General features: G+C 37.1%; 1 protein-coding gene across 1 annotated transcript; it reads left to right on the top strand.

Moving 5' to 3' along the window:
- Positions 1-33,278: 33,278 nt before the first annotated feature.
- Positions 33,279-40,711, top strand: LOC104237895 (translation machinery-associated protein 22-like). The gene is made up of 7 exons (XM_009792128.2): positions 33,279-33,563; positions 33,795-33,857; positions 36,657-36,718; positions 39,449-39,530; positions 39,644-39,711; positions 39,786-39,869; positions 40,352-40,711. Exons 1-7 carry the CDS (start codon positions 33,416-33,418, stop codon positions 40,406-40,408), a joined length of 564 nt encoding a protein of 187 aa, XP_009790430.1. The 5' UTR covers positions 33,279-33,415; the 3' UTR covers positions 40,409-40,711.
- The last annotated feature ends 31,378 nt before the right edge of the window (positions 40,712-72,089 follow it).

Genomic DNA, 72,089 nt, shown 5'->3' with positions numbered 1-72,089 from the left:
CCGAGTTTAAGAATGTAATTTGATTAAGTCGCGCCTAAAGAGTCTAACGCGTTATTATCCTTGGGGAAGGCAGTGAAATTCACTAGACAGTCCATCCCAAATCCTATGTGTTTATTATGATCAATTATTGAGGGCCCCGCAATTTGCATTTTTTATTTGGCGAGACTCGTCTCATTATTTTAGAAGGGGTATCCTAAAGTGACTACATTTATACTATGTTCGTCTCTAAAAAATAGAAGAAAGAAGATACATGCTAATTCAATTGCCTGCTTTGGCTAAATCCGGATTCCTGTTAATCATCTGATTAATTATTTACAAGGTGAAGAATGTTGTACCTCATGGAACATGCTTTTAATTTGATAAAAGGAATTACATACGAGATTGATGAAATGCCACCCTTACTCCAAACACTCCTTAAGCTAAATTTAAATTAACTCATTTAAACAGGATTAATAGAATTCCTTATTAAAGGATGCTACTAATGGTATTCAAAACTCGTCTTATAAACTGCCTAATAAAGTTGAAACTCGAGAATCTAAAACTGTATTGTATTTGGCGAGATTTAAAAACCGTCCACCCTACATATTCAAAGCATGATGGAGAACGAGTTTGAATTAACAATCATACTAAATGGTTGCATATTCCATGAGTTATAGTTACATCCTATATACCACTAAACGAATCACATATCGCGGTTTTAGATCAGCATAAGCTTCAATTAAGTACAAATTTACTAATGTATTCTCTACAAACTAAAATTTACACGACTTAACAACATTTATAAAAACTGTAAGTAAAACAAAGATGATTATAATTCCTTCAGATCTTTCAATTCATGCTTTTCATTGTTACATCAGTTACACCAATGTGGGACTCGAAATGTGTAACTGGGAAAATGCTTACAATGAAGAAGCAGGAGAGTCAGTAGAGCAGTAGTGTAAACGAACAGCAGCAGTAACAGATAAGTAGCAGCAGAACAGGTTCCAGTGCAAGATGCAACTATAGCCGATGGAAAAAAGTAGCAAAATGACAGCAGCAAGCAGTGGAGTAGAATCAGAACTCCAGACAGACCAAATCCAGAAATAAACCAATGAAACACACAACCAGTAAACTCAATTGGGACTTGGAAAGATCAGTATTGATTAAAACAGGTCGAAACAAGTGAAATCAAGACAAACAATGGGAAGAACAGTTTCTGATTTTGTCTGTGTGATTTCTATCTCTCCTCATCTATCTATCTGTGTGTTTTCTCTAACTGTCTCCTGTATATATGCTTCTCTCAATGTGTATCTGTATATGCCTGTCTATCTCTTTGTATCCTCCTCTCCAAAAATGTTCTGTATCTCTATCTCAATTGTCCCGCCTCCTCTCAAAAAATCTTTTCTCCCCCCTTTCTAAGTGGCAGCTCCTCCCTCTTTATACCTCAACATCAGGCCAATTTACAGCCTGTTAAATCAATCAGAAACCCCTCCTTTTCTGCTGTTTTTCCACTCAAACATTTAAAAGTAGAAACCCTCCCATGAGATTCCCTGACAGCCCTTTATCACCGTATTAAACTAAAACAAGGGTATGGGCAGCCTGAAGATGGCCTGACAACATATGTTGTCAAGTTATTTTAATTTCTAAAAGGCCTTAATGCACATGCTATCCACAAGTGCACATGCCCTCAATTCAGAATTTAAAAACTGAACTAAGACTATAACCCAAACCATAAGTGTTTCTGAGTCATATTGAACAACTAACAAAGCTATACTTAGTTTCTAATTGAATTCAAACAGGATTTCAGCAGGAAACAAAACAACATGGATCGGATTATTGCTATTCAAAACCGAATTAGTTGACGACATCTATCGAATCGACTACGCGAATCATAACACATACAATCGAAGCCACTGATCAGAATTCAAAAGTATCAAACATGTAATTCAAATTTTACTGACCAAACAAAATTGTCTTGGAAACTAATCAATCGACCAAATTTAATTTCAGTCGATCACGCAGTTTACACACATACACACGGTCAGTAAATGGAGAAAAACTTGGCCAAATACAGAGGTCCGGGCCAGGTGGACAAAAACAGTCGACAAACAATTCAAAAATAAAATCAACTAAACATTTGGGGCAATAAACAGACATTTAACTACAACAAAACACATGAACTGATAAAAAAAAGGAAAGCAAAGTACCTTAAAATCTTGAAAAATCAGCAAACCCTAGCTCGGATTTGAATCGACCTTTCTTGGGATTGAACGGACTTTAATCGAAGTGTTCTCAACTGAGAACACTTCGATTAAGGTCCATTAGACCCTAATCATTTGGTTCAAACGGACATAGATCGGGCTCAGGGTTTCTAGGGTTCCTAAGGGGCAGATTTGGGATTTGTATTTCCCTGGTTAGATTCGGACCAAACCAAACATGGTTTGGTCACGAGGGAGGTCAGGGGAGTGCCCGGTATGAACCTGGGGTGGTTTGGGTGTAGATCGAGCTTTGCTCGAATCTTCAAATGAAGATTCGAGAACCTAGGCGTTGATTCGAGGCAAAGGGACAACAGATCCATGTTCAGGGTGGTGAGGCGGTCCTAGGGTGTTGAGGTGGTGGTCACCGGCGTCCATGCCGCCGGGTTTATGGTGAGGGAAAAGGGGGCGGCTCTAGGGTTCTGAGGGACTGGGTCTGTGGTGAGGATGACCTAAGGGCGGGGTGTTTGGATAGGGGGCAGGGTACGATATGGAGGCTTTTATATGGGGTGGATGGTTGGGTCTTGGCCGTTAGATCACTCAAGATCAACGGCCTGGATCCAAAGGTTAATCCAAACGGTGTCGTTTGGTTTAGTATTAGGATCGGGTAGGTCCGGGGTTGAACGGGTCGGGTAATGGGATTATGGGTGAAAGATCTGGACCGTTAGATCAATTTGGTTTGATGGCCGAGATGGATTGGCCTTGGAACGACGTAGTTTTGGTGTCAAACTACGTCGTTTTGGAGGCCTGGGGATGGGTCTGTTGGACTGGTTGTCTTGGGCTGCTCTTTTTTGGGCCTCAGATTTTTAAATGGGAAGCAAGCCCAATCCTAATTTCAGACCAATTTTGCACTCTTTTCTTTTATTTCTCATTTTAAAACACAAAAACCTAATTAAACAAAATTAAAACCCATTAATTAACACTTAATACAATTATTATACACATATTCGAATATTTAAAATAGGTAAAATCACACCAAGGCAACAAATAGGACAAACGATGCATATTTTGTGATTTTCCTTTTAATAACCGGACACATTTTTTTGTATTTTGTTTGATAAAAACTAAAAATGGACAAGATTACAAATAACTAAACAAAATTGCCACGTAAAATCCAAAAATTGTACAGCAAGACCATTTGCTATTAATTTTTATTTCTTTTGGAGTGATTATCGCGTAAACAAAAATCACGTGCTCACGGGATTTAATTTAAATTTGGCCCAAATTTTATTTCCTCTCTTTTATTAACTCTTTTTTCTTTTCTTTTATTCTTTTTCTTTCAAAAATTAAAACTCAAAAATCTTAAATTAAATTATAAAACACCAAATTAACTTAAAACTACTAATTAACTCTAACTAATAATTATCACAAATAATTAAATGCCAAATTAAAAGAAAATCATACAATTTGACTAAAATTACAAAAATATGTTATTATTTTTTTGAATTTTCATTTTTGTAAAACACCTAATTATTATTAATTCCAAAAAATGTAAAAATCAAATCTTAAATGTCAATGCTATATTTTTGTATTTTTAATGTATTAATAAAATTAAACTTGCCCACAAATATATGCAAACAATCAGGAAAATCGCACAGTAATTCCTAGAATAACACATAATTAAAGAAAAGACCGAATTTTGGGAATTCTTTTGGAGTAATTTGTGTGAGGCAAAAATCACGTGCTCACAACTCTGTTTTGACATCTTAAACGATATTTTGAGCTGAGCATCATATTTTACTGTGCCCGAGTGGCTTTTAGAGATTTCTGACTAAGTAGGGCCGATGACATGCGTTGTGAGGTTAATATGGGATCGGGTTGCGTGTCGCAGTGATAATGTGCTGATTCATGATGATGAGGCCGAGGGCCTGAGTTGTACGCCACAAGGTGGCTTTACATGAGGCCGAGAACCTATTTGATTATGCCACGAGATGGCTTGTTATTGCGCTTGGACCGTAAGGGCCCCTCCCGGAGTCTGTACACCCCTAGTGAGCGTGGGTACCCAGTTTGTGATGTGATATAGCCCGAGGGGCTGGCGTTGTTTCATGTTATTGCCCAAGGGGCTGATATGAGTGATTGTGAGATAGCCCGAGGGGCTGGTTCTGTTGGTCTTTTGCCCGAGGGGCTGATTTTATGTGTTTATATTTTCTCACTGTTTTTCATTCATTCTTTTAATTGTTAAAAGATGTTTTAAAGAAGCTTATATGGAACTAAGGTGTTATTACAAGTTTTCACTATTTCATTGCATTGTATTGGTTGTACACTGCCTCTTTGTAGCATTTTGCTGTGATTTACGTGTTTTCATATCGCTCAGCTGCCTTTACTTTTATTACTCACTGAGTTGGCGTACTCACATTACTCCCTGCACTCTATGTGCAGATCCAGGAGCCTCGGGTCCTGCTATTGAGGGTTGATTGCTTCCAGCAGACTGTTCGAAGTTCACTAGGTAGCTGCTCGGCGTTCGCAGACCAGTGCTTCTCCTTCCTATCTCTATTTTCATTTGTATGAATTTGTAGTAGACTTTGTAGTCTCTTCCTACTCTTAAACGGATGTTTAGATGCTCATGACTGGTGACACCTTGATGTCGAACTGTGTTTATTTCCGCACTTGTTTTATTTCACTCTATTTTTGGGATTTATTACTCATTAATGACTTAAATTGAATTATTATAATTGTTTAAATGGATTGGGGAATTGTGTCGGCTGGCCTTATTCCACGATAGGCGCCATCACGACCGGGTCCGGTTTAGGATCATGACATTGGGTCACTATTATTCTTTTTCAACTGAGAGTAAGCATCAAAAGGAGTGCTCACATATGTGACATTAAAATATTCAAACTTCTTAAGAAGTCTCTCTACATAATGTTCTTGAGACAACATTATTCCATCTTCACTCCTTATAACTTTAACTCCCAATATTGTACAGATCTTTCATATCAAAATTAGCAGACATAAATAATTTTGTACTTTGCACAATATTGAAATTTGTACCAAATATAAGCATGTCATCAACATACAGACATATTATCACATATTCATTGTCTACCACTTTAGTATAAACACATTTATCCACCTCCACTGAAGAAAAACTGTCTCTCACTAAGACTTGTTCAAATTTCTCATACCATTGCTTATGAGCTTGTTTAAGGTCATAAAGAGATTTAATTAATTTACAAACTTTATTTTCTTGTCCAGGAATGACACAGCCTTTAGGTTGAACCATATAAATTTCTTCTTCTAAATCACCATTCAAAAAAGCAGTTTTGACATCCATTTGGTGGATAAAAAGCTTACAGATTGAAGCTAAGGCGACTAAAACTCGAATAGAAGAAATTCTAGTCACTGGTGCAAATGTATCAAAATAATTTATATCTTGTTTTTGAAAAAATCCTTTTCCTACTAACCGAGCTTTATATTTATATAAAGATCCATCAGGATTAAATTTCTTTTTGAAAATCCATTTACAACCAATAGGCTTTGCACCAAGAGGTAAATCAGTTAAAATCTATGTATTATTTTTCAAAATAGAATCGATTTCAACTTTTATTGTCTCTTTCCAATAATTAGCTTCTAAAGAAGATATAGCTTCAAAATAATTTGATGGTTCATTATCGATAAGAAAAGTCTGAAAATCATTTTCATAAGAAAAATATTCTTTCCTAGGCCTTTTTCTCCTTCTCAGTTCCTTATTAGAGATAATTTCATTATTTGTTTCAACAGGTGTATGAGAAATTTTTTCAGACAGTAGATAAATATGTTCAGAAAATTCAGCATTCTTTGTCTCAATTATAGTATTGCAATCAAGCACATCACTTTTTAAAATAAGAAATCTATATGCAACACTATGTTCAGCGTATCCAATAAGCATACAATCAACAGTTTTAGAACCTATTTTTCTCTTTTTAGGTTCAGGCAAAAGAACTTTAGCAAAACACCTCACACTTTTAAATATTTCAAGTTAGGTTTATAACCCTTCCATAATTCATAAGGAGTTTTTGCCGGTTCTTTTATGCGGTATTCTATTTTGTAAGTGACATGCAGATAAAATAGCTTCACTCCACAAATTATCAGGAGCATTAAACTAACTAACATAGAGTTCATCATCTCTTTCAATGTTCTATTTTTTCTTTCAGCTACTCCATTTAACTCAGGTGAATAAGGCTAAGTTACTTATGAATAATTCCATTATTTTCACAAAATTCATTCAAAGATAAATATTCCCCACCTCTATCATATCTAATTCTCTTGATTTTTCTATTAAGTTGATTTTCAAACTCAGTTTTATAAGAAATAAAAGCATTAAAAGCATCATCTTTATTTCTAAGCAGATACAACTTAGTATATCTAGAAAAATCATCAATAAAAGTCACATAATATCTTTTACCACCTTTAGTCATAGTCTGCTTTAAATCGCCTAGATTAGTGTGAATCAAAGATAATAATTCAGTTTCTCTATTTACAGAAAAACAAATCTTTTTAGTACTTTTAGCTTTAGCACATATTTCACACTTGTTAATATTATTTGTGTCTAAATCAGATATTAATCCTAACGACTGCATTTTCTTTATATACGTGACATTAACATGTCCTAGTCTAGCATGCCACAAAGAAATTGACTCAACCATATAAGTAGAACAAATCATGGTTACAATATCCATTACCCACAAAAATATCATTTTTGGTCAATACGACCTCATTATTTTCAAATGAAATCTTTACTCCAACTTTCCCTAATAACCCTACAGAAATCAAATTGGTTTGGATATTAGGAACATGCAATACATCACTCAATACTAGAGTTTTACCAGATGTGAGTTTGAGAAAATGTTTTCCTTTGTTAAGAACACGAGTTGTTCTTGAGTTACCAAGATAAATAGTTTCTTCTCCTTCCTCAACTTGCGTGTAAAACAAAAATTCATTTTTGTTTGCAAAAATGTACCTAGTAGCACCAGAGTCTATCACCCAATCTCTCACATTGACCACATTATTTATTTGGAAAATGACCGCAACAACTATATTATCCGCTTTAGTCAAATTTAATTTTGACTTAGCAAGATTGACATTTATCCCAACTCTTCTATCGCATTGAGGTGCATTTTTCTTGAAGGTTTAAATATTAGCATTGGATATGTAACTATGTCTATTCACATACCTGTGTTTTGACATTAGTGTTTGCCAAAGTTGTGGATGCAATAACGTATTTGCAACACCATGAATATCTGGCAGGACAACTGGAACAGTAGCAGCAGAGATAATACCAAAATTGGTAGCACCATCAAAAAATTTCGCAGTAGTACTACTTGTCATAGTTTCTTAGATTCTAGGGAAATGACACAGAAAAAAGACAATAATAATACTGCAATAATATTATTTGTAAGAGGATACACGGATTGACTTGAGTCGTGCTGAACACCGTCCTAAGAAACTATTTCAATGTAAAATGTTTCCCCAGGATTAAACAAGTCCATCTCTAATTTATTTAGAGGATACATGAGTCAGCAAAATATTAAATATTACAAGCCAAGCTATATAAAAGGGGAGACACGAGAAATTAAACTACCAAAAAGAAAGATAACAAAGGTAAGGTGGAGAATAAAAAAATTTAGAAGGAAAGAAGAAGAATGATTTCTTTGTCTTGTTAATGATTATTGATGAGAAAGGAGTGATTGGTAATGGCTATTTATAGTCTCATTTGCATGAAGACTTGTTGTGCATGGCAAGAAAGTGGCTGATGAAATTTGCCACTTTACCAAGGCATTTTGCCACCTTTCTAATGGCTTCTAGAAGGGATGCCACTTGGCTTTTATTATGACAATTGTCAACAAAGTCTTTAAAATATTGCCACACTTCAAAAATATCATGGATCTATTCAACATGTTTTGTCTACTACTTCTTGCTGTTATTGAGACATTAGGGCCTAATCGATAATCTCGTGGCAAATTCTCTTGAATTTGGCTATATGATGAATAAGAAGAAGGTGATGATATAACAACAAGATATGCTCTTGTTATTGCATCATTTTCGCCTTCGATTTTTGGGAATTGAAGGTCTTGGAATTGAGTTATGATTGGAGTGGCCTCTGTTTGTAGTGACTTTGTTACATAAGATGTGTTTGTAACATTATTGAAATGAAGTGAAGAATATTCAGGACTATCGATAGATACTGACCTGAGTGATGATGAAGAAAATGAGTGTTTGTTTTGATCAGTCATCTCTGTTTCCAAGTTAATTTGTAAGTTAAAAGTGGTATTTTTATATCAATATCTTTAGAAATAAAAAATAGATTTTTGTGAATTGAGTTGACTGATATAGTAGACTTGGTAGTTAGAATGATGAATGTTTGTTAATTAGAGCCATAGAGACTTTTAAGTGCTACCGTTTAAACTATATACACTAACGGTATAAGAAATATTGTACATAATTAGGTTACTTATTAAGCAAATACGAGTAAATCTCTTGATAAATACTAATTGACAATATGACAAAATTGGTAACAGACTTGCGATCACATGTTAAAATTACTCATAATGTAAAAAAATCTTATAATATTTGTGTATAAATTAAATCTTAAATAATTCTCTAACAGCAAGGCAAAAGAGTAAATTTAAAAAAGCAGTGGACAGAAGTGCAGCCAGCTAATAGTGTGGGAAAGTAGTGGTCAAAGTCCACAGTTATTTTGATTCTAGTCAAATTCTTATTATTTTCTTTCTTTGATCCCCACATTATGTGATCCTAAAGAAAATCTCATACTTTGGGTGATCCTATGAATTTTGACAAATTAAATCCTAAAATTTCTTTGGTTTATTTCAATGGCCCCTTTGTGAACATAGAAGATTTTGTTCATATAATAAGAAAATCTCACTCTTTGTGGTCCTTGATAATACCATTGTTTCTTATACATGTGAACTCTATACACTAATCTCTAAGAAGAACTCTTGGAACTTTCTCTGCAGTCCGGTGTACAAAGCATTCTGTATTTATGCATGGTCTGGAGAAGAGCCGCACCCCTAAGGGTGTGATATATGTAGCTTACTCTAATGCAAGCATTAATGGCTACTTCTAGGGGTGTATAAGAAAAACCGATAAACCACACCAGACCGATAATCCGGTCAAACTGGGGGAAAATCCGATTATGGGTTGGTTTGATTTGGTTTGTTGTTGGGAAAAAAACCGACTATAATTGATTTGGTTTGTTTTAACTAAAAAAAAGTCAAACCGAAACCAAACCAACCCGACATTATATTTATACAATTTTGTAAAATATTTTATGCATATAAATATTTGTTGTAATATAATTTATAAATATTTTTTAAACTTGTTCAAGTTTTATCTTTAAACATATTATTTAAAGTTTGGACTTAACATTCTTGAATGATATAATAAATTTTATAGCCCATAAAAGTATTAAGTCAAATAAAGTTCAAATCAATACTAATGCTAATAAAGGAAATTCAGTTCAACTCTAAGAATGACAATATTGTTGAATATCAGCTTTTTAGTCTTGCATTGGTTTACAACAAAAATGCATAACCTAGTTTATCTTTTTCTTTAGTGCTTAGTTGTGTAATTAATTAGTACTTATTAGATGTACGTATTTTAGTTAATTTTTATTATGGCATATTAAATAGTAATATTTTCTTTAACGATTTTATTATCGTTGTTATGCATATTTTAGTACAATGCTTTGACCCATCTCATATTATTGTATTATTTTCTTGAAAAATACATCATGTAGTTGTATCCTATTAGGACTAAAGAAATAATTGGAGCACAAGTTACGTATTTTGTGCTATGAAGACTTTACCGGAAAGAAACCCGAAAATCCTAGAAAAATCAAAAAATTCGAGAAAAACCGAGATTGAAAAACCTGACTTTATTGGTTTGGTATGGGTTACAGATTAAAAAATTCGACACTATTGGTTTGATTTGGTAATTAAAAAATCCGAACCAACCCGACCTATGTACACCCCTAACTGCTTTCACGATTTGAACTCGTGACCTAAAGGTCACACGGAGGCAACTTTACTGTTGTTCCAAGGATTCCCTTCAAATTAGTAAAAGAAGAATTCTAAGAACAAATTAGTAAAAAGAGTAAAGAAGCGCTTTTGCTCATAACCCCCTTGAAATTAAATTCAAAGTTCACCTTCTATAGGGTCATGACTCATTTGAGGGGAATGGCGCGGAATGGCCAGTTTTTAGTCGGTATTCAAAGATTAGCTTCATTTGAATATAATTAACAAATAGTCACTTTTTAATATAGAAATAGAATTTGGACAAAAATATTCACAGTTAAAACACCAAAAAATTTCTAGCACAATATGCTTGAGTTCGAAACTTTAACACTATGCTGGAGTTGAACTCCGTAGATGTGAAACTCCACCACATTGTGATGGAGTTTTAAACTTTTATATGACTCTCACGGTATGATATTTCGAACTCAAGGACGGAATTATAGATGAACGAACCCAAAGACTCTTTCCTTAAAATCTAAATTATTGAATTACGAGCTTCAAGACTCTTTTCCTATTCAGAGCCGTCTCAACAAGATTGGGGGCCTAAAGCCAAATTTCAGAGAGAGGCATAATTATGTTCATTAAAGTTTAGACAAATGAAAACTCTGGTTTTCGAGGTTTGCATATAATACAATGGTCGCTCAACAGGGCCTCTCAACAAGATTGGGGGCCTAAAGCCAAATTTCAGAGGGAGGTCCTAAGTAAGAATATCAACAACAAATTTGCAATAAAAAAGCATGAAATAAAGGTAGAATAATAAAATAGGCTCAAGAATTTGATAAGTCGATATACAACAACAACATACCTAGTGAAAATCCACTAATTAAAGTGGGGTTTGGGAAGGTAGAGGACCTTACCTCCACCTTGGGAGGTAGATAGGTTGTTTCCGAAAGACCCTCGATTCAAGAAAAGGCATGAAAAAAAAATCAGATAAGGACAATCAATTCAATGCAGTATGAAAATGGAAGTAACGAAAGCGGATAAGTCATGATAAAGCATTCTAAAAAGGAGCAGTAGCTATCACAGATAAATAAGATAATCGAAATACAAGAAACAATAGATAGTAGGAAAAATCAAAGGGTAAGAAACTATACAACAAGTGTGACGACCCGGCCAGTCGTCTCATGAGTTATCGCTATGTTTCCCCATTTCTACTTCTTATTGCTTTGTCTATCGGTTCTATATATGATCGGGTTGGTTGGCTCGGGTTCGAAAAGGATTTGGTAAGGTTTGAGATACTTAGTCTCTTTTGAGGAAGCTTAAGTTGGAAAAGTCAATCGGATGTTAACCTATGTGTTAGAGCACTCAGATGTGAGTTCCGATGGTTCGGATAGCTTCAGGAGGTTATTTGGGACTTAGGAGCGTGATCGAAATATGTTTTGGAGGTCCGGAGTAGATTAAGGCTTGAATTGGCGAAATTGGATTTTTGGCTTTTTCGGTTGATAGGCGAGATTTTGATATATGGGTCGGAATGGAATTACAGGAGTTGTAGTAGCTCCGTTGTGTCATTTGGGATGTGTGTGCAAAATTTCAGGTCATTCGGACGTGGTTTGGGATACTTTTTGATCAAAAGCGTAATTCGACAAATTTTGGAAACTTAGGCATGAATCCGATGTGTTTTGGTTGATTCAATGTTGTTTGAGGTGTTTTGAAGATTGGTAAGAGTTTGAATAAGGTTATGGGATATGTTTGTGCTTTTGATTGGGGTCCCGAGGGCCCCGGAGTGATTTCAGATGGTTGACGGAGAGTTTGGGAGTTTGGTGAAGCTGCAGTTTTTTCTGTTCTGTTGTTTCCGCACCTGCGAATTGGGGGTCGCAGGTGCGACGCCGCAGATGCGGAATTCCAGGCGTAGAAGCGGAAATAGGCTGGGAAGGTTGTGACCGTAGAAGCGGTTGAGGAGCCACACCTGCGATGGCGCTGGTGCAAGTAATGCATCGCAGATGTGATTTTGGCCGCTTAAGTGAAAACCACAGAAGCGGGATTTTGGCCGCAGATGCGAAATCCCTGGGCCAAAAGGTATAAATTATTTCCTTAGCGATTTTTGAGCTATTCCACCATTGCTAAGTCGGTTTTTGGAGCTTTTTGGGTATGGTATTATTTCACGGATTAGAGCTAAAATTAATGGAATTTAAGGGTTAAAATTGGGGAAACTAGGGCTTGGTATTGGAGACCTAGACTTGAGAATTTGAGGGACCATTTGTGGTCGGATTTTGGTACTTTTGATATGTATGAACTCGTGGGAAGATAAGAAATCTATTGATGTAAATTTTATTGAATTTCGTGACGTGGGCCAGGGGGTCAGGTTTTGGTAATTTCGGGATTTGTGTTGCAAATTGATTATTTTCGCATGGGCTATGTTCCCTTAGAGTATTTTGACGTTGTGATTCTGATTTTTGGACAGATTTGACGTGAGTTGAGGCCGATTCGAGTGGGAAAGGCATCACGGGCTAGATTTTGGACCGGATTGAGGTGAGTAATGATTGTAAATGTTGTTATGAGGGTATGAAACCCCGGATTGCACATCGTTGTGCTATATTGAGGTGACGCACACGCTAGATGACGAGCGTGGGGTCGTGCACTATTGGGGATTGTGACTTAGCCCATCCCGAATGATTGTTTTACTGCGTATTTGAATGAAAATTATTTATTATCATCATATTTTGGGTTGAATGTCATATTTGGGCCTCGTGCTAGCTATTTGAACCCTTAGGGGATTTTTATTGATATTTCCTCACTGTTTTGACTTTATACTTGAACTCAGTCATGCTATTTTCTACTGTTTTCATAACTCAACCATGTTTACTATACTTTAACACTTAAATGAGATTTTAAATAATATTTTGGGCTAAGCACCATGTGTTTACTATTGCCCGAGTGGCTTGTGAGATTCTGACTGAGTTAGGTCGAGGGCCTATGTTGTGAGGAAATACTCAATATGATTATGAGGCCGAGGGCCTGAGATTTGTACGCCATGAGGTGTCTTGCGGATATGAGGCCAAAAGCCTATGTGATTATGCCACGAGATGGCTTGATATTGCGCTTGGGTCGTAAGGGGCCCCTCCAGGTGTCTGCACATCCCCAATGAGTGCGGGTATCCATTGTGATGTGAGATATAGCCCGAGGGGCTGGTTATTGTTCCATGTGTTGCCTGAGGGGCTGATTCTGTTGGTATTGTGCTCGAGGGGCGTTTCTTTATGTGTTTACCTTTTCTAGTTACTTGTCTTTTACTTGCTTTAAAAAGGCATTTTAAGAAGCTTAAACGGACTAAAGTGACTTTGCATATTTTCACTGTTTTATTACTTTTACTAGCTTTTACTGTTTCCTTATAGTCTATGATGTGCCTTACGTGATTTCTTATTACTCAGTCTATATTTATTATTATTACTCACTGAGTTGGAGTACTCACTTTACTCCCTGCACCTCGTGTGCAGATTCAGACGCTTCAGGTCCTGCTAGCGAGTGTTGATCCTTCCAGCTCATGTGGATTCAGAGATTCTCTAGGTAGATGTCGGCGTTCGCAGCCCAGAGCTTCTTCCCTTATCTTATTTTCTCTGTTTTAGCTCTGTATTAGACTATGTAAACTCTTCAGACTTGTAGTACATTGATAGATGCTCATGATTGATAACACCCCGATGTCATTGTATTATCTTAATTGCTTAAAGGGAATTGGGAATGTGTCGGCTGGCCTTGTCTTCACGAGAGGCTCCATCACGACCGGGTCTGGGTTTAAGGTCATGACAAGTTGGTATCAAAGCCTAGGTTACATAGGTCTTACGAGTCATGAGCAGGTTTAGTAGAGTCTCATTGATCGGTACAGAGACGCCTGTATTTATCATCGAGAGGCTGCAGAACCTTTAGGAAAAACTTCATATTCTTGAAATTCTTGTCGTGCGAGTTTGTTGATCCGAGTACTAAACTTTTGTTATTTTATTCTCTCACAGATGGTGAGGACACGCGCTACCGGTCAGGATGGACGACCACCAGTACCACCAACTGTGGCCACTAGAGGCCGAGAACACGATCGTGGTCGCGGTAGGGGCAGAGGTGTGGCCCGCACAACAGCTAGGGCAGCACCTGCAGATCCACCAGTCGCCCCAGTTCAAGATTAGGTCCCAGTTGTGGATGCTCCAGCAGCACCAGCTCAGGCACTAGCTGTGCCCATTGTGATTTCGGGTCTTCAGGAGGCCTTGGCTCAGATTCTATCAGTTTGCATTGGCCTAGCTCAGGTGGTCTCAGTTACTATAACCGCAGCTACTTCTCAGGCCGGGGGAGACACTCAAACTCCCGCCGCTCGCACACCTGAGCAGGTCGTGCATGGACTTCAGACACCGGGGGCACATCCAACCCAGCTGGTTACAACTGCTTAGGACTATGTAGTTCCTGCCATGTTAGAGGACGAGCAGTGCAGGTTGGAGAGGTTTGGTAGACTTCAGCCTCCGACCTTCAGTGATGCAGAGGGAGAGGATGCCTAGGGTTTCTTGGATAAGTGTTAGAGGATGCTACATACAGTAGGTATTCTGGAGACCAGCGGGGTCGCTTTCACTACTTATCAGTTTTTTGGAGCTGCCTTCACTTGGTGGGAGGCTTTTAAGAGGCGTAGGACTGTTGGTGCAACACCCCTTATGTGGCAGTAGTTCTCCGTTCTCTTTTTGGAGAAGTATGTGCCGCAGTCTCGCAGAGAGGAGCTGCGCATGCAGTTTGAGTGGTTGCGTCAGGGAGAGATGACTGTGATGCAGTACGAGATGAGGTTCTCTGAGTTAGCTCGTCATGCTATTTAGTTGGTTCCGACAGATAGAGAGAGGATTAGGAGGTTTATTGATGGCCTCACTTATCAGCTTCGTATTCTCATGACCAGAGAGAGGGTGACTGGTGCTACTTTTGAGGAGGTTGTAGACATTGCTCGTGAGATTGAGTCAGTTCGTTGCCAGGAGCGAGAGGAGAGGGAGGCCAAGAGGCCTCGAGGATATGGTAGTTATAGCAGTGCTCCTTCGAGAGGTCAGTTTCAGCACGGTAGAGGCCATCCATTCAGGCATGCTCAGCCAGCTCTCCCTAGTTATCATAGGGCATCATCGGGTCATGGTTCTCACAGTTCTCATCAGGGCCAGTCATCACTTAGTGCCCTTCCAGCTCAGAGTTCATCCCGTGCTCCATTAGTCCAGGGCTCTTCTATGCCAGGCGCATCTGCTAGTCATTCCGGTGCTAGGGGTACGCTTCAGTCCCCGTCTCCAGCACCCGGGAGTTGCTATGAGTGTAGAGAGATGGGTCATATGTGGAGACAGTGTCCTCGTCTTCTTGCGTGTTCATCTCAACAGAGGAGTCAGTCATCGGCTTCAGCACTAGTTGCTTCACCACCACCCGCCCAGCCAGCTAGGGGTGGAGGTTAGTCAGCCAGGGGTTGTCCCAGAGGGGGAGGTCGATCAGGTGGCAGTCAGGCCCGTTTCTATGCACTTCCACCTAGACTCGATGTTATTGCTTCCGATGCTATTATTACAGGTATTGTCTCAATCTGCCATAGAGATGTTTCTGTATTATTTGATCCCGGTTCCACCTTTTCTTATGTGTCATCATACTTGCTTGTTATTTGGATACGCCCCGTGAGTCTCTTGTTTTACCTATTCATGTATCTACTTTGGTAGGCGATACTATTGTTGTAGACCGTGTGTACCGGTCGTGTGTGGTGACTATTAGGGGTCTGGAGACCCAAGTGGATCTTTTATTATTGTGTATAGTGGATTTAAATGTCATTTTGGTCATGGATTGGCTATCTCCGTGTTGTGCTATTCTGGACTGTCATGCTAAGACAGTACATTGGCTATACCGGGTGTGCCACAGATTGAATGGTGAGATTTGACTGATTATATTCTCAGTAGGGTAATTTCATTCTTGAAGGCCCAACGTATGGTTAGGAAGGGTTGTCTTTCGTATCTAGCCTTTGTGAGGGATGTCAGTGCAAAGACTCCTAGTATTGATTCTGTTTTAGTTGTGAGGGATTTTCCCGATATGTTTCCTGCAGACCTGCCGGGCACGCCACCGGACAAGGATATTGATTTTGGTATTGACATGGTGCCGGGAACTCAACCCATCTCTATTCCGCCGTATCGTATGGCACCAGCGGAGTTGAAGGAGTTAAAGGAGCAGCTTCAGAAACTCCTCGATAAGAGGTTCATTCGGCCTAGTGTGTCACATTGGGATGCGCCGGTTCTATTTATGAAGAAGAAGGATGGCACAATGAGGATGTGCATTGATTATAGGTAGTTGAACAAAGTAACAATTAAGAACAAGTATCATTTGCCTCGCATTGATGATTTATTCGACCAGCTTCAGGGAGCGAGAGTGTTCTCCAAGATTGATCTCCGTTTAGGTTATCACCAGTTGAAGATCAGGGACTCGGATAATCTTAAGACAGCTTTCAGGACCCGATGGTCATTATGAGTTATTGGTGATGTCTTTTGGGCTGACCAATGCCCCAGTAGCGTTCATGCATTTGATGAACAACGTGTTTTGACCTTATCTTGACTCGTTTATCATAGTCTTCATTGATGATATTCTAGTGTATTCGCGTAGTCCGGAGGAGCACGCGGAGCATTTGAGAGTTATGTTGCAGAGATTGAGGGAGGAGAAGCTTTATGTGAAATTCTCCAAGTGTAAGTTTTGGCTCAGTTCAGTGGCTATCTTGGGGCACGTGGTGTCCAACGAGGGTATTTAGGTTGATCTGAAGAAGATAGAGGTGGTTCAGAGTTGGCCCAGACCATCCTCAGCCATAGATATTCGCAGCTTTCTTGGTTTGGCGGGCTATTATCGCCGGTTTGTTCAGGGATTCTCATCTATCGCATCGCCCTTGACCAAGTTGACTCAGAAGGGTGCTTCATTTGTATGGTCGGATGAGTGTGAGGAGAGCTTTCAGAAGCTCATGACAGCCTTGACCACAACTCCAGTGTTAGTTTTTCCATCAGCTTCAGGTTCATATACCGTGTATTGTGATGCTTCGAGAGTTGGTATTGGGTGTGTATTGATGCAGGAGGGTAGAGTTATTGCTTATGCTTCTCGTCAGTTGAAGCCCCATAAGAAGAACTACCACGTTCATGATTTTGGAGTTGGCTGCCATAGTTCTCGCATTGAAGATTTGGAGGCATTACTTTATGGTGTGTCTTGTGAGGTGTTTACTGATCATTGTAGTCTCCAGCAATTATTCAAGCAAAAGGATCTAAATTTGAGGCAGCGGAGGTGGTTGGAGTTGCTAAAGGATTATGATATTTCTATATTGTATCATCCGAGAAAGGCTAATGTGGTGGTCGAAGCTTTGAGCCGAAAGGCAGTGAGTATGGGGAGTTTGGCATATATTCCAGTTGGGGAGAGACCTTTTGCAGTTGATGTTCAGGCCTTGGCCAATCGGTTCGTGAGGTTAGATATTTCGGAGTCCAGTCGGGTATTGACTTGTGTGGTTTCTCGGTCTTCCTTATATGACCGCATCAGAGAGCGCTAGTATGATGATCCGCATTTGCTTGTCCTTAAGGACAAATTTCAGCACGATGATGCCAGAGATGTGACTATTGGTGATGATTGGGTGTTGAGGATACAGGGCCGGATATGTGTGCTCAATGTAGATTGGCTTCGGGAGTTGATTTTGGAGGAGGCCCATAACTCGCGGTATTCCATTTATCCGGGTGCCACGAATATGTATCAGGATTTGAGACAGCATTATTGGTGGAGAAGAATGAAGAAAGACATTGTGGGATTTGTAACTCAGTGTCTCAATTGTCAGCAGGTGAAATATGAGCATCAGAGGACGGGTGGCTTGCTTCAGTGGATGGATATTCCAGAGTGGAAGTGGGAGCGGATCACTATGGACTTTGGGTGATTGTGGATTGGCTGACCAAGTCTGCGCACTTCATTCCTGTGTGTACTACCTATTATTCAGAGCGGTTGGCAAAGATCTATATCCGGGAAATTGTTCATTTGCATGGTGTCCCAGTTTCCATCATCTCAGATAAGGGCACTCAGTTTATTTCGCAGTTTTGGAGGTCTGTGCAGCAAGAGTTGGGTACTCAGGTTGAGTTGAGCACGACTTTTCACCCTTAGACGGACGGACAGTCCGAGCGCACTATTCAGATATTGGAGTACATGTTACGTGCTTGTATCATTGATTTTAGAGGGTCATGGGATCAGTTTCTACCGCTTGCAGAGTTTTCTTATAACAACAACTACCAGTCGAGTATTCAGATGGCTCCATATGAGGCTTTGTGTAGGAGGCAGTGTAGATCACCAGTTGGTTGGTTTGAGCCGGGTGAGGCTATGCTATTGGGGACAGACTTGGTGAAGGATGCTTTAGAAAAGGTGAAGGTAATTCAGGAGAGGCTTCATACAGCGCAGTCGAGGCAAAAGAGTTATGCTGATAGGAAGGTTCGGGATGTGTCCTACATGGTTGGTGAGAAGGTCCCTTTGAAGGTTTCGCCCATGAAGGGTGTTATAAGGTTTGGCAAGAAGGGTAAATTGAGTCATCGGTTCATTGGGCCTTTTGAGGTGCTTCGGAGGATTGGGGAGGTGGCTTATGAGCTTGCGTTGCCACCCAGCTTATCGAGTGTGCATCCGATACTTCATGTTTCTATGCTCCGGAAGTATATTGGGGATCTGTATCATGTCCTGGATTTTAGCACGATTCAGTTAGATGATGATTTGACTTATGATATGGAGCCAATAACTATTTTGGGGCGTCAGGTTTGAAAGTTGAGATCAAAGGATATAGCTTCAGTGAAAGTGCAGTAGAGAGGTCGGCTCGTAGGGGAGGCTACCTGGGAGACTGAGTGGGAGATGCAGAGCAGATATCCTCACCTGTTTGAGACTTCAGGTATGTTTCTTGACTCGTTCAAGGACAAATATTTGTTTAAGAGGGGGAGGATGTGACGACCCGGCCAGTCGTCTCATGCGTTACTGCTCTGTTTCTCCCATTTCTGCTTCTTATTGCTTTGTCTATCGGTTCTATATGTGATTGGGTTGGTTGGCTCGGGTTCAGAAAGGATTTGGTAAGGTTTGAGACACTTAGTCTCTTTTGAGCAAGCTTAAGTTGGAAAAGTCAACCGGATGTTGACCTGTGTGTTATAGGGTTTGGATGTGAGTTCTGATAGTTTGGGTAGCTTCGGGAGGTTATTTGGGACTTAGGAACGTGATCGGAATGTGTTTTGAAGGTTCGGAGTAGATTTAGGCTTGAGTTGGCGAAATTGGATTTTTGGCGTTTTTCGATTGATAGGCGAGATTTTGATATAGGGGTCGGAATGGAATTCCGGGAGTTGCAATAGCTGCATTTTGTCATTTGGGATGTGTGCGCAAAATTTCAGGTCATTCGAACGTGGTTTGGGATACTTTTTGATCAAAAGCGTAATTCGGAAGATTTTGGAAACTTGGGCTTGAATCTGATGTGTTTTGGTTGATTTGATGTTGTTTGAGGTGTTTTGAAGATTGGTACGAGTTTGAATAAGGTTATGGGATATGTTTGTGCTTTTGGTTGGAGTCCCGGGGGCCCCGAGGTGATTTCGGATGGTTGACGGAGAGTTTGGTGAAGCTGCAGATTTTTCTGTTCTGTTGTTTTCGTACCTGCGGATTGGGGGCTGCAAGTGCGACACCGTAGATGCGGAATGCCAGCCGCAGAAGCAAAAATAGGTTGGGAAGGCTGTGACCGCAGAAGCAGTTGAGGAGCCACACCTACGATGGCGCAGGTGCAGGCAATGCATCGTAGATGTGATTTTGGCCTCTTAAGTGAAAACCGTAGAAGCGGTTCAAGGACCGCAAAAACGGTTCAAGGACCGCAAAAGCAGTACTGCAGGAGCGGGATTTTTGCCGCAGATGCGAAATCCCTGGGCCAGAAGGTATAAATTATTTCCTTCGCAATTTTGAGCTATTCCACCATTGCTAAGTCGGGTTTTGGAGCTTTTGGGGCGATTCGAAGAAGGATTTCAAGGGGGTTTCATTGAGGTAAGGATTTTGGACTCGTTTTTATGGTATTATTTCACGGATTAGAGCTGTAATTAATGGAATTTAAGGGTTAAAAATTGGGGAAACTAGGGCTTGGTATTGGAGACCTAGACTTGAGGATTTGAAGGACCATTTGTGGTCGGATTTTGGTACTTTTGATATGTATGAACTCGTAGAAAGATAAGGAATCTATTGATGTAAATTTTATCGAATTCCGTGACGTGGGACCGGGGGTCGGGTTTTGGTAATTTCGGGATTTGTGTTGCAAATTGATTATTTTCGCATGGGCTTCGTTCCCTTAGCGTATTTTGACGTCGTGATTCTGATTTTTGGATAGATTTGACGCGAGTTAAGGCCGATTCGAGGGGCAAAGGCGTCGCGGACTAGAGTTTTGACTGAATTAAGGTGAGTAATGATTGTAAATGTTATTCTGAGGGTATGAAACCCCAGATTACATATCGTTGTGCTATATTGAGGTGACGCACACGCTAGATGACGAGCGTGGGGTCGTGCACTGTTGGAGATTTTGACTTAGTCCATCCCGAATGATTGTTTTACCGCGTATTTGACTGAAAACTATTTGCTATCATCATGTATTGGGCTGAATGTCATATTTGGGCCTCGTGCCAACTATTTGAACCCTTAGAGGATGTTTATTGATATTTCTTCACTATTTTGACTTTATACTTGAACTCACTCATGTTATTTTCTACTGTTTTCATAACTCAGCCATGTTTACTCTGCTTTAACACTTAAATGAGATTTTAAATGATATTTTGGGTTGAGCACCATGTTTTACTGTTGCCCGAGTGGCTTGTGAGATTCTGACTGAGTTAGGCCGAGGGCCTATGTTGTGAGGAAATACTGAATATGATTATGAGGCCGAGGGCCTGAGATTTGTGCACCATGAGGTGGCTTATTGATATGAGGCTGAGAGCCTATGTGATTATGCCACAAGATGACTTGATATTGCGCTTGGGCCGTAAGGGGACCCTCCAGGAGTCTGCACATCCCTAGTGAGCGCGGGTACCCATTGTGATGTGAAATATATCCCGAGGGGCTGGTTATTGTTCCATGTGTTGCCCGAGGGGCTAATTCTGTTGGTATTATGCCCGGGGGGTATTTCTTTATGTGTTTACCTTTTCTAGTTGCCTGTTTTTTACGTGCTTAACTGTTTAAAAAGGCATTTTAAGAAGTTTAAACTGAACTAAAGTGACTTTGCATATTTTCACTGTTTCATTACTTTTACTAGCTTTTACTGTTTCCTTATAGTCTGTGGTGTGCCTTAAACAATTTCTTATTACTCAGTTTGCATTTATTATTATTACTCACTGAGTTGGAGTACTCACTTTACTCCCTGCACCCCGTGTACATATTAAGGCGCTTCAGGTCCCGCTAGCGAGTGTTGATCCTTCCAGCTTAGGCGGATTCAAAGATTCTCTAGGTAGTTGCCCACGTTCGCAGCCCAGAGCTTCTTCCATTATCTTATTTTCTCTATTTTAGTTCTGTATTAGACTATATAGACTCTTCAGACTTGTAGCATATTGATAGATACTCATGACTGGTGACACCCCGATGTCGGGTTGTGTTGGTTTTAATTCCGCAAATTGTACTGCCACTGCTTATTTTGGGATTTTATCATGTTTAAGACTTAATTGTATTATCTTAATTGCTTAAAGGGAATTGGGAATGTGTCGGCTGACCTTGTCTTCACGAGAGGCGCCATCACGACCGGGTCCAGGTTTAGGGTCGTGACAGCAAGATAAGTTGATATAATGATAGCTTGATGTCGGGCTGTATTGGTTTTAATTCCGCAAATTGTACTGCCACTGCTTATTTTGGGATTTTATCATGTTTAAGACTTAATTGTATTATCTCAATTGCTTAAAGGGATTGAGAATGTGTCGGCTGGCCTTGTCTTCACGAGATGCGCCATCACGACCGGGTCCGGGTTTAAGGTCGTGACAGCAAGATAAGTTGATATAGTGATAGCTTGTTGTAATGTTTTGAAAAAGACAACTTGTAAACCGCGGTAAGTTGCCGATTGAGAGACTTTTTAATATTGAGAATAAGAATAGTAAAAGAGAGAATTGAAAAGTAAATATATAAATAATAATGTGGGCTCGTATTAGTTATTGATATAGTGTGGCAAACAAAATAGCTACCATGTCCATGTAAGGAAACAATTCATTAATAGTTATTTCATTCTCTAATTATTACAACGATACTCACATTAAAGTTATTGTACCTTCGCTCCAAAAATTATTGTTAAATTCAAATGTACACACGTTTTTTTTAATAATACATATACAACACCTTTAAAGAAAAAACGAGGTGGCCAAAAAATTGAGGCCCAAGCAATTGCTTTACTAGCATTATAGCCGAGCCACCCATGTCGTTCAATCACATTCGATGCAAAGATAATGATAAGATTAGAGGGTGAATGTTTGTTATTTTTTAAATGGTAGTTGTCACTCACACTTTTAAAAGCTTAATATCATCTCTCACAATCATATTGAGCTTAAGATTATTTTAAATTAGAATTTTAAAATAATTTCAATAGCTTGGAAAATTTGGTTTACTATGATTTTGAAAAACAATGTTCATATCTACTGTTTGCGTTGGCCAATATCAATTTAATTTTGTGCACCTCATGTAAGATAGATGGTAAACTAAAGTTAGAAGTGGTATTCTGACCCTCGTTAATTTTGCAAAACTATAGCAAAATGAACATATATATCTTAACGTGGAAGAGTTACAATGCACCATGTTGACATATGAGCTTGTGAGTCTATATCGGTCTATTCCAAGGGCAACTCCATAAAATTAGTAACCTAAAGCCAAATTTTAATAAGAGGTCTTATACTTTTTTTATTAGTACGTATACACTCATATATGCAAAAAAATTAATCTTGCCATTTTTTTCATTCTTGTTATTTATAATATATATTCTTAAATGACATAAAGTCTTTAATTTCACATAGTAATATTATTATTTATATTAGAAAAGAAAAACTTAAATAAATGAGATGTTAGACATGTATTTACAATATGTTACCTTTGATATTATTGTAAAAAATATATTTACTAATATGAAGATTTAAGTAGTTTAATTCAAAGTTTTAAAAATATTTTTACTGTTTAATAGTAGACACCTTTCTTTCTTTTTTACAACTTTTTTTTTTGTACTTTTTATTTTTTCTACAAACATTAATATTGTCTAATTTGAAATAAAATTATAAAATTCATTATCAAAAATTTTTGGGGACCTAAATCAAGGCTTTACTAGTCTCCTACTAGAGCCATTTATCCACCCCTGACATTCTCAATCAAATTTATAGAGTCTCACTTAAGATAAGATAACAATGACAAGAGCATTAAAGGCAGTGAGTGTGTCATGCACTTACTAAATGTAAATGATGCTGATTGAACAATACGTTTATGGTGGGGAAGTAGTTTGTAAATAATTGTTGATTGTTAATGAGGGGCGACTCAAACAGAACTGGTGGCCTAAACCAAAATATATTAAAAAACCCTGAAACGTCTTATAAAAACCATATAATATTGAGACACAAAAAAACCTACATGACTTTGATATAGTGGTGAGAGCTTAACTCATGATGTATGAGTTGTGCGCGCGTCATATGGTATCGAATTCTTCCCTTAAGTAAAAATGGTAAAGAGTGAGCCCATTATTCATCATATTTTGAACCTTGCCACATTTGCCTCGGAAATTTCTTAGTTAAAAAAGATGAGACACAAAAGAACTTACTTTCTGGTGTGTGGATCAATCAAATGTGACAAAAAGGAATAGTTAATTTAGAGAATTTGTGTTGAAATTAGAAAGTAAAATCGTAAGAACCATGAAAAACAACTATACATAAAGAAAGAAAAATAAAATTAATGAGAATGTAAACATATTATCTATCTATATTATATTAAAAGGAGGGTAGTTTGCAATGTGGTTAAGCCAAGTGGCAAGCTAAAATGAAGTCACATGTCAATTTTAAGACAACAATGATAATTTGAAATTATATATGGAAACATAATTAATTAAAGTAGTTGGATAAAATAGATCTTAGACATAACTAAATAGATCTTAGACAAGTCTATATATATATATATATATATATATATATATATATATATATATATATATATATATTATTGAGATTTATATTTTGAATCTAAAGCTAATCATACTTATTTGTAGTAAGCATTTAGTAGGCCTTTAAACATTAGCAATACCGTAACTATACTATTATAGAGTAATTCAGACGTAATGATATCTTCTTCTTTTTTTAAGAATTATTTCTTAACCGAATATTTAAATTATAATGGAAAGGTAAATATTGCAATCCAAATATATTATCATATAAAAGATAATATTATATGCCAAACAATATTCATGGGTTTTATCAGATTTTATAATTGATATATTAATTTCTTAACAAGAAAATAAAGTTTAAATTTTGATTTAAATGTTAATTATATTTATTCATATTTAGCTCTTGACATGCTTTTAAACCTTACCAATAACGTAATTAAAGGGCAATTCAAACTCAATGATATCTTGGTGGTTGATTTGATTGGAGAAATAAATAAAAATCCCACGTTCAAAGGAATGATTATTGATATTTATGACCAATAATATTGATAATTTTTATCAGATTCTATAATTGATACATTAATTTCTTAATAAAAAATCAACCTTACCTATACCACAATTACAGGGCAATTGAAAAGCTAAATGTAATTATCAATATTTAGCTCTTAGCAGGCTTTTAAATCATAACATTATCGTAACTATAGAGTAATTTAAACTCACTGATATCTTTTTGGAAAAGAATTGTTTCTTAACCAAATATCCTATTTAATTTGAATTCGAATTCGAATGGGAACATATTTAATGGAAATAGTAGTCCAAGATTTCTTGTAAGTTGAATTTCATTCTTTAATTAATCAAAGCCAATTATTTTAAGATTTAAACTAAAAATAAAAATGTTCTCTTTTTAATGACCAAAGATGTACACCAAAAAAAAAGGCAATTTTCATTAAGCAAACCAATATATTATAACTATAGGTATCTTTAATTAAATTTGTGTATAATATAGATTTTATGTATAATTCAGTAATGGTATGAATCCTTTTTTCGAGAAAGAATTATTGTATCTTACACATTAATTTTAAGTTAAAATAATAATTCTTTATTTAGTACAAGCCTTGTATTTGACCTTATTTGTGAACAATATACATTACTATAGGTATCATATACATTACTATAGGTATCTTTAATTAAATTTTGTATATAATTCAGTTATGGTAGGTATCCTTTTATGAGACCCCATGTTTCTTTTTCTTTTTTTCTTACGTAATATACGTAACGTGGCGTGGTTATATTAGGTATATATGATTGGATGTAGCACATTGGGAGAATAAGAATGAAAATGTGTAGTAATATCAAGGAACTAAACTAAAGCTGTAGGTCAAAGGAATCCCTTAAACAAAGGTTCGTGGTTAAAGAAATGGCTCGGGTGGTACCCCGCGGGTTCGGAAGGTTTAAGTTAATTTACACATATGGAATAAGACCAAGAGTGTCTAATCTGCTAAGAATAATGTGTTATGAGGTATTATAATATCACACGGGTCACATGTTAAGTTTTGGAATCAAGCAAGTTGCGAAATAAAGGTCAGTAAAAGTTATCGTAATTTCTCTAATAAATTTTCTAAACTTTGGGTCAAATGTATCAGATCATTTATCCCAATATATAATAATTTATGGGATCCACAACCTATCAAATTAAAGATCTATGAGTCTAGTTCGCAACCAAAAAAACCTCACATCAATCCGACATCGGAGTAAAAAATTATGACAGTTTTACTGCGGACTGTCCATGCTGAAACCGGATTGCGAACCGGGTCGGGTCAAACAAGTAGTATAAGTCGGAAAATTCGACTTTTCAGACCTAAAAATATTTCATTTTCGTCCAAAAACAGTGAGGTAGATGAAGAGAGGGTTCCATGGTGGTCTCGAGTGATTAAGCTACGTTTTTAACGATTTCTACCGTTAAAGTTTGTCCCCGTGCCTAGAAACTCAATCTCTACGCTTTGCAATCGTTTCCCCCTTTTATTAGCTGTGTTTGGAGCTATTCTTGGAAGATAGGAATTTGTTGTTCTTGCTGGTTCTTCAAGCTTTATACTTGGTTTGCCAAGGTAATCATCTTGGGACTCTTTTATGATCGTTTTTACAAAGTTCTACGTACGTTTCGTCAAGTTAGGGTCATATGACAAATCTGCCGATTTAAACTCAATTATGAACTGTTTATAGGTGCGTATAAGCTGCATATATATAGTGTTTTCGAAGCTTAGGACGTAAGGAACAACTTTCATGAAAGAACTACAGGCATTCGGACGTTCGTTGGAAAGGTATGTTAAGGCTAAGCTCCGTCCTTCCTTTTAGCACAAATTCTGGGAAATTCCTAAGACGTCAAATGTGATATTTTACTATTCTATTGCTAGAAAAACCCTCTGTGAAAGGCATTGGGATCGTAGCTGAAGTATTTTCATGATGCTATTAGGTTGATATTCCACTCATTCGGTTAAATAGGGTATTCGACATCTATATATGTCATTTTGTCGACTTTCTTAACTATATGTCTATATATGTGAATTCTTATTCGTCTTTGGGTTGTGTAACTAGAAAATAAAGGCATTTAGTATTTGCGATCAGTCATTCTCCCTTGTTAAAGTATATCTTAAAATCTCTAAAGTGACACGTCGATTTCCAAAAATCTCAAATATAATTTTTATGTTTAAACTACTAAAACACTTGATTTTTTTTAAAAAATACTTTCTTTTACTAAATATCAAGAAATCAGGTATAAGGACTAAGTGAAGCACCTTAAGCTTTTTATCAACCTCTTCAGAGTTAAGTTATCTTTCTAAAAGTCGAGTTAAGTTTCCAAGCTTATTCAAAAGAAAGAAAACAGATGAGGTTCCACGAGACAGTTGTATGAGCCAAGGTTGGCTAAGTTCTTGTTATGGCCTATTATGTGCATTCAAAGTTCATATCATACATGACATTTTATGCATGGACTTCGAGCTAAAATCGGAGGTAAGGGGCCTATTTGCCCGAAAAATTATATATATTGTGCAGATGGCCACAGGTTGGCAATATGATACCGGTTAGCTACCGAAAGAGACCGCCATTGCTAGCATTTGGTTGGATATGTCATGCATTTGCATCAATATATATGTATTCACGACATACGATTACACGAGCATACCATGCATATTTGATTACCATGAGGTCGGATGTCGGCCATGAAGGCTATCAGAGTTTCAGTGTCAGGTGGTATCTCTATTACTTTTTTTCCATCAGCTATGTATGATTCTACTTTCTGCCTTACATACCAGTACATTTTTATTCGTACTGATGTCCCATTGCCTGAGGACACCGCATTTTTGTTTTGTGCGTGCAGGTCCAGGTAGGGACTCTAATTGACCCCTCCGCTAGGATTTCGGGGTTCAGCTGTGAGTTGGTAAGCTCCACCTCTTCCTGGAGCTTTCATAGGATGGTTACTTTTGTTTTACAGTTTGGGTATAGTCGGGGCCTTGTCTCGACAGTACTTATGACACTCTTAGAGGCTAGTGTGGACACAATATTCTGGGTTTCTTTTTACAGATTCCAGTCTCCAGCCCGTAGGTTTGGCATGTATATATATGTGTGTTGGCATGTATGTCTCCAATCGCGGCCTCGTCGGCCAACTAGTACTTTATTATTTTGGCTCGTCTACCTTTGTTTATATGGCTTATTGTTATTCAGGTCATGACCTTAATGGTCCAGGTTTAGTATTTCAGATGTTGTGCTGCCCGATTTGTTGGGCCCCCAGTTTAGTTAGCTTGTATGTTTAGTGGCTAACTCGATCGAATATAGTATCGAGTGTCAGTCGTGCCTCCCCTAGTTTGGGGCGTGACACCTTTTTTAAGAAAGAATTAATTAAATTTTGTTAATTTCGTTTTGTATCTTACACATTAATTTTATGTTGAAATAATAATTTTTATTTAGTACAAGCTTTGTATCTGACCTTATTTGTGAATAATATACATTACTATAGGTATCATATACATTACTATAGGTATCTTTAATTAAATTTTGTGTATAATTCAATTATGGTCGGTATCTTTTTTTTAAGAAAGAATTAATTAAATTTTGTTAATTTCGTTTTGTATCTTACACGTTAATTTTAAGTTAAAATAATAATTTTTATTTAGTACAAGCTTTGTATTTGACCTTATTTGTGAACAATATACATTATTATAGATATCTTTAATTAAATTTTGTGTATAATTCAATTATGGTAGGTATTCTTTTTTAAGAAAGAATTAATTAAATAAATATTTTGTACCTTACATCTATATTATATTAAAGGAAATAATATTATTAACAAGAGGACAAAGGAAAAAGACAAGAAAAATTAAAGCTTCGTGGTTAACAAAAAAATAAACAAAGGTTAAAAATTCAAAAAGCCTAAAGCAAAAAAAAAAATAAAGATCTGTATCATTTCTTGAGCGCACTCACTCTTACACATTGATTTACACATACCCTTTTTAAAAATTAAGATTTCAGATGCCTTAAAATTGATTTACTACGATAGTCTTTCCTTAAAAATCTTTATTTAAGCAACTTTTATTTAGGTTTGGCTTCTCTAGATTACTTAGGGTTTAGCTTACGCACAAACTACTGCAAAGTATGGCTCCAAACTATAACTATATCAGTGAAATATCAACGTCCAAAATGAGTTGGAATTTCAAGGTTCGTGTTGTTAGATTATGGCACGTTCCAGACCGCGAGAAACCAGAAAATCCTAATTCAATTGAATTAATTATTCAAGATGAAAGGTACATACTTTTTTAGCTGTTGTTATTTTTTTGAGTTGTGATGTATTTTATTCAAGTTATGCGCCTTACTAACTTAACTTTCTTTTCAAATTTTTTATTTTAGGGAGATCGAATTCATGCAACTATTGGAAGAGTTGTTATTAAATGATTTATCATTTAATTATTGAGTATTGTTATTGTCTTATGATCCTTTGGTCTTATGTATCATTTTCTTTAGTTAATATTTTTAATTTGGTATAACTATGTTATGTGGCAGTTCATCAGAGGTGACATTATAGCTTTTTTTTTCCAGCGCCTTACTTCTACAATCTTGAAGCCAATTAAGTATTTCTCTTTTTTTCTTTTATATATGATTTACTCTCTGTCATTATTGGTTACTGCATTTGTGTATTTTATTGTCGTGTTATTGTGATTAATCTTCCGCAAGTTTTTATCATATTTGAGCGATACTGTCATGTTAGAGCTTGCAGATTAGTGAGAAATGAAGAATACTAATGGATTATACTAGCAATCCTCATCTACTGCTGGGTGGACAGCAACAATGGCCAAAGAACTAGAAACTGGAGAATTCTATATTGAGGCAGTATGCAACTTTTTACTTTAATGCAAAGTTGGATAACTTATTGAAGAGAGCATAATATAAGCTAGATGCATTGAGAAAGTCTAAAAGGATGTCACCTGTAGTGGCATGGAACAGTGACCTATGACTATGTTATCTGCAGTCCAAGTGCATTCATATGAAGCTCATCTAGATTCTGATGTTGGTGTGATGAGATCTATCGGCTTCCTAGAATCCAAGCTATTGATGTATTTGAATATATTTTATTCTACACTTATTCAAAATCTGAAAGTGTGCAACAATTTTAGATGCCAACTAAGTTTCCTTCTAAAGGATCATTCTGGCATGTCTTCTTCATTATCTCATCAGTAATACAATATATGTTGTCTCTCATTTTTGTCAAAAATTATCGCCCAAGGACCAGAAATTCTTGAATTTTTACTCATGCCTTTTTGTAGTGATAAACCTTAATACAGAGGACAACTTCTGAAAAATGCACTGCAATATGTCCATGAGCATTTGCTACAATAATGTTCCCTTAGGCACATGCTTCATATCAAGTAATTGTATAGCATCATTATTTTTCGTGGAACCTTCATATCAAGCAAATTGTATAGTATCATTATTTTTTATGGAATATTTATTAGGAGATGGAATGAAAGTTTTACCGAAGTCCTAAAATATTTTTAATGTTTGGTTGTAAAGATGGTATTAACACTAACATGTTAAACTTTACGGTGTACATCGTTCTTTTTCGCGCATCGCGCGGGTACTAATACTAGTATTATATTAAAAGGAGAGTAGTGAATCATGACATTAAGTCAAGTGGTGTATTGATAAAATGCCACTTGACACTTTTAGGATAAAAATTTGAGAAAAATTTAATGAGAATCTATATAAAGATTTTGAATTGATAATCTAAATCTTTTCATTGAAATTTCGAAATGGTAACTTTGGACCATAAAAAGAAAGGAGCTTATTTTATGGAATCTGTTTGCTTGTACATTGGATGAAATTTTATGGAATCTGTTTGCATGTACATTTATTAATTGGATTTTCATCCGATTAAACTTAAGTTCTTAAAAAATCAGATTAATAACATTGCTTTAGTTTGGTCAATATCAATTAATATTGCCTCTTATATTTACAGTAAGTACATTCTGAAAGCTTTTCAAAATTAAGGATTCCTACAATTTATTCACTAATCACATGATCCATTTTTTTATATTTTATAATTTTTATATTTTAGAAACATTACATAGAGAAATAAAATGATAGTGAAAATAACATTACAACAATTAGATATAATGTTTTCAAACAAATAAAAATAATAATTTTTTATGATTAATATCTGAATTCAGTACATTTAGTTTAAGTTTGAAAACATAAGATAATTATTTGAAAATGCGTTCCAATTTAATACAGTAAAGGGCCAAATATAACTCTGTAGTATGAGAAAAAGTTTAAATATACCCTTTGTTATACTTTGGATCGAAATATACCCCTACCGTAATAGTATTGGTTCAAATATATCCTTCTTCTGTTAAGTTTGTCCAAAGTGGATAACAAATCCTATGTGGTACTGATATTTAATGAGGTAGATGCCACGTGACATGCCATCTCAGCGCCCCTTATCCATATATAAAAGACTAAAATTTGAAATACAATATTTTCATGGTAGCGGTAATTGTGGCAATAGTGGTGGAGGGGAAGAAAACTTTAGCGGTGGAAAAGAAAATAGAAGAGGGATAAAATAGATTAGGGGCGCTGAGGTGGAAAATCATGTGACATCCACCTCATTAAATGTAAGTGTCACATAGGATTGGATGTCCACTTTGGACAAACTTAACGGAAAAGGGGTATATTTGAACCAATAGTATAACGACAAGGGTATATATGGACTCAGAGTATAACTAGGGGTACAGAGACATATTTGACCCTTTTCCGAATTTAATAAATAGAAAGATAAGACTTATTTGAATTTGAGATTTAAAAAAAAATTAAATTATGATAAGAAAAATCATAGTTTAGAATATGAGCAATAGAGTCAAAGTTACTACTAAAATAATTTTTAACTATTATATGTATATATTAAAATGTGTATGGTAAAGGTGGATATTAAATACAAACAAGCTAATAAAGAGCCACATGATAATGTAATACCATTAAGTATTTAGTAATATAATAACAAAAATAAAAAAAACAAATAGAGAAAATCAAAAACTTCATCACAAAGAAAAAATAAGGATAAACCTTATTTAAAGTTGATTTGAGAAAGCTTTGTTTTTTATATCTATTATGATAAAAAGGTCATAGCGTGGATACGGTCACATCAAGTCTAATAATTAAAATTTTAAAAATATTAAATATTAAACAATAACAATAAGTTAGATAATGTAATAATATTAATATAAAAAATTAGTTTTAAAAATAAAATATAGTAAATATAGAATATTTAAAAATGTTATTAATAAATTGAAATAATTTGAATTTAGAGCATGACATTAAGCCAAATGGCGTATTGAGAAAATGTCACTTGGCACTTTTCGGACATAATCTAAATAGATTTAGACAAATCTAATAAGGATTAAGAGAAATTAGATTTGATAACGAAACAAAATTCAAGTACTAAAATTAACCTATTGAATTATATAAATATAGAAAAAGAAAACAGGTTATCCACTATGAGAATTGCGAAATGGTTTCATGTCTTGCTTCTTAATTAATATCTAATGATTATCAATAAATTTTATCTGGAAGGTTTATATTTTAGAGTTATTTATACATAATTCAAATAATCCAAATCACAACCCGACATGATTTGTGTCCGCGCATCGCGCGAGTACTAATACTAGTTTAATTTAGTGAGAACAATTTATCCAATTAAATCACTCAATTTTAGTCTACCAAATGTTAAAAATTATTAAAATTTGAAATCTTTTATTAATAATGATATTAATATAAATTATGGAGTATATATTATATAATAATATAGTAGTGCTTCTTATTTTGGGGGCCTTAATTATTAGGGGGGGCCTAAGGCAAAGGCTTCACTTGCCTTACCCTAGAGCCGCCCTTGTTCCTATTTTTATGTTGGAAACATTATGGAGTTTTTCGGAAGATATTTTCTTCCGTACCAAGCACACCCTAGTGATAACATATTTGTTAGTAGTATCCTACTACTTAAATTCGAATTCACGTCCTCTAAAATTGGTTGAGTTGTTTGGATGGTGGCTTTTCACAAGAGAGACTTAGAGCCCGTTTGAACATAAGAAATTTTTTATTTTTTATTTTTCAAAAAATTTTCACTTTGTTCCGAAATAAGTGCTCAAATCACTCACAAAACTTCAAAAATACCCCCAAATTATATTCATGTCCAAACACAACTCTAAATTACAATACCATTTTCACTTGAAATTTTTTCCACCGTTTTTTGAAATTTTACAATTCTTATGTCCAAACGCCCACTTAGAGATTAATTCCCATAACTTTCCCTTGGATTTTCCAAATTGAGTTCTCTTTTTGAGATGCTAAAAGTTTGTTCTCATCAATAATACTAGTACAAATATTCTCTTATTCCTTTTGCGGACGATTATTATTTGTGCCTTTTTGTTTAATAAATTTGCTAAAAGCTTAATTTCCTATACTTTTCTGATTACATAACTCGAACAACGACACCGTTTGCTACTCAATCGTCTTCAAGTTTCAAAATTTTCCTCACAGGAATTTGAGTTAGTTCTATAATGGCGGAGAAGCCCCAACCAGTAGAGGTTCTCTATTGTGGAGTTTGCGGGTTACCCGCTGAGTACTGTGAATTCGGATCCGAATTTGAGAAATGCAAACCCTGGTTGATCCAAAATGCACCCGATCTCTATCCGGATCTCCTTAAAGGTTAAAACAAAACCCTAACCGTAGCATTCTTGTAAATATAGGAAAATGAGCATAACAACAACAACGAACCCAGTGTATTCCCTGGAAAATGAGCATCTTTTTGCGAATATATGATAATCGTGTTTACGTTAATTTTTGTGCTACTTTATTTATTTATTTATTTATATATTTGTTTGTTTGTTTGCTTGCTTGTTTTTTATTATTAGTTTATTTATTTGTTTATTTTTGCAGACGCAAATGGAAAAGATGCTGATAAAGTCTCTGATCAACTCCAGTCGACTTCAATCTCAGAAGGTGAAGTTCTTTTTTGCTATAGTACTCTGTATTAGTTCGGAGTATGAGTTTGAAAAATATTTATTTTCGTGTAAATTCAAACACTGGTTTCTTTACTTCAATCAATTAAAAGCATCATAATTTTTTCTATAAGGTAGATATATAATTAATGTTGACAACGACACCTATATATAAGTAGCATACCGAAAGTAGAGGTGGATAGACTTACCTGGTACCTGTTGCTGGTTGGAGGTAGCATGTATTTCATAGAATTAGTCGAGGTGCACGAGTTGGCTCGGATACCTTAGTTATAAAAAAAAGTACACCAAAAGTAGAGAACCTACAAAAATATATGATTCTCTATAAAGACGCTCAATCTTGTATACAAATTGGGACCTCATTGGGGCACCAAAAGAAAACTAAAATTAAGAGGTTACTTCAATTGTTTAAAGTCATTCGTATTCCATCAAAAGCTCTCACGTTTCTCTCTTTCTATATAACCAGGGCACAAATGGGCAACATCCCATGTCATACGTCTTCTCTTCTGTAAACACAACCGAATAGAGCCTCCTTCACCGTGCTTGGTGTTGTCCATTTCGTGCTGAGCCATCTCAAAACCTCCTACCGCAGATGTATAACTAGTTGGAAGTACAAAAGGGGATGAGTCACACCATAGGTTGAGTTTTTGCACGTTTAGCATTAGCTAACAAATGCGATCCTTCTATTCCTCAAGCTTTTAGCTATCATAATCACTCCCCTTGTTGCCTACCAAGAAAAGCACACAGCTCTTGGTGCCCTCAGTATCCATACCGATAGGTGAGGGGGAATCATGATAAATGGACAACGGGCCTAACTCAATCCCAAAAGGTAGCTCATGAGGTGAGGATTTCCCAAGATCATATAAAAAGGCCTTTCCATCCCTTAATGGCCTATGTGAGACTCGACAACCCCTGCTTGCCCAATACTGGACATCTAGAGTGTGAACAATATAAGATAGGGGGCCCAACATCGTTAAACGAATTGGCATGAGCTTGGCTCTAATACCATAATAGATGATCTTGGTCCTACCTCAAACCCAAAAGCTAGCTCATGAGGTAAAGATTGTTCCAGATCATATAAAGAAGCCTTCCCATCCCTTAGTGGCTGATGTAGGACTCAACAAACCAAAGTCCTCCTGGATTAAAAGCTTATTGGAACTGTAGTAGGATTACTACGAACATGCCACTGCTTCCATCCCTACCTCCATAAATCTTGGTTCTCAAGCGATGTATTATGTTTATAATGCATTTCAATCAGGCTTTGGAGGTCTGCTACCTCCCTGTCTTGAAGGTTCCTCCTAAACCTTAGGTCCCAAAGAGCACTACCCTTTGTAGCCTTTGTACCTGTTGGACTATCATCTCTTTTTTGCATGAGAATCTGTAGATGTTTGGAAATGCGAGCCTCAAAGTGTTATCTCTATACCATGTGCCTCCAATAGCTTCTCCTGCTCCCATTCCATACCTTGAATGTAATGCGTCCATTAAGCTCTTCCCATCCTTTCATAATGTTCCTCCGAATGCCACACCATAAAAGGACAATGATCCCTTTAGTCCTCTAACCCCCGCCTATTGTTATGTATTTGTACACTATCACCTTTCTCCATTGTATATTAGTATGTGCTCTTCTATCCCAAATCTCCACTGCTACTTTCCTAATAGAGCCTTGTTATAAACACGGAAATCTTTCACCTGAGGTCTTTCCATCTCTTTAACGAATCCATTGATACTGTTTGACTTTCTTGTCAACAACACTATGTACGAAATACCTATCTAATATCTTTTGGATGGGAATCCTGTACTGTCTAGTACCACATTCGGGCGCTGATGTGGTGAGTCTAACTTCTTTATCCACACTTATCCATTATGCGAGAATCCTTGTTTATACTCCTCATACCCAGGCAGCAATGTGGTGGAACCATTTACTAATTTAACACTAAAACTCAAATGTCAAATAGTGTCTTCCTAGATGAACACGTTCCAACAAATTCATCAATATGAGATTCATCGTAATTTGATTTCTATTTTAATAACAGCCGTCAATCTACATTCACCGTCCTTCATTACCTGGACTTGGACTAGTTATGCTCTGCCAACATTGGCAAAGTGAGGGTGTCGTAGAAAAGACAAATGTGAGTGGGTTGTACTCCTTATGTTGCTACATGGAGGTCACTTCACCAACCCCTTTCAATTTCTTCTTGCTACGCTTTGCTAAGGCATTGCATTACCTTAATGGCCATGAATGGTGAGAGAGGAGCACTTTTGTCTGAGCTCTCTATCAAATGAGAGCACTCCTCCCGAACCACCTCAATGAAGTGAAGATTGAAGATCACCATAGTGCGTAGCTCATTTGTGCTAATTTCCTAAAGGAGTAATAACGACACAATATAAAAAAGATGTTGAATTCTTTTTTCTCGTCTCAACTTTTCATTTCATTTCTTTGATTTCTTCGATGGCCAAGTGTTAAAGAACTCTGGTTTTGATTTTGAAATCCATTTATCTAATTCCTCAGAAATACAGTCCTGTTTTTAACCTTCTTAGCCTTCCCCTTTCCATCTGCTTTTCTGGGTTTTTTGTGTTCTTGGAAGAATAAATTCTGGTATAATGTGATATGTCTGCTGGATTTGATATTTTAAACCGTCCTCCCTTCCATGCGGGGCTAATAGTTGTAGATAAAATTTTGAACGAAGAGCTTAAGTTTTTTGGATTTCATTTTATCTTGTTTCCAGTTTGCATGTTCAAATTGAATTCTGTCCTTAACCTTTTTATTCCTTTGTTGGGTCAGGTTCTTCAACATCCAAGCAAGAAGAAGTCAAGCGTCTTCCTGGTGGAAAGATAAAAAAGAAAGTAAGAAGTTCCAACCATTTTTCTTTTTGTCTAATATATATTAATCCCTCTTCAAAAATGGTATGGCTCTATGCCATCCATGTGATATTATAAGCACTGAGCAAATTCAGTTCAGTGATGCTCTTGTAATCCTTTGAGTTCCTGTGCCCGTAAAACTTTTCATTGTTGCTCCATGTAAGCTAACCTCTTTAGGTTTTAGTTTGAGCAGTGTTTTGGATAGCGTGCGGCGACAAATAGCGACGAGGGCCCGCTTCACTGAGGCGAGAGGCGCGCAGCGAATTGCTCGCCTTTTTGATGTGAAGCGACAATTTATACAAAAAAAAAATTATATATATAACTAAAAACTCAATAACAATGATATATTAATAAATATATCAATTCACAATATGCAATTCATTCTACTCTATAACTGAAAAAGGAGGAAATTTCAGGTTTGAAGTTTTGAAGTTCTCTGCCTCTGCCTCTACAAAAACAGGGTGCAGTACTGCTGCTCAATAAAAACAGAGCAACAAAAAAAGAAGAAGAGAAGACCAGAAGAAGAAAGAAAAAAAAAAACAGAGAATAAAACCTCTCTGTCCTTTTTTGCTGCACTATTGCTCGACAACGAACAGAGCAAAAAATAGAAAGATGAAGAGAAGATCAGAAGAAAAGAAAAACGAAAAAAAAAACAGAGCAACAGACAGACTCTCTGTTCTGCACTGTTGCTCGGCAAAAAACAGAGCAAAAAAATAGAAAGAAGAAGAGAAGAAGAAGGAAAAAGAAGAAAGAAAGAGAGGAGAAAGAAGAAGAGAAGCTTACCTGGGCTGGGTGGACTTGGGTGCTTTGTTGTTTGAAGGTTGAAGAAGAAAGAAACGTGAAATCACTGCAAGCCCTAATGTTTTAAGCCCTAATCTGCGCCTTTTTCGTTCTTTTTTTCAAAAAGCGACGCCACAACTCGCCTCTCGCTACACAGCACCTCTCGCTACACAAGCAGAGGCGCTCGTCTTTTACAATCGCAACGCAACGGAGGCAAAATAGTGCAGGCTGCTCGCATTGCCTCGCCTCACGCTATTAGCGCTGAGGCGAGCGCTATTTATAACACTGAGTTTGAGCAACATATAATGATATTGGACCAGTCTAACTAAATTTCACCTTTTCTCATTGCGCTATTTAGTTGCAAAGCTTGCTTTAATCCTCTATTTTCAAATTTGGATGGATGTTACTGACTCTAACCCATTTTATGTGACAGAATTTTCTATTTAACTATCATTTTTCTTTTTGAAAACTATTTAATCTTAACATCCCCATTTTACCCTTGATGCCATGACTTGTTAGGACTATCTTGATATAGAACCTCATCTTTACAAGGACAAAACAAATGAAAAGACACGTGGAACTCTCACCATCACTCTTTTTTTTTTTTTTTGAGAAAGCTGGCACTTTGCCTATTTTTAGCTTACATGTCAAAAATCTCCTTTAATTTCTTAAACTCCATGCCCAGTCAAACACCTTACATAAAATGGGACAAAAGGAGTATTTCACCTAGTTGAACTTACTTGAAGCTGTAATGTTTCAGAAAGGGTTTTCCCTGCAATACGAATATGCAAGCTTGCTTAGTAGTTTCTCCTTAGCAAAAGAGGCAGTAAACAGAAACTACAAAAATAAAAAGAGCGTAATCCATTAATTTTACCAGCTAGCCTTCTCAAAAAGACAGAAGAAGGTAATTTTACCAACCAGGGGAAAAAATCATTGGATTGGTCCTAACTTCTAACTTGCAATGTCTTTTGTCTTTGGGAATTTTACATCGTTGCATTAATCAATTTCAGTTGAAGGTCCTATGTTTAGTATCTTATTGCATCGATGAATCTCAAATGCCTGATGTGAAATGATTGAAATAATTAGACTAACTCTTTTAATCTCCTTTGTTCTGCAAATCACGGGTTTGCTCCTTTGGACCCAATGTAATTAAATCTGACCTAGACGAATATGGGAGGTTTTCGGATGGCCTGTTTTCTGCAACCCTTTCTGTTAAGATGCTTGCAGTTCATATCTGGTTTCAGGATTGTGGACACAATATAGATATTGCAAAGAAAATTGCTTTCTCTGACTATGTGAGGCTGTGGAGGAAATAAAGGTTTCTTATTGTGGAAAAAAAAAAAGCAAATGGTCCAGGACCTTGAGAATGATCATCCTTCATAGGATGTCTATTTGGAGGAACTCTATAAAATGGTTCTTCAAAGAAAGTTCTATGTCAGACACTTTAGAACAACTAGGGAAACTCCCTAAAATGTATTTGGAAAGTTCTCTAGTGAATTTAGTTGAAATGACTCCATCTTATTGGGTTAAACTGAGCATGAAACTCCCAGGTCATTTAGCAGGAACTAGTTTCCATTCTGGCATGGCAAAACAGCAAGTGAGGCATGTCTACTAGCACATTTCAACTACCAATTGTTCCTTTATGTTATTAGCTATTATACAAATCTGGTGCATTCTTCTTCTCTTTCCCCCTCTCTCCGTCAGGAGATCCGGCCTAGCAATGACAACTGAAACTATCACCTTGCCTAATGCTAAACTTAGTCCTCACTATATTTGAGAAACTTCCTATGAAATGTCTGATCTCTCATTTTCAGGCAATATGGAGTTTTATTCATTGGTTCAGCTGTGGTGTCATGATCTCAAAAGATCATGCTGTGATAATGGGACTTGTAAGCAAAATCTATAAGTAGATAAACTTGCTTGGTTATTTTGTAGGAGAGGCAGGAGATTGTTATCGAAAAGGTCACAAGAAACAGACGGAAAAGTATCACTACCATCAAGGGCCTCGATCTCTTTGGTGAGCAATATCTGTAGTTCAATATGTATCATCTTGCTCGTCTTTCTTTCAATCTTTTTCCGTCTTCCAAGTTGCTAAAGCATTTAGCTTGGCTTTATTTTGGACAATTTTAGGTGTTAAGCTAAGTGATGCTTCAAAAAAGCTTGGTAAAAAGTTTGCTACTGGAGCTTCTGTGGTTAAGGTGTGTTGAAGTTGTGGTTTCTAATATTCTCCAATATGAGTTAGATGTATGCCTGACGTGGATTGATGCTTCAGGGCCCAACTGAAAAGGAGCAGATTGATGTTCAAGGGGACATATCATATGACATTGTGGACTTTATTACAGAAACCTGGCGAGATGTATGTTTTTTACCTTCTGATTATTGTCTTTATATGTGTCTCAGGCTGGTACTTTACCTGTCCAACAGAAACTTATGACTGCTGTTGCGCTGCATTATCTACCATAATTATAAATGTCGACCTCCAAGATAATAAATGTTGTCTTGTTTTTTCAGACTAATAAGAAGAAACTAAGTTTACATTAGTATGTATTCCTTTGGTCATAGAAGTACTTCACTAATCAAATGAATCAAATACATGCACCTCTGTGGTATGCACATAGGAGTTTCATTCAGCTAAAGAAGTTTGTAAAAGCATCTTGGTCGCTACTATTTATGATCAGACAAAATTGGGACCAATGCTGAAGACTAGCACTAACGTAAAAAGAGGAAATTTTCAGCTTTAATTTATCAAAATTAGAAATTAGAAATTAATTGAATTTTTCTTCAATTGCCCAATTTCATAAAATGCCAGCTGAAGCTTTTTCACTTTGCGGTTCTCAGGTTCCAGCATCTGCAGTATTCTTCATAGAAGATGGGAAAAAGGTTCCAGCTGTGTAAACTTGGGATTTGACATAATCCTGTTTGCAGCAGGGTTTTTCCTGAACGAATGCTTGTAGAACTGTGATGGTCAAAATTTGGGGCGAGAATATGTATCAGCTCTATAGAGGCGGCTACCATTCGCCCTCTCTTTTTTTTTTCTCCCTCCAACAGCTAATAAAAAGCAAGATGCATTTTGCAGTTAGATGTGGTTTTATATGCAGTATCTCTGCTTGTACAGTTGCTGCAATTCTTATATATTGTTTATGGATCCTGTATGATGAATGATATTGAACTAGTTCTTATGGCAATGGTTTCTCTGAATTGGTATTTATCACAGTTCACTGATAGTTTAGATACTAACTTCTTTCTCCAAGGATGAATTGCTCTTCATAGAAAATGAAGTGAAAGAAGCCCCTCTGGTCACAGAACTGTAGTATGTAATTTTGCTGAAGAAAATAAATCTCAATCAAAATTGTATTTTGAAACAACTGTTAGGGTTTTACAAGACTCCTAAAAGTATAAAATCTCCTTTATATGCCTTATCATTTTCTTGGAAGAGAAGTTTTGCACTTCTATTAATTGCGGGTTCCTTCTCAAACAAAAACAACCTCCACAATGTAGTCTTTACGGGAATCATGTTTAGGGGAGATTATCCTCTCATAAAAATTTATTTTCTCTTTTTGTATTAATTAGTGATAGATCTTATGTTGGTTACTTGATCAAACTATATTAATATAGTACGTATTTTAGTATATTTTCTTTCTTGTCTGATTTATTGCCTGCTAAACTTTGTATTGTTAGCTTTCGCATGCACCATGTTATTTCGATCCAAACAACAAGTTCTTGCTCTCTATTTGAGAAAAGAGAGGATTAGGCATGACTTACACATTTCCATGTAAATAATTATCAAACGTCTAAGAAATATTAACTTTTGAACCCATAATCTCCGGTGCCTTTAGTCTTAAGAATCTTAAAAATTGAATTCAATTAAGTTTAAATTCTAAATTTGCTTATACTAATATAGACAATTAAGATTCATATAACCGACTTTAACTTACTCAGAAATTGAGACATAATTATTGTTTTAACATTCCAGAGTACAGCCAAGCTAATGGCCTTTATTGCTAAGTCAATTTTGTTGGACCAAAAGATCAAGTTTATGCACTCTTTTTCTTATCTTTTTTTTTAGGCTTAGCCCCACCTATTTTATGTTTCACATACTTAATTAAACTTTCTTCCCTTTCCAAAATGTGGATCTGCCTTTTAGATTGCCCAAACTTCAAATATACTACAGCAACATGTTTCATAAAAGCCATCTTTGTCCCTAGAAAGTAGCACATTCTTACTTCTTAGTAAGAGTTGCACCCAATTCCTAAACCCACCACAAGAAAACAATGTAAAAATTGCACGGGGTGCCCTATTTGGTCACCCCATTTAACCTATATTCATTTTTTTTAAAGTTTTAACTTGTATCCACTTTTTAAACAACTTTAGCCCCTTTCTCCTCCTCCTCCTTCTTCTTCTTCTTCTTCTTCTTCTTCTTCTTCTTCTTCTGCTGCTGCTGCTGCTGCTGCTGCTGCTGTTGGTGCTGCTATGAATATACAGTAATACAGATATTCATAGATACAATAATTGGCTATTCACCGAGTTGCTTTTCTTGCTATTCTCCTTTTGTCTGGTAAAGTCTTAATTCACAGTAATTGGCTATCCAGATGTAGCTTACATGGTTTGCCCATTTACTGGACAAAGGATTACTTAACCATGTGTCAACTGTTGCTCAGCAAGGAAAGGTTGCAAACTTTTCCGCAACAATGACTTGAGAATTTGACGGCGTTGTCTTAAAACTTTCACTTTTTATAAAAACTTCAGCACTAAATAAGCTGAAGTTTTTACAAATGAACTAAATAATTTCAACATTTCTACCGAAGTTTTTGAAAAAGCTTATCCAGGACAAAAAAACTTCAGCTTATTTAGTGCTGAAGTTTTTATAAATGAACTAAATAACTTCAGCATCTTCTGCTGAAATTTTTGAAAAAGCTTAATGACAAAACTAATGAATCCAGGACAAAAAACTTCAGCTTATTTAATGCAATTACAAACAAAAACTTTAGTAAATAGAGAACAAAGATTCAACAAATAGAGAACAAAACTTCAGCTATTATGCTTAAGATTAGCAATTACAAACAAAAACTTCAGCACACTTGGATTAACACACTTGCTACTTCACCGTCTACTAAACTGCTGAAGTTTTGCGTGATTGCCTTTGCTACTTCAGCCCTGTATGCTGAAGTTACGCGAAAAAGCGAGTACGCTTGCAATTTTTTTCCAAAGTGGGCACAAGTTAAAATGTGACCCAAAAAGCAGGTGTAGATGCAAATCTACTAGAGTAATTGAGTATATTACTTTCAAGGATTTAGGTTATATACAAAAATGATAGAAAATTTTCTTTGATCATTAAATGTAGTTTAATGTGTAATAGCATGTCAATTACTCCCTCCGATCCAATTTAATTGATTTTTTCGTCTTTTTTCTGTGGTTACAATATTTGATTTTTTTAGATATCAAGAAGGAATTAACTTCTTTTTTTCAAAGTTGCATTTGAGTAAAGAGTCACAGAGTATCCGTTATATTTTTAATGAACAAATTAATGAGATAGTAAAGGTTAATATAGTTAATTTTATTATTAATTAATGTTAAAAGGTGAAGTCTTTAATATATGCAAAAACAACCAAAAAATCAATTAAAATGAACCAGAGAGAGTTACAGTTTTACTAGATTGCTAATTAATATTTATGACGGAATACTTATAATTATCTTACAAATATATAAAACTTACTCATTGCTTTAATAGTTCTCTTGTATTATTGAAATCTTAATAATGAGATTACCTTGATAAAGCAAAAATAATTGAACTCTTTAATCCAAGATAATTATGATCCCAAGCCAAGCATGCGTGCAAACGGAGACAAAAGACTTGAGAGACGGGGACAAAATAATTTTGGCTAAATTTGCACATGTTATAACCTATATATAGCATGATCATTGATTAATTAGCCACATAATTGCATTCGTGTATATTATTTTTTCTCTTCTAGAAATAAAACAATTTTGTCTGATGTTAATGATTTCACAATCTTTGTGGTTGCCATCAGCAGGGATTTGCATAGAGATTTGAAAGACAAAAGTGATTAAAGCTATAATTAGAGCTAAGATATATCATTATAACTAAGGGATTTTTCCTGTGGCTATATATGCAAAATTAGCTAGGTCACCACTTTTGGTGGTATTAGACAGCTATACTAATGACATAAATATTAATTAATATCAAGATAGCCTCTTTTGTGACACGAACTATGTTTTAAAGGGTATAAAATGTTGACTTTTTCTTCTCCTTTTTATCCTTAACATGTCGACCTCATCATCATAAAACAACAAGAAGTCCTTAATCATCTTAGGGTATGCTATAAGAATATTTTTAGTGGTCGTTTGGTATGCAGATTAAATTATCCCGGTATTATAATCCTGAAATTATAATTTCTAAACTAATTTATTCTACTTGGAAGGTAGGAGGTAGGATAAAATAATACCAAGTTTAATAAGATAAAGTGGGCTAAGATGGGATATCCAGGATTAAGTATGGGACTAAGTTTATACCATGTTTGGTTGATGGTATAAATTTGTCCTGGGATAAATTTATACCATCAACCAAACATGATATAAATTTAGTACTGCACTTTATCCCACCTTATCCCTCATACCAAATGATCCCTTAGCCTCCAAACTTCTACAAAGGACCTCCTTAGGGACCTTGTCCTATGCTTTCTCTAGGTCAATATACACCATATGAAAATTCTTCTTCCTACCCCTGTACTCTTCTACCAACCTCCTAACAAGATGGATGACTTCCGTAGTCGAATCCCGGCATGAAATAGAACTAATTCTCCGATATAGATACAGTCCTCCTTACCCTCGCTTCCACCACCCTCTCCCAACTTGATATCCCTATAGTTGTTATAGTTTTGAATATCACCTTTGTTCTTATACAATTGGAATCATCGTACTCCATCTCTACTCTTCGGGTATCTTCTTCGTCCTAAAAATGATATTAAATAGCCCAGTCAGCCACTCCAAGCCAGCCCTACCCGAATACTTCCAAAATTCATTCGGGATCTTATCCGGCCCGATCACTCTGTCCCTGCTCAGCTTATGCGCATAACCCCCGCGACCTCCTCGATATTAAAACGCCTACAATACCTAAAATCACAATAACTCTCGGAGTGCTCCAAATCACCCAACACAATATTCTTGCGACCAAATCATTATAATGCTTGGAAATTAATTAGGTCATAAAATCAATTAAGTTTTTGGAGTAATGATCATTTATGAAATAAGTTTGCAGAAATGAGTGCAAAAATATTGACACTTCAGTGACTCAATAACTAAATTCCAGAGCAGCACTCACGGGTGTAGTTAGTCTAATGGTCAATGAAATTAGTGAAAATTATGGTGCAAATTCAATAGAGGAAAAAAAACTACTAGGCAAGTTTTTCTTATTTGTTCAAACTTTAGTGAACGAAGTCATTCAGTACATATTGTGCATAAAAGATAGAGATCTTTACCCAAATAGTCAGTCATATTCATTGTTTACTTTTTCTAGCCATATATATAGATTATACGTATAATATATAAATTATGTATGTACTATATATTATACCTCCACCGGCTATCTTTAATTTAAGTGGTTAGATGGACGACCTTAATGGATAGAGTTATCAAGTATATAATACTTGTAGGGAAGATAATAGAAAATCATGACTAGGCAACGCCAAATCCAAGATTTAAATTTAAGGGTTCATTTTGTAAGATTTTTAGCATTGCACTCAACTGTCAACATATATATCATGGGTTCAAATCTAATACTTATTAGAAATTTTGGTAGATTTTTACATATAATTCATACTCTATGTCGAAAGTTATGAGTTCATTTGAATGTGTAGCCGAAATGCTACATACGCCTCTATGCCTAGGTTTTAATATACATAAAACCCCGATACATATACCGGTGGAAAGTAATAAATAACCGATTACATAATAAACAAAAATATAAATTGGTCCAGACATTACCATTACCAAAAAAAAATGTGTAAAAATGAGTTAAAAAGAGCACCACATATAAACTGTAAAGCTGAGTTGGAATTCTGGATAAGGAAGCAAAGAATCTATGTATTAAGAAGACAGGGGGACCCAAGTATATCTTCATGGTACATTCTCATGAATTACCCATTTGTCATATTGTTTGATATTACAAGATCTTTTCCCTTTTTGGCTCTTTGACAAATATTTTCTCTTTTGGGATTGTGGCCCCCTAATTCATCCAAAATTTTGGAAACTGTCATGCATTCTGAATATATTCAAAATGTATCAAGCACAACTTTGATGCATAAAATATCTTGTATTCACGTAGGGTCGGGAGAAAGACCCTTAAATACGGTTCTTTTTCTGAACTTTACGTGAACGTGAGATACTTTTTGCACCGAATTGTCCTTTTATGCATTCTGAATATTAATCGGACGAACTTGTTTTTCTTTTTAAATGTGTAATAAAGAAGATTTTTAGTATTTCATTTGTTTTAATTTAATCGACGGTGTATGATTGCGCACAAAGTTTAAGAACTATTTTTTTTAAAAAAAACTTGTAGTTTTAAACAAATTATAAATTATGTGTGGTTATAATTCATTTGATAAAATAAAAAATTAAAATATGTTCTTTTTAGGATAGACTAAAAAGACTTATATACTACATAAAAAGGAACTAAGTAAATAATATTTATTACTCCCTCCGTTTCAATTTATAAACCCATTTGATTGGGTACGAAGTTTAAGAAAAGAGAGAAGACTTTTGAACTTGTGGTGTAAAATGAAGCACATATATTTTGTGTGGCTATAAATCATTGCATAAAGGTAAATTATTTCCAAATAAGGAAAGAAGTCATTATTTTTGGCATGGACTAAAAAGGAAATAGGAGGGAGTATAATTTATAACTATTGACGTTTCATTTATTCTCTCTTAGATGCCACCAAAGGTCGTTCATCTCTTTATGTATAGTTGTTGGGCAATTATGACAAGAAAATCTAACACACATCTCATCAATATGATAAAACTTTGTGACGAGAATTCGTACACCATTGTTCACTGATGATCTTACTAGTAATACTAACTAGAACTATTTTTTTTAATTTCCGCTCAATGTTTGCTGTTCACAGTAAAATCCTACTAAATTTGAATTCGCGCTGCGAAGTCCCACATGTGGGAAGGAGGTAATGCATTCTCTAATTAAAGCGTAACAATATTCAATGCTCAAATTTGAAACCTCTCGTTAAAAATGGAGTACTTACCACTTCACCATAATACTATGATCGCTGTTTGTAGTTATATATACTAACTAGTTATTGAAATGACACTGGTGATTAGCATAGCATATTGTTGTGTACTTGTACTAGCGTATTCACAGATCTATCATTTTCACACCTTTTTTGCTATCTTTGTCAGCCCAGCTCATTTTCCAGCTTCATACGAATAATTTCTCAAAGGACAATAAGATTTTGTTCTACAGTTTATCTCCACGGGTTCTAGTCGTACTATATGTTGGAGGGCCATATTTACATGCATATTACGTACGTTTTTTATCCAAAAAATAAATAAAAAAATCAAAGGTTCTATTGGCGAGTGAAATTCGTTTTGGATAAAATTTATCAGTTTATATGTAAGCCCATTTGCAGTTATCCCGTGGAATTAGTCGAGATGTATGTAAACTGGCCGAACACCATAATTATAAACAAATGTAAGCACATTTGGCTAACTAACGGACTAAAAGCAGTTGACAAGCACCGAGGCAAACTCAAGATTTGAAGATAGCAAGGTCACATGAGTGAATTGCTCAACCAATGCGGCCATTAGACTTTTGATCTTAAGGGTTCCAAGTAAAATATATGATCGTTTTTAACACACACACACACACACACACACACACACACATATATATATATATATATATATATATATATATATATATATATTTAGAATTTTTACCGAGATTAACGGGGTCCAATGATCCCTGTAAGCTGTTGGTGCTTTTAACTATTAAAATAAAATGACTAAATGCCTTAAGAGTAATTACAAAAGACAAACATTTAAAAGTATATTTACATGTTTGAGATTGAGGTATAATTATTCTTATTATAAAAGTATATTTACTTAAGGACAAGCATTTCAAGGGATTAAGAAAAATATTAGGAATAAATTAAATAGTAAAAAGCATATTAAAATTATCAATCCAACACCATATCTATGCAACTTGTGTGTGAAGTGAAAGCTATGCAAATTGGGGTTACCTTTTCTTTTTCGTCATTAATTTTGTCTCTTAACAAATGCCCAAAATTCCAATCTTCCTTAACTATGTTCCAGCTTTGGGGGATGCCAGCTATTTAATTATTAGTCCTATTTGCACTAGTGAAGCCATCTTTGTCTAACGTGACCTGACACTTCTTTGTCGGAAAATTACGTATATTGTATAGTTATATAAAATAATTTTCATTGTATAGATAATATATATTGAATTCTCTTAGGTTTTTTTTTTGTGTCTTTATTTTTTCATATTTTGATCATCTTTAGTAAAATTCTGGTTCCGCCATTGGCTATATCATATATGCAACACAATATATTATCTATTTTCCCGCTGGATTTTTTGTCTATTCCATTCTTATGATAATAATACTGTAGATTGATCTTTTCCTAAAGGGTATGTATAAAAGATTGTTGAGGATTGGGTTTTAGTGATCAATTCAAAGATTCGATCAACTTGACGATATGTTGGATACAAGGAATAAAACTATTAAATTAGCACCTTTTAGTGGCCAAATTTAAATTAATATATTTGCATGGTTTTGTTAGATGAAAGTGAAGAAGCCCCCAACATGTTAATTATTCATACCTATAAAGAAATCCATTTGTTTGAGTTCCTTGTGAGAGGCTATTCATTTGCTGTTTCATCACACTATCAAAATATGTCAATTGGCATTTGTTCTCCTACACACAAAGCCCGGATTTTAACTTTATGAATTCTGAATTTTAGAGTAAAACTTTTAAAAGCTACTAACTGGGTTTTAAATTTACTATTCGTACTTATTTAATATTTTTTTTAATAAAAATACATTATTTGAGCAAAATATTCGATCAAACCCATATTGGGGCTTGTAGCTCCGCCACTGCCTCCCCCGCCAAAAAGTGGGAATGCCTATAATGTTTGTTTTTCCCTCTCTTTCAATCTATTTTTACCTTTTTTCTGTTTTCACATAATCATAAGCAATATTACTTAAGGATGTGGTGGAATGGACGAGTTTACCATCATTAATCAAAGGTAACGAAATGAAGTTTTGAAAATGCAAAAAAAAAAAATAATACTCCGAGTGGGAACTTACAATCGACTCTAATTATTGCGAATCCGAATTAATCGGGATCAATATATTTTGATACTTGGGATTGCACTTATGGATAAATACCCTTGTGGTGGGCAATAGTGATTGATTGTACTTTTTGGGGTTCACTAAAATTCTCATGCAATATATGCATAGCCATAATTGCACAGTAAGACGAAATTAAGACAGGCTGGTAGAGTATAAACAGTGGGGTATATTTATGATTTTGATCATTTTTAGACATGAGACTACTCTCATGATAATAGTCTCATCCCCATGTAGATTTGCAGTATCTTTGAGGGTGGCCACACCACTAGGACTTCACATTCCTCCTTTTTCACGGTCTTTTGTCTCTCAGTCCATAAGCGAATTTATGATTTAAAGTTTATGAGTTTATATATATATAGATAGATAAATAGCCTTAAACTACTCGATCAATAGCGAATTCAAAATTGACACGTCTTTAAATATTCTTAATCGAGAGAGTATAATTCTGAAATATATTATATCTAACTTCGTCTATAAGTACTTTTATGTGCGAACCCCCCCCCCCCCCCCCCCACATATATACACTTCAAAATATTGAGTCCTACCGAACTTACAAACACACGCTCTCTATCTCCTTCCCTCCCCGTAAATTCTCATTTAATTTTAAAAAAAATTTGTTTATAGGAATAGGGTGATAACCTATCATGGTAATTGCAAATTTCGAACTTTTAACGCTAAAAGTTGTATCATCTTGGAACGTACTATCCCAAATAAGACTACAAATTTCAACTATAATTAAGTAAATAATTTCACACACATATTTTGGAAAATGTGGAGACGCGACGGAAAGGTCTTGTCTAAAAATCTAAAACCTTTCACTTTCTAATGGAATCAGAGAAGAAAGATTTGATTTTCTGATTTGTTGATTTGCAATTGGTCTATCAATTAGAAAATTCAAATTTTGGAAGATTAAGGTAATACTAACGAGTAGCCACAAATACACTTTTCTTGATCCCGTGACACAACATGCTAGGGGTGCAGAGGGGAATTTCAAAAAAGGGTTAAAAGGACAAGAAAAGAGAATAAAGGAAATATTTTAAATACACTTCCACCTTTCTAACAGTAATATTAAATCTCATATTCTGTCACGATCCGATTCCACTACAGGCCGCGATGGTGCCCAACCCTATTGCTAGGCAAGCCAACACTGAACAAACTAGTAATTTCCCATTTAAATAGGTTACTAAGTGGATATTATCTTCTCATTTTATTAAAAGGTTTAGAAATTTGCAATTTAAAACACAACTAAAGCGAAAGCAAATAAGTGAAAACCGAAATCATGTAAACAAATCCAAAATCATAAGTTTACTAGTGTGTGCCAAGACCCGGTGTCACAAGTATGTGGGCAATCTAGTAGAATATACAAAATCATGCTATCCTACTGTCTGAAAGGAAATAGACAGAAAATAAAGACATAGAAGAGACTCCAGCTGCCGTAGAACGTCTCGAAGGGGCAGCTCACCGTGAAGTCTCAAGCTGGGGGATCAAGTATGTGCGCCTGGTGGATAACTAGATGAGTCTGCCTCAGATCCTGTACAATTAAGTACAAAAGCATAGTATAAGTATATAAACAATATGTACCCAATAAGTATCCAGTCTAACCTCGAAGAAGTAGTGGTGAAGGGTCGACTTGACACTTACTGGGGTCAACAATAATATAATTAAAGTGTTATGCTAAGCATGAATATCATAAATAATACTGAAAGCTTAACAACAGGAAGCGATAAATTCTTCTTTCATAATATAGTGCCAATTCCAGTCATATCATTTAACAATTTACATTCAATGCATTAAAATAATACATCTCACAGAAAGTCCAAATAAATAGCATGTACAAGTTATGCTGAGGTCATATGGCTCGATCCAACATAATAATAAAATGTGCACTGCCAGAGGGTCGAATGGCGCGAACGATAAATGCATCTATTAACATGCCGAGGCCAACGTCCCGCTCCCATGAGAGTAGTGAAAATAGTCACCCCGCTCGCGGAATATACTTGCGACGCGGTCAAATATAAATATAACAAAGTTCTTCTCAATTCTTTTTAAAATAATAATTTACTTGAAACCCTTTGAAATCTTAAAATTCTCAAAATAGTTTTATTCAACGCAAACCAACAAAATATGCTCATATAAAGGTGTCCACAAAACATGGTGTATGCCTAGAACTACCCGAACATAACCAGAATAGTAGCTACGTACGGACTCTTGTCACTTCGTGCGTACGTAGCCCCCACAAATAATCATATATTAATTTAGTTCACCTATGGGAAAAGTTTCCTCTTACAAGGTTAAAAAAGAGACGTACCTCTCTTCAAGGGCTACTTTCCGGTCCAAGCTTAAGCCCAAACCCTCAATTTGGTGTCGAACAATCCGAAACTATCCAAATAACGTAAAAACTAATCAATATAGGCTCAAAAGTTCATATTCCCACTATTAGAGTGATTACCCAACCCATATTGCAAGATTCCTAAAATTCACCCCAGGCCCACGTGCCCAGATTTCGAAAATTTTCTAAGAAAGTTATTACCTATAACCTTAGGATCAACAATATATGATTTTTACTACATTCCATAACAAATTTTGTGGTTAAATTTTATTTTTTATCAAAAACCTAGGTTTTACTCTAAACCGATAATTTTCACTAATTTACATGTTGTAATTTACCAATAAATTATGTATTAAACTCACATTAGGTAGATGTTACTTACCTCACAAAGCTAGGTTGAAATCTCTCCTTTTGAAGCTCCCAAATCGCCCAAGGATGTAATAAATGACCCCAAATATGCCTAAGTCCCGATTTTTAAACTCACTGCCCACCCCTTCACCGCGAACGCGACAGGGGCCTCGCATTCGCAAAGGCCATTGGCTCAGGCCCTCTGAAGTCCCTTCATCGCGAACGCAACAACTGACACGCGAACGTGAAGGCTAGCTTGGCTAGACCTTCGCAAACGCGATGGTAACTTCACGAACGCGAAGAACAAAGCTGGACCGACCCAGCTAATCTACTCTACGTGATCGCGAGAGACCTCACGCGAACGCGAAGATCACTAGCCTAGACCTTCGCGAACGCGGAGCATCTATCCCGAACGTGAAGAGCATTCCTTCCCCAACCCAACTCATTCTACGCGACGCGATGGTTCCTTCGCGTTAGCGAAGAAGGAAACCAGAACTGGGAAGATCTGGTTTCATGTATTTAGTTCCGAGGGGTCCGAAACTCACCCGAATCACTCGGGACCCCGTCCAAAGGCACTAACAGGTTTGTAATCATAATACGGACTTTCTCGAATTCTCAAAAGGCGAAAAACAACAACAAAACCAAGAATCATATCCCAAAATCAAATTGAATCGAACTTTGAACTTCAAGTTTTCCAAAACCGCCGAATGCGTCGAATCATACTTAGACTACTAGAAATGACACTACATTTTGCGTGCAAGTCTTAAATGACGTTATGAAACTATTCCCGGCCTCGAAATTCAATTCGGACCTAGATATCACCAAAACCCGCTCCAAACCAAATTTAAAGAACTTCAAAGTTCTTCAAGAACTAACTTTCCCTATTAGGCGCCAAAATGCTTACGGTTCATCCAAAACCCGATCTGGGAATACGCTCAAGTTTGAAATCATCATACGAACCTATTGAAACCGTCAAATCTCGATTCTGAAGTCGTTTGCTCAAAAAGTTGATCGAAGCCAAACTTGGCCTTTTAGGCCAACCTTAAGGAACCAAGTGTTCCAATTTCAACCCAAACTCTTTCAAATCCCGAACCAACCATCCCCGCAAGTCATAAATCAATAAAAACAAGTACGGGGAGTCTTATTTAGGGGAACAAAGTTCTAGAAAGTAAAACAACTTGTCGGGTCGTTACATATTCAGAGAGAGAGAGAGAGAGATCAGTGTGTGAAAGATGCAGAACTGTTGGAAAATATTATGGGCTTTTTTCAATTTTAGTCCGCGCCAGAATATTTACATTTTGTAGCAAAACAAATGTATAAAATTTCTATAATTTTTGAATATAACATAAAAAATGTATATATATAAAAAATATATACATAAAATATACATTTTCGACTATTATTTTGAGAGTAGCTATACAATATCATTTTCTCATATTATTGGATAGGGTCCATTCATAAGGGGTACTGGATGACCCATAAGTCCATTAATAAGTCTTCCTCCTAAATCCTACTTATAACCTATAAATACACAACTTTGGGTGTATAGAAAAGAGGCTTTCTCTAACATTTCTAATGAACAACAAATGACGGTTAGGGTTTGATTCTCTGCATTATAGAGCTACCTGTCACGTGAGGATTCTTAACGATCAGTAATTCGAGTCGGGTTGCTGATCAATTGAACAAGAAGATGACTAAAAAGAAAGACCACCAAAAGTGACGACCACCAAGACATGCATAGTAATTCGATCTTTTGATCACCGATGCTCTGTTTTCGCTAACAGAGGAATCCGTAGGTCTCCTAACTAGTTTATACTACGAGAACAATCAAATGATAGCAACATGTGTGCAATGACTTTGTATGAATTGAGACAACACGCAAATGATTAGGCCAGCTTATCCACTTTATGATAGGAAAACAATTTGGAAACATTATTTTACCGTATTTGATTGGAAAGTAAAAACTATTTCCAAAGACAAATGAAGACATTATTGTATCCTTTGTAGCAATAATGTTTAAGAAAGCAATATGTGACGTTGCAATTTCTTTTTGGTTTAAAGAAAATTTGCTTTAATATGTTATCAGACATTCTCGTGTTTTGCATTATTATTTGTTTACCCTCAAAATTGGATAAAAATTGAATTTGTAAGTTGTTTTAAGGATACGTGAATTAAATTGATACAAAGCGATAACTTAAATTATAATCGGAAATAAAGCATGATGAAGTAAACTCAAACCACACAAATTAGACAGTAACGACCTTGGGAGGAGGGTCCCCTTTGAACAGGATGCACTTCGATAAGTATCAAGACACAATTTAAATAGAACTTAAAGAGAAAATAACAGTATATTACTTCTGAGTGGATGTTACAATGCGCTTTACAAATAATCAGACCCTCTTTATATAGCAGGGGAATCCTACTTTAAGTACAATCCTATAAAAGGTAGAAAATCCCATGATTTGCTAATTAGCCGGTTTCCCATTGATACGTGCCGAGATTCCTACCGTGATACCTGACTGATTACAGATATTTTGACCTTCAGTTATCCAGTCTGACAAGGTTTCCTCGAGCTCTTTCGGTGTCAGGGTCGATTCCGGGGTTACAAACTCGATGTCCTTGAAGACGGGCGTTCTGACCTCGTATTCTAGTTCGATAGAATCCAAGGTTGATCTTCAACCGTTCACATTTCAATCCCGATCTATCATTCAATAGACGAGCCTAATTTTGATGGTATACATATATTCCTCTCATTTTTCGGAGAGTAAACGACGAGAAATGATATGAGTTCCTGATTCTCCCCTCGATACCCCGCGTTAGCAACGACAAAATGAGTGAAACGTCTCGTCAGTCATGTCTTAACGACACTAAATGCTCGTCAGTTGTTGGTCGTCCACTCCTAGTTTTGAACCGTCATTTGAAAATTGTAAATACCCCTTCCTTCATTCAATCAAACTTTACATCCAAACCTTTACTACTCTTGTTTTCCAAAATCTTTGCATTTTCTAGCACTTGTACCCAGATTTCTTGAGAGCTTTGTTAGAATTAAGCGTACCCTTTAACTTCCTCTTCTTCATATTTATCCAAAAATAGTGAAGACTTCTAAGACAGTCCCTCAGAAAGAAACCGCCTCTTCTTCCCGGCCAGCCGGCGATGAACCAGCGGCGGAACCTCCTATTGACGCGTTTATCTCTGGCGGTTGCTCGGTGACCGCCGACTTCAAAGTTGAGAAACCTTCACCCATTTCGGGCCGAGGTAAAAAGGTATCGAGGTATATTTTCTCGATCACTGAAGATATCCTCCCTACGGTCATAAAGGACTACAACTGGGCCGAAAAAGACGTGGTGGTCCCTGGGCTCGAAGAAGACATCATTACCCATGTTAAGGGATACTTAAGTGTTTACACTTATCCCTTTATGTTGGGCTCGTTGGACCCAGTGATCATATAGTTCTTCAAAAGGTACGAGGTGTGCCTTAATCAAATTTTTCCCTAATTCTGGAGGATAGTTATTCTCCTCCGATTCTTCGTGAGCAAGATCGACATATGCCCATTCATCGTTGATCATCTGATGTGCCTATACAGTCCCCGATTCTTTATGGGGGATTGATTAAACTTGCACACCGGGCCACCAAATCCCCATTCTCGAGCATCGATAAAGATCGAGACCGAGGTTGGTTAGGCCTTTTTGTCTGAGTGAAGACCTCGGACCTAATCCCGGCCAAGGACATGCTGTTCCCCAAAGAGTGGAACACAAAACATAATTAAATTTCCCTTTTTCCAAGATTTTTATATTTTTGCTCTCTTTTTCCTCTTTCTTACCGATGTTTGGTGGCGATGTAGCTGTTGCTCAGGTTCTAGATGTAGTTCCCCTACTCAGGGAATGGGTCGAGGCATCGTCTCTAAGAAATTGTATTCCGAGTGCGCATGGCGCAAACTTTAGAAAGGCCAGTGGGAGGCCCGTTCTCACGGTGAGATTCCTTTCTTGAGTGGATAATGCATTGGTTTCTCATATGCTGCCTTACTCATTTCTTTTTTCTTTGTAGTCTTTGGGAAGAATGTTGTAATGAGGCCTCTATCCAACGATGAGGATAGCCCCGCTGAGTCCCCTGCTTCGAGGAAGGGTAAGGAGAAAAAGAGGAGAAGGCCTCCGAGTTCTCGAAACTCGAAGAAGAAAAAACAAAAAATGAGGTTGGTGCGCAAATCTAAGGAAAACACCAGCGCTCGAGAGCTCCCATCGGACTTAGTCCACCGACTGAGGGATGAGTCCAAAGAAGAAGAAGAAAATTCTGAACTGGTGGCTCGCGTGCGAGGCAATGTTGTATTACCGCAAACCAGGGGGGCTGTTGAGGAGGCATGGCCGAGGCCTCCGAATCAGGGAGGGGCGAGGCCATTTTGCCCCAAGTTAGGGAGGCCAACCAACATACTATGGCTGGTGCTTCTCGGGTAGAGGATTATGCCCTGAAGGACCCACCTGGAGTGATAGATCTCTCTAAGTCGCCCTTATTTACCGACTCCATGATCCACGACGCCCGAACGCTAAAAGAATGCCCAACTGAGGGGCCCAAGGGGTGGCAAACCCTTTTAACCACTTCTTAATGGTTTAGATTCTTCCACCTCGAAGGACGTCATCGGGCTAGGTGACTTACCGATACCAAATAAGAGTCCACCTTCGGGAACTAGCGGGCCTTCTTTAAGTCCGAAACTAGTAAACCAGTTCCCAACTCTGAGTGCGGATCCTGGCCAAAAGTGATCAATTATTATGTCCATTCCAGAGGATGCCCGGGTCCTCTATGCCGCCGTGGGGGTTGCAAGTTATCTTCGGTGCTTGGTTACCGAAGAGGATCAAGTAAATATGAACGAGGTAGAAGCGCCCTACCTGTTCAACGAAGCCCAACATGCACTAAACCGGGTAACTTCAAATGCCTCTTGACGACTTTTCTATTATGTATTTACATTAAGATGATTGTAACCTTTTCCCTTGTGTTTGTAGGCCTCGGTGTTCCATCACGAGACTTTTCTCCAATATCGAGAAGAGTTAAACCCACCATGAGGCCGAGACCCGAGAGCTCATCGAGAAGAGGGTTGCTTACAAGCTTTTCAGTGAGCAATGTGAGGAGAAGGCCAAGAAACTTCAAGATGAGATGAAGGAGGCCCAGAAGGAGCATGCTGGCTTGGTCGAGCAGGTAAGAAGAGGCTTTGAGGTTAGTGACGATGAGTCAGATATGGTGGCTAATGGTCCAAACTCGCAGGCCCAATAAAAGCTTGACCATATCGGACAGCTCTGGGCAGAGGTGGATGCAGTAAAGGCTGAAGCTGAAGAATGTAAAAATAATATGGACCACCTGGTCTCAGAAAAGAAGACCGCCCAGTCCTAACTGGCATCGGCTGAGATTCAACTTCGAGCTTTAAAGGAGAAGTCCTTGGCGCATGCCAAGAAGATTGAAGAGCTCAATTCCCAGCTGAATTTGGTCGTCTCTGATCGGAAAAATCTGGTCAGGATCTCGGAACAGTCAAGTCTGAGGCCAAAGTAATTAAAGATAATGCCGACGAAATGATAGCCGTTTATAAGGCTGATGCCGATGCGGCTCAGGTTCGGGCAAAAGAAATTATCGAGCATGCAAAGTGGAAATCTCTAAGGGAGGCCCTCGAGGAAATTCATGCTCGAGGCTTCAACTTATCAGCTGAGCTCGAGAGTGTCAAAGAGCTCGAAACCGAGGCCAAAATATTGTCCTATCCTGAAGACGACGATGGGTCCAAAGATTTGGGTGAGTCCGAGGGTGGAGGAAATCCCGAAGGTGACGATGTTTCCCCCAACGAATACTAGGTCACTTAGGCTTTTAGATGTTTTTATTTTTTGTATTTTTGTTGAGGCCATTTGGCCTTTGTAAAAATTTGCATCGAGCTATTTAGCCCTTGTAAAAAGAATTGATTATGAATATAAGGCTTTTTCCCTTCAACAGCTTTCGAATTTTCTCTTTGCCTTATTTACTTTTATTTGCAAAGATATAAATGCCTTAGCATGAAATAGTTGGGTTTTGTTTAGAGATTCTAACAAACTTTGCCTTCAACTTTATTTCATTTTAAGGCATCGTGGGGGTTCAGTGTGACCGAAAGTTTTCCTCCCAAAGTACTTAGACTTTTTTAAGTCATAGTCTACCGCGGGTAGCCTTTAGAACCGGCTAAGAAATTTTAAGGCCTTGTTATTTTTGTTATGGGCCTCGGACGTCTCCGAGCCATGTTTATGTGGCCGTAGCCTTTATAGTTCGGGTGTTGCCCCGTGTTAATATTGTTATCCCGAGTTATCCGGGCTTGCCTAAGATGCCAGTCCCCGAGTGGGGGTGGCCTTAGCTTTTAAAATTTGGGCATTACCTTAATAGGACTTATTCCTCCGAGCTCCAATTGCTCGGACCATCCAAGTTTGGTTTTGGACGGCAGTCCCGGGGCAGGAGCGATCATTTGAACTCAGACTAAGGTGGCCCTTGGGCTCGATACAATTAGGAGATTGGAAGTAGGAAATTCCTTAAGAAATGCGGGAAGAATTTAAAAAGACACGATACTTATCCCCAAGGAATAGACTTCTTTTTATTCTTGTGCATCATAATTACACGTGTACAAACTTTGTGTTAGGGCTCGAGCAATCTATGTGGGCACGGTTTATTTGGCCGTTTGGCCCTTACAATAACTCCTATTGATCGAGACCCTTTGGTTACGAAGTTTCTTCCATTGCTAAAGTTGATAACCGAGGGTAATGACCCCCAATATTCAAGGTTGATCATAGGGAAGCCTTGGATACTATTAATATGATCTCCGACACCAGTTCATGACCGATCTTCGATTCTAAGTTGGCACGATCCACTGTTGCCTGGTGAAAAATCTTGTCGAAAAACCCATTTGGGACAAAATCGATTCAAGGGAAAAAGATTGCAACACGTGCTTTCAGGCCTAAAAATAACTGATAGTCCAAAATATAAGTAAAAAGAAAACGAATGGGGTCGTACCTTAGTAGTAATATCGTTTCAAGTGAGTTATATTCCAATTGCTCGGTAGTTTTTCGCCGTTCATCGTTTCGAGTTTATAGGACCCTTTCCGGTGGTTTCGAGTTCATCGTTGCTCGGTAATATCTCTCGATCCGTTGCTTTTGGACAGCCAACCGAACGAGGGCGACTTCACACCTTTGTCCAATAGCTTCAAGCTCTTACTCATGCCCTTATCATTTGATTCCTTTGTTACATATCAGAATCTGATACTCGATTCTCCAACTTTGATTGGTATTGAGCTTCGGCGTCGTAAACTAATGAGAAAGGAGTGGCCCCAGTACTGGACTTCGAGGTCGTACAGTATGCATACATGACTTCAGGTAGGATTTCCTTCCATTTTCCTTTCGCATCGGTCAACTTCTTTATGAGGTTTTAGAGTATGGTTTTTGTTGGTCGATTCGGCCTGTCCATTCCTATTAGGGCGGTAAGGTGTTGATAGGATCCTTCTAATCTTGTGGTCTTCAAGAAATTTGGTTACTTTGCTACCGATTAATTGTTTTCCGTTGTCGCACACGATCCCGGACGGCATTCCGAACCGACATATGATGTGCCTAGGCTTCTACCCACTTGGAAAATAGTCAGTCATAACAAAAATTAATTGAGCCTTACCGGGTGCCCATAGAAGGGGCTGACGATGTCTATTCCCCACTTCATGAAGGGCCATGGCAACAGAACCGAATACAGCAGCTCCCCGGGTTGGTGAATCATCGGAACATGTCGTTGGCATCCATCACATTTACGTACGAACTCCTTTGTGTCATTTTCCATGTCGGTCCGGTAATAGTCAGCTTTGATCACCTTTCGAACCAATGATTCGATGCCTGAATGATTCCTACAGGTGTCCTCGTGAATTTCCCTTAAGACGTACTCAGTATCTTGTAGTCCTAGACATATCGCTAGTGGGCCATCGAACGTTCTTCTAAGTAGGGTTTCGTCTTCGGACAAGCTAAACGGGGCTGTCTTTGTACGCAGGACCCTTCACTCTTTTGGGTTCGAAGGCAATTTTCCAATCTTCAGATATTCTGAATATTTGTTTCTCCAATCCCAAGTCAGGCTTATAGAGTTTATCTCTGCATGACCTTCTTTCACCACTAATTTCATTAGTTATACGACTGCCCCCGAGTTTAGCTCATTGTCTTTGAATGAAGACCCTAAGTTAGCAAGGGCATCAGCCTCATTGTTTTGATCCTGGGGCACGTGTTGCAAGGTCCACTCCTTGAACCGATGTAATGCTACCTGCAACTTATCCAGGTACCTTTGCATTCCTTATTCTCTGACCTCGAACGTTCGTTTACCATGATGAGGGAATCACACTTAGCTTCGATCACCTCTGCTCCCAAGCTTTTGACTAGTACGAGACATACAATCATGACCTCATAGTAGGCCTTATTGTTAGTCAATTTTACAGTCCTAACAGATTACCTAACTTTTTTGCCTGTTGGTGGGTTTAGCACAATACCAAGTCTGGACCCTTTTGCATTCAAGGTGCTATTTGTAAAGAGGGTCAAGATGCCCGAGGACATCCCCGAGTTTACCAATAACTCTCATTCAACCTCGGGTATTAGGGCCGACGTAAAGTCGGCCATAAAATTTTCCAAAATTTGGGATTTGATGGCTGCCCGAGGTTGATATTTAATATAGTACCCACTAATTTCCACTGACCATTTTGCCAATCATCTCGAGAGTTTGGGTTTATGCATAACATTTTGTAACGGGTAAGTCGTCACAACACATATGGGATGGCACTATCCCTAGGACAAACTTGCTCTGATACCAAGTTTGTCACGACCCAAATTGGAGGGCCATGACTAGCACCCGACCATACTTGTCGAGCACCAACGTACATTTTATCTAACCCTTTTTTATTATCTTTTAGGGTTGAAGAGATCAATATAAATGGTAGACATGGATCATGGACAACCAACAATAAAATATGCTTAGCAAAGCGATCACCAATATTTCTAGGTGAGGGTACCTAGTTTCAGCCTCACCTAGAGTCCTGCTAACATAGTAAATTGGAAATTGCGTACCTTGTTCTTCCCGGACCAGGACTGCATTAACCGCTATCTCCGATACCGCCAAGTACATGTATAGTTGTTCGTTTTCCTTCGGTGTGTGAAGTAGCGGTGGGATCGAAATATACCGCTTGAGTTCCTCCAAGGCCCATTGACACTCTGGGGTCCATGAAAAGTTCTTCTTCTTCTTTAATAGCGAAAAGAATCGGTGACTTTTATCTGAGGACCTCGAGATTAATCATCCTAGGGAGCCTATGTGTCCGGTTAATCTTTGCACGGCCTTCGCGGTTGTCCACAACCGTAATATCTGCAATGGCTTTGATCTTATCGGGGTTGATCTCGATTCCTCGGTTAGATACCATGAACCCGAGGAATTTACCTGACTCGACTCCGAACACACATTTCTCCGGGTTCAGCTTCATATTATACTTCCTTAAATGCTAAAAGTTTCTTGCAAATGTTTTAAATTATCCTCTACTCACAGGGACTTAACCAATATATCGTCAATGTAAACCTTTATCGATTTTCCTATTTTCTCCTCAAACATCCAATTTACTAGGCATTGATAAGTGGAACCAGTGTTTTTTAGTCCGAATGGTATCACGTTATAATAGTATGTGACATACTTAGTGATGAAAGAGGTTTTTTCCTGATCATCCGGGTCCATCTGTATTTGGTTGTACCCAGAATAGGCATCGAGAAAAATGAGGATCTCTTGGCCGGCCATGACATCGATCATGCAATCGATATTGGGGAGAGGGAAGGAGTCCTTGGGACACACTTTGTTCAAATCCTTATAATCTACATACATTCTTAATTTGTTCCCCTTTTTTGGGACTACCACTACGTTTGCTAACCAGTCCGGGTATTTAACCTCCCGAATGGACCCTATTTTAACGAATTTAGATACCTCGTCCTTGATGAAAGCATGTTTGACCTTGGACTGAGGCCTCCTCTTCTGCTTGACCGGATGGAATTTTGGGTCCAGGCTTAGTTTGTGAGTGATTATCTCCGACAAGATCCCTGTAATATAAAATGGGACCAAGGGAAACAATTTATGTTAGCTATAAGAAGTTGAATGAGTTTTTTCCTGAGCTCGGGAGTTAACCCTGTGCCCAGTTATACCTTCCGATTGGGTAGATGCTCGATCAATATGACCTTTCCCAGCTCTTCGACCGTTGATATAGTAGCGTCGGAGTCATCAGGAACTATAAAACATCGGGGAACCACGTACTCACGTCTTTGTCAGTCCCCTACTTGTCCGGTTGGGTCTTGGCCAGTATCTGTGATTGCTATTTTGCCTCTTGCTTTGCTCCCGAACTTAGTTCCTTTGACGTTGCGAGTGTGGATATCAGAATCACTTCTTCGACTGCAAACATTTCTTTTGTGCCTGGTTGTTCTCCATAGATTGTCTTAATCCCTCCCGGCGTTGAGAATTTTAACACTTGGTGAAGAGTCGAGGGTACTGTCCTCATGTTGTGTATCCATGGCCTCTCGAATAGGGCGTTGTACCTCATGTCAACTTCGATCACATAAAACTTGGCCTCCTGGACGGTCCTAGTGGCATTGACCGGTAATGTTATCTCTCCCTTAGTGGTTTCACATGCCATGTTGAATCCGTTCAGAACTCAGATTGCAAGCACGATTTGATCTTGTAGACCGAGCTGTTCTACGACTCTCGACCGGATGATGTGACTGAGCTACCTGGATCAATTAACTTATGCTTAACTCAATATTTATTTATAAGTAACAAATATTACTAGTGCATCATTGTGGGGTTGCACGATCCCTTCTGTGTCCTCGTCGTTGAAAGACAATGTTCCTCTGGTATGTAATCTCGAGTCCTTTTTTCCCTTGTGATGGACACTTTGGTGCGCTTCAATATCGGCCCTTGAGGGACATCGGCTCCATCGATGATCATGTTAATGACATGTTGAGGTTTTTCATTAGAATCCCTGTTTCTGAAATGATTCTTAGCTTGGACGCTTAGAAATTCTCGAAGGTGCCCGTTGTTGAACAATTGGGCTACTTCCTCTCTCAACTGTCGGCAATCCTCCATTTCAACTGTCGGCAATCCTTCGTTTTGTGGCCATGAATGCTATGATATTTTCACATCTAGTTAGGATCCCTTTGGGTTGGATATGATTGTAAAGGTCGAGACCATTTGGTATCTTTGATGTGTCTGATAGCTGATATGATGGCATTCACATCAACATTAAAGTTATATTCTGATAACCTTGGTATTTCTTTAGGTGTAATAGGCCTGTCAAAGCCGTTCTTGCTCATGTGTCCTCGAGTACTCTGTCCTCGATCACTTCTCCTTTCATTTTGCGTAGAACTTCACCCGAACCCACTGCTTCTCCGGTCCCTATTATACGGCTGGTACCGATCGTTGTTTGATCTCGGTTCACAATTGATATCTCTCTTGATTCTATCGACGAGTCTGACAGGATAAACGGACCCGAAAAGAGCCCTAAGTTGATCATCTTTTGACTCTGATTTTTGATTGAAACCAATTATGCACATCGACCGAAGTGACAACCGACTACTCTATCAAATTCTACTTCAACTGATGCGAAGTCATCGATCTTTGAACATTCAGTCCTTGGGTGAAAGCTTGAAAGTCCCAATCATCAGCGACCAGTGGTAGGTCCATTCATTTAATTTAAAACCGGGACACAAACTCTCTGAGCATTTTATTATCCTTCTGGCTTACTTTGAAAAGGTCCGATTTCCTGGATTCAACCTTGACATCCCCGGCGTGTGCCTTCATGTAAAATTCTACAAGCATAACAAATGAATATATAGAATTAGGTGGTAAATTGTGATACCATATCATGGCTCCCTTTGACAGGGACTCCCCGAATTTCATTACAAGTCAGATTCGATCTCGTCATCCTCCAAGTTGTTTCCTTTGATGGCATATGTGTAAGAGGTAACATTCTCATTTGGGGCGGTCGTTCTGTTGTACTTAGGAATTTTGGGCATGCAGAACTTCTTAGGAATCGTCTTGGGAGCCATGCTCGGAGGAAAAGGTTTCTGTACGAACTTTTTGGAGTCCATGCCTTTCAATATCGGTGGCTCTCCTAGGATTTGATCGACCATGAAATTGTAGGTTTTCACCTTCTTATCATTTTTCTCGATCTTCTTCTCTCACGACTCTATCCGCTTTGTCAGTTCCTTGAACGTCTTTATAATTACCGGGTTGGTTCCCGACTCTTCATTCAATCTCCCTGAGGCCGACTCAACTATGTGAACAACCTCCTAGGGTGGCCCAGGATCAGTCCAACTTGATAGGTGGCTCAGAGTCTAGAGTTGGGCTATCGCCGCTTGTTGAGCCTCTAACATTTCGAAGATCACCCGCAAGTTGATTCTACCATCCTCGCTGCCGTGTGTGCTTTGTGCGACCGATTGAACATCCCTACAGATTCTACCTTTAGGATCAGTGGCAAGTTTGAGTTGATGGCCACATGCGAGCTCACGTCGATAGTAACTGCACCCGGGACTCCGTCGAGATCGACTAGGGGCATGTCGTTCCCGGGCGCTACGCTATCATTTTCGTCATGGTGGCCAAACTCATTGTCAACATGTAGGGGTGCTGATTGGGGGTCTGATATTTCTATCCTAAAATCAGAGACACTTCAAAGAACAAGTGTAAAATAGTGTGTGTTATAGTAATTCGTATCAAATAACCACTATTATCCTTAGTCCCATGATAGGCGCCAAACTATTTATCCTCAAAATCGGATAACAATTGAAATTGTAAGTGGTTTTAAGTATACGTAGATTAAATTAACACAAAGCAATAAGTTAAATTATGATTGGAAATAAAGTATGATGAAGTAAATTAAAACCACACGAATTAGACAGTAATAGCCTTGGGAGAGGGCCCCCTTGAATAAGATGCACTTCTATCAGTATCAAGACACAGTTGAAATAGAACATAAAGAGAAAATAACAGTATATTGCTTCTGAGTGGATGTTATAATGTGTTTTACAAATAATTAGACCCCCTTTATATTGTAGGGGAGTCCTACTTTAGGTACAATCCTATAAAAGATAGAAAATCCCTTGATTTACTCATTATCCGGTTTCTCATTGATATGTGCCGAGATTTCCACCGTGATACCCGACCGGTTACAGATATTTCGGCCTTCTGTTATATGGTCTGACAAGGTTTTCTCGAACTCTTTCGGTGTCAGGATCGATTCTGAGTTCACAGACTCGATATCCTTGAAGACGGGCATTTTGACCTCGTGTCCTAGTTCGATAGAACCCAAGGTCGATCTTCAGCCGTTCACGTTTCAATCCCAGTCTGCCATTCAATGGAAGATCCTGATTTCGACCGTATACATTATTATCCTTTCTTTATGTAATGTTCTTATATCAAATTAGTACGCAAGATGATCTTAATTAAGAAAATTGTACGTTTTTATATTCTAATAACTAGCCTGCAAAATGTGTCAAACAAGCTAATTAAGTTATATGGATTGGTCATTACACGATAAGTTGCTCAATTAATTTTAACCTAAGTACATTTTGGACGGATTGAGTTATAACTAGTTATTTAGTCAATTCATATTAACGCATCCAACTTGACCGCAGTCTATCCAAATTTGTCAACTTTAATATTATAATAACTCATCTAACTTGCCCAAATTTGAATTGAATAGGTAGCTTACGGCTCCCTTAACGTATGTTGACCCAAGTAAACTTCTATTTTTAACTTTCGGATTTTTACACAAATAGTAGGTTGAATTTATTGTCTAATTTTTTTAGCCGATATACATAGTGTTAAGTTTAGAATTTTAATGATGATTAATAAAAACCTTGACTAATGTACATTGTACTATGTGTGCAGATTCACAAGGAAGCAACGACTCCGAATAATATAAGGAAGGAAAGGAAATCATCTAAACATATCGAAGGGAGCCAACAGTTATGACATTCAAATTGTCTATCAAAGGGATACCAGGAAGGAAAGAAAATCAATAAAAAAAGCAAGAGATTATCAAGCATACAAGGAAGGAAAGAGAATCAATCAAATAAGCAAGAGATTTTCGAGCATACGAGGAAGAAAAGGGAATCAGTCAATAGAAATCAACGGAAGTTTTTAAGAGCAATTGATTGAAAAGATGAAGGAGCCAAACTATGGATTGAGAAAGAATCTGGATGTACTTCACACGCTAGATTCATGAGGCTACCTTTGGGTCCTACTCTTAGAAGATTCTGCTTCAAAGCAAAAAATCTTACAATCAATGATCTTCCACAATCTCAGAAAAGAAGAATCAGAAACTTCATCGAGCACTATTAAAGAAGAGGAGGAAGGACGAGGAAGGTTACACAACTTAATACAAGTTTCTATATCTTTCTTGTTCTTAGTACAAATACTGTATTCTTGAATTTACAAGTGTCATAAAATATAGGAAGAGTTAGAAAATAAAATAAGAGTTGTGTCAAGTTTAGACAAACACTGTTGCTGAATATCGTTAGTGGTGAACGAACAAAAATCACAACTCGTTGTAACGACTCAATATTGAAGATCTAAAAGAACCATTGTGACCCAAGGGAACTGGATGTAGGTACCACACTGATACTGTACCAGTATAAAACTTCTATATCTTTACTGCTTTTATCTCTGACAGTTTAATTCTGTTGCGATCGAACCCGCTGAAAAAGCTTAGTCGACTAATTTCCTCTCTAGTCAACTAAGTTTTTAAATATTTTACAATTCAACCCCTCTCCCTCTTGCACTTTCAATTGATCAAAGATCACAATTATTGCCTAACATCAAGCGAGGAAGAGATCATGGTGACAAACACAGTCGTTGGAGCACTATTCTAAAAAGGAACCTCTCAGGTAAGTCTACCCTACTTCAATGGCCAACACTTCTCACACTAGAAAGTGCGTATGGAAGCTTATAGTATATCATTATAACATTAAAGTATGGCATGTGATAAAAAGGAAAATCTTCCATTCCACTATGGAAGGATAAACACGGTGAGATCATAACATCATCTGATCGTCTCGACTTAGATGATCACATTGAAGAATAAGAAGTTGTTATTCAAGTGAATGCTAAGGCTAAGAATCTCTTGTACAATGCGATAAGCGGAGAAGAATATGAAAAGATATCAAGCTGTGAAACTGCAAAAAAATGTGGGACAAGTTAGAAGTCACATATGAAAGAACAAACAAAGTAAAAAAACAAGGATAAATCTCATGGTTTGTGACTATGAATTATTTCAAATGAAAGATGGAGAATCAATGGAAGAAATGTTCTCTCGATTCAGCAAAATTCTTGGAGATTTGAAATCCTTTGGTAGACCAATTAGAAGTGGAGTACAGGTCAGGAAAATACTAAGAAGTCTACCCACTATTTGGCAACCCAAATTCATTGCACTAGAATGTTAGGATCTTGACAAGATGTCATATGATGAACTTAGAGGTGATCTAATTGCCTTTGAGAAAAACACATTTAGGCATACAAGTACAACAAGAAAAGAAGAAGATAATTGCGTTTAAAGCAACAATGGCTAAATCAGAAGACGAAGGAGGAGGAGAACAAGATGAAAATATATCTATGCTCGCTAAAGTTGTAACAAGTATGATGTGGAAAAACATAAACAACAGAAGAGGTCAGCCAAATTTCAGAAAAGGAAAGATGGGAAATGAGAATGACAAAAATGATGGAAGTGCTATTAATGCGGAAAAATGTAACGATCCGGCCGATCCTTTGAGTATTATAGACTCGTTCCTTCATTTGCTATTTTTTTATGCTCAATTACTATTATGTAGCTTGCCGAGGTAGTTGGTTTGGTTTAGGGGATATTTTGGAATGAATTGGGACACTTATAGTCTATTTGGCCAAGCTTCTCAAGACAAAAAAAGTGCTTTTTTCCCTCAAAAGCACTTTTTTTTCCTAATTTGAGGTGTTTGGCCAAGCTTATTTGGGAAAAAAGTGCTTTTGGGAAGAAGCAAAAGCAGTTTCAGAGAAGCAGAAAAAGTAGCTTCTTTCCAAAAGCAGAAGCAGAAGCAGTTTTGGCTTTTTTTCTTACCTAAAATACCCTTAACAAAATATAGTATATACCAAAATAACCCTTAAACCTAATACTTAGGATATTAATTTATAAATATTTCTTCTTATTTTTAGGAAGCTTTCTAATATATAGTGATTTTAGGGGTGAATGCTTTTATATTTGTTGAAGGAATTTTAATATATTTAACTTATATTAAAAGAATTAAGTATTTTTTAATTTTATTTTCATATTTTACTTAAATAAAATGATTTTTTTTAATCATTGCATGTAATAACATAATTTTGATATTATTTATTTACTTATGTTATTAATTATTAAGTAAATCTATTCATGTCTTTATTCGTAATTTTACACTTAAAAGCACTTTCTAAAAAGCTTGGCCAAACACAAATTATTTCTCAAAAGTGTTTTTCAGACTGATTAGCCAAACACAAACTGATTCTCTCCAAAAGTACTTTTTTCAAAAGCACTTCTCAATATAAGCTGATTTCTCCAGCTTGGCCAAAGAGGCTATTAATCCCAAGGTTGGAAGCTTAAGTTGAAAGAGCTGACCGGATATTGACTTATGTGTAAATGACTCCGGAATAGAGTTTTGATGGTTCCGATAGTTTCGTGTGGTGATTTTGGACTTAGGAGTGTGTCTGGATATCAATTTGGAGGTCCGTAGATGATTTTAGCTTTAAATAAAGAAAGTTGGAAAATTAGGAGTTTGGAGAATTGAGAAGTTTGACCGAGAGTTGACTTTATGATTATCGGGCTCAGATTTTGTATTTGGAAATTGGAAGAGGTATTTTATGCTATTTATGACTTATGTGCAAAATTTGAGGTCAATCCGGAGTTGATTTGATAGGTTTCGACAGTGATAGTAGAAGTTGGAAATTTGTTAGTTTCACTAGGCTTGAATTGGGGTGCGATTCATATTTTTGATGTTGTTTGACGTGATTTGAGGTCTAGACTAAGTTTGTATCATGTTTAGGACATGTTGGTATATTTGGTTGAGATCGAGGGGGCCTCGAGCGGATTTCGAATGGTTAACGGATCGAATTTTGAACTTGAGAAATGGTTGAGGAGTTCTGGACTGGTGTGATCACACTTGCGATGGATTTGGTCGCAGGTGCACAACCGCAGAAGCTAGGGAATGGTCACATATGGGGCCTAGAATGTATTGGGTAGTGGTCGCAGGTGCGAGGTTATTTTTCGCACCTGCGAGGTCACAGATGCGGCGTATAGGCGCAGGTGTAAAGCTTAGTGAGGGGATTGGGGAGCGTAGATGCGGACTTGCATCTGCGCATGTTTGTTCGCAGATGCGGAAGTGGGATGGAATGGGAGAATCACATAAGCAATGAAAATTTCCGCAAAAGCAGGACCACACGTGCGGTTAGTTAGAGCGCATGTGCGAAAGCACCAGGCAGAATAAGGATTTGAGGATTTCGGGTTTTTGTCATTTTTGGACTTTAAAAGCTTGGTTGAGGGCGATATTTGAGAGGGATTTACAAAAACTCTTGAGGTAAGACACTTTTAATCATTTTTATTCAATAATATTGAATTAACATTGAATTTTCCACTTAGTTTACGTGTTTTTAAGGTGTAATTTTAGGAATTTTGGGCTAGGAATTAGAAAATAAGAATTGGGGATTTGAGTGACGATTTGGTGTCAGAATTTGGTAAGTTTGGTATGGATGGATTCGTGGTTGAATGTGTGTTCGGATTTTATAACTTTTGTCGGATTCTGAGGCGTGGGCCCAGGGGTTGAATTTTGAGTTGACTTTTGTCTTTGATTAAGAACTTAGCATTTTTTATATGGAATTGATTCCTATAGCTTGCGTTGATTTTATCAAGTTGTTTGTGGCTAGATTCGAGGCATTTGGAGGTTGATTTGCGAGGCAAGGACTTGTTGGAGTAGAGATTTTGCACGGTCTGAGGTAAGTAGCACTTCTAAACTTGGTTCTAAAGGTATGAAATTCCTGAATTACGTGTTATGTGATTGGTGTGGAGAAGAGACACATGCTAGGTGACGGGCGTGGGCGTGCACCATAGAAATTGTGACTCAATTGATTCTGTGGAGCTGTGTAGTCTAATAATCTTGTTATTTTTTATATATTCTCCATGTGTTAGAGAAATTGAACTGTGATTTATGTTAGAGATCATGCTTAGGCTATATGCTGGTACTATTAGCACCCACAAAGGTCGTGTTCCTATTGAATTACTTGTTTAATTTGAAATTTTGTACTCAGTCACATTTATCATTTACATATCATATTTTAGTCTCTGTTGCCATATATTACTACATCATATTATCATTGTTTTGACTGATTTTCATGATATTTGTGAGCCCAAAAAACTGGAGAGATTGATGACTGAGTAAGGCCGAGGGACTGATTGTGAAGTTATTTATGGGATCGAGCTGTGCATCGCAGCAGTCTTTATTGATTCATTCCATTATTGTATTATTTTAGCGCTTGGGCAAGATTCGCCCCTCAGGAGTCTGACTTATCAATAGTGAGCGTAGGTACCTACTGAGTGTGAGTATGAATGCCAAGTGATTGGGAAGATTAAGTGACTGTGAGGACTGAGTGACTGTGAGGATTAAGTGGCTGTGAGGATTGAGTGAATGGGAGGACTGAGTGAATTGATATCCCGAGAGGATGCATATGATTTTTATCACTGTATTGCATTGCAGTTGGCATGAATAAGTGACATGTATGTATAGAAATGTATCACTCCTCATTTCAGTCATACTTGGCACATTTTACCCGTTTTAAACTTAAACTGTTGAACTTGAAAACGTGTATACATTTTTGTACTATTATTCCTGTATTTGGACTGTACATGCGAAGCTCATCACTACTTTCAGTCCAAAGGTTCGTTTTGTTACTTATTGAGTTATTTGTACTCATATTACATTCTGCACTTCATGTGCAGATCCAGGTACTTCCGGGTACGGTGGTTGCTAATTTTGGAGCTTTATCAATTTGGAGATTCTTGAGGTAGCTACTTTGGCGTCCGCGGACGTTAACTCTCCTCCATTATATTTTAGTTTTATTTATATATACTGTTCTACCTTCCTAGATAGTGTTTCAACAGTCAGACCATATTTTTGTATAGATGCTCATGTACTTAGTGACACCCGAATTTGAGAATGTTGTATTGAGTTGCACTATTTTTGTATCAGTATTTATGGGATCTTACTTTTAAACTTATTCTGGTATGGTTTCAAATTCTAAAGATGTGTGGTTTATTGTGATTGTTTGCTTTCCTAGTATTGTGATAGGCGCCATCACGACATGTGAAATTTGGTTCGTGACAAAAAGACGGACACATTCAAGCTGAATGCCCTGAACTGAAAAAGAAACTCAGCAGAAACTTCCACAAGAAGAAGTCATTTGGAGTATGGAGTGATAAAAAAGAATCTGATCATGAGAAAATTGCCAACATGTGTTTATGACCATCAAAAAAGACACTAATAAAGATTCAAGCGAACTTGGCGTCATGGCAGACAAATGAACAAGTGAGGTACGTTTATCTATGTATCTTAAATGTAATGAACTTCAAGAATTTATTGATATTGCTCTTGCAGACATTGATAAAGTTCTAAATGAACTTCGAAAGATTAAAAGAGAAAAGAAAGCCTCGTCACTAAAACTAGAAGTATGTGAAATTAAAAGAGACATGCTTAAAGAAGAAGTTCATGAACTTCAACTTCAACTGAATGGATTGTGAAAATCCACCAATCACAATTCTATCAAATCAAACTAGTCAACTTCTCGTAATAACTCATCTACGACAAGAAATTACTCCGCATGCATTCATTGTGGTAAAGATGGTCACAACTCTAATCATTGCAGGTTTAGAAATAGCAGAGAAAAAGCCCCTGAAAGTTTTAATAATCCATCTTGCTTTTATTTTGGAATACTTGGCCATACATCTAACTATTGTAGGTTTAAGAATAACAAAAGGTGAGTTTGGTGACCCAAGGCCTCAAATCAGGCTAACAATCAAAATACTAACTATCCAGGACCCAAGCAGGCTTGAGTACCTAAAAATAAGTAATTTGTTTTTGCAGGAACACCGTAAGAAGAATCAAAAAGGGAAATGGTATCTTGATAGCGCGTGTTCCAAACACATGACATGTGACAAACAATTATTCAAAAATGTCACTAAGCTAGATGGTGGATCGGTCAGTTTTAGAGACAAATCAAAAGGAAACATAATTGGAGTTGGAAGAGTCCCCCTCAGCTCATCATGTGATGTAGACGAAGTCTACCTGGTAGATGAACTTGGCTACAACCTACTCAGCATCAGTCAACTATATGACAATGACTATGAGGTTCATTTTAAAAAGCATGGTTGGTTCATTGAAGACAAATTAGGTAAAATTATTCTATATAGGAATAGAGATAGGAATGT

Source organism: Nicotiana sylvestris, chromosome 6, assembly GCF_000393655.2.
Source record: "Nicotiana sylvestris chromosome 6, ASM39365v2, whole genome shotgun sequence".
Taxonomy (NCBI): Eukaryota; Viridiplantae; Streptophyta; class Magnoliopsida; order Solanales; family Solanaceae; genus Nicotiana; species Nicotiana sylvestris.
This window is presented reverse-complemented; position numbering and strand designations above follow the sequence as displayed.

Bases quoted from the DNA above. Each gene is read 5' to 3' on its own strand.
- LOC104237895 (XM_009792128.2), top strand. From the start codon at position 33,416: ATGGCGGAGAAGCCCCAACCAGTAGAGGTTCTCTATTGTGGAGTTTGC. The intron at 39,712-39,785 runs GTGTGTTGAAGT...TTGATGCTTCAG, and splicing joins CTGGAGCTTCTGTGGTTAAG to GGCCCAACTGAAAAGGAGCA. The intron at 39,870-40,351 runs GTATGTTTTTTA...TGCGGTTCTCAG, and splicing joins TTACAGAAACCTGGCGAGAT to GTTCCAGCATCTGCAGTATT.